This window comes from Sorghum bicolor, chromosome 9 (genome assembly GCF_000003195.3).
Source record: "Sorghum bicolor cultivar BTx623 chromosome 9, Sorghum_bicolor_NCBIv3, whole genome shotgun sequence".
Taxonomy (NCBI): Eukaryota; Viridiplantae; Streptophyta; class Magnoliopsida; order Poales; family Poaceae; genus Sorghum; species Sorghum bicolor.
In genome coordinates, this window is record NC_012878.2 from 55,058,881 (window position 1) to 55,126,584 (window position 67,704).

Below are 67,704 nucleotides of genomic sequence, written 5' to 3' on the forward strand. Positions count from 1 at the left end.
TTAGTTCCTGCAAAGATCAAATCCACACGGATTCTGGCCACGTGATTATACGTAGCTGAAAAGACTGATGAATCAGTTCGTCGGTGTACGTTCAGACTTCAGAGCCAGGATCAATCAAATCAAATACTGAAAAGACTGATGAATAACTTGATTTGACATACACATGCAAATTCAGAGACCCGTGCTAGCCCAACGTGCGGTCCTACGAGGCCTGCTACGGCAGCACCATTCTCGTGCAGTGGGATGTACTGTATCCCTATAGTTATTATTTTTAATGTATAAAAGTTGTTGATGATTCTTGAAGGGCAGTTTTAAGAAGCCTTGCTACAATGCGTCTATGATCCATGGTAGCACGAAACTATAACGATGTATACAGACATATAGGCGCAAAATAGCTAAGCTTTGGGGTCATATACTAGTGCACCGTGGTAGGCTATTTAGCTCTCTCATCGCATCTGTTGAACTAATCACTGTCCAATGGCTGTCAATCAAATCAAATAATGGAAAAGTCTGAATAACTTGATTTGAAACACGCATGCAAATTCAAAAGACCCATGCTGAACAAAACCAGCCTAATCTCCATGCGGAAATGGGCGCAACAAATGGTCTCAATTTGGCCCAACCATGCGGTCGTACGAGGCCTGCTACGAACATCACCTTACTTCGTGCACTGGGCCTGCTACGGCAGCACTTTACTTCGTGCACTTGGCACGGCCCAGCTCACACCATCACAGTTCACAGGTCCCGCTCTGCGTCGGCCGCCCACAACACCCCCCACCCCAGTTCCAATTGGCGGCCTGCCACGATCCCGCAGTTCGAACCAAACGGGCCCAACTGGGAACCGCCTAACTCCATGCGCCACAAACCGCCGAGCGAACGCAGGTGCGCGAGACCACTCGCAGCGTCCTCGGCACCGACGGTGCGCGCGGTCGCGCGGCAAGCGAGCCGGTGCCGGTGTGCTCCGGCGCGTAGCGTTGGAGCCAAGCGCGTGAGGTCACCTGGCCCCGGCCGGCCGGCCGCCGGCCGGCCGGCCTCTGGGCCCCGCTGTGCCAACTCGACTCGCCACTCTTGGGCCTTGTTTAGTTCACTCCGAAATCCAAAAAATTTTCAAGATTCTCCGTCACATCGAATCTTGCGGCACATGCATGAAGCATTAAATATAAATAAAAACTAAAACTAATTACACAGTTTGTCTGTAAATCACGTGACGAATCTTTTAATCTTAGTTAGTTCATAATTAGACAATATTTATCAAATAAAAACGAAAGTGCTACATTAGCGAAATCCGAAATTTTTCGGAACTAAACAAGGCCTTGCTGCCCACCGCGAGGCCCCACGACGGACACGTCCCAACAACAGGAACGCAAATTGAATTGAATTGAACTAATAAAAAATATCGGCAGCGCGTCCCGGTCGCACACCGACCCCGGACTTGGATCTGAGACACCGCCGGAGCCGGAGCCACCTCGATACCTGACCGGAAGTCGCCGCGCATAATTGACGAATATACAAAGCGGCGGCGGGGCCTCGGTGGGCGTCCTCCCACCGTACAACTTGCACGCATACGGCCGTACTTTTTTTTACGAAATTAATACATACGTACGGCCGTACTTGTTTGTTGCTTCCACGGACCGGCGAAGTTTCAGGGCAGGCGCTGTTGCGCGTGCCGGCGTGCGTCAGTCTCCGCGACGGCCCGTGATCTGCCGAGGATGCGCAACTGCGCCGCCCGCGCGCGCGCGGTGACGACGACTGGCGAGTGACGAGGCGTGCGTGCTGTGCGCGTGAGGTGAGGAGAAAAGTCTTCTCCATCTGGCAACCGGGGTTGGCAGCAGCGATCAACTCATCCGCGACTCCGGCTTCCCTCACGCGGCGTCGCCTCGCCGGTCCTCGCCGTGGGTGCGTGCGTGAGTGCATCCCTCTCTCTCCCGTTCCCGTCTCTCTCATCTGTTCGCACGGTTCGGGCTTCCTGTTTCGTAGTAGCCGTGATGATTGCCATTTTGACTGGGAGCAGTTGCGATTTGCCTTCGGATCTGCTCCGGTCCGATTTGACGTGGATATGCATATGGGTTGGTTGCTGCTGCGTCAGAGAGAGCGGCTTGTCGCGGCGCGGAAGGCGGCACGAGCTTCCAGTCCCGGGGCAGGGCGGGTAGCCGGTAGCCGCCAGCAGAGCTCGCGTCTGCCTGGGAGCGACACGACGTCTCTCTCGCTCGCTTTTTTCCCCCTGTGTGCTGCTGTGAGGAATGACGGTCTCCGCACTCATTCCTCACCGGTCGCCGTCCCCGATTGCTCACCTTTGTACGGCGGAACACTTTGGTTGGTCCACACTTTTTCTCCGCCCGCAAACCACACCGATTATTGCGTCGAGCGATTAGACTCTTTGTTTTCGTGGTGGGCGAGCCATGGTGAGCAGCTCGCGGTGGGAAATCGCCGGGAATTCTTTTTATGCTCCTCTCGTGTTCGGGCGGCGGCCCCGTCGATTGATTCGCTGTTCTTGCTTATTGTCTGATGCCACAGGAGGAAGAGGCGGAGGCGGCTGAGGGGCTCTGATCGGCGGATGGCGCGTCGGATTGGAGCAGTCGAGGTTGGGGGATTTCCTGTCCCTCTGGAAGGGATCAAATGCGGCGCCTGCCTGGTGGACTGGGTGGAGCTCTAGTGGCGGCCGGTGTTCCTCCTGCTGGCGCCTGCCTCATCTAGGTGCCCTTTGTTCAGTTCTTGTTGCGAGTTGTTAATCTACCGTATCCGGGGTCTGGGGATCCGTTTGGCCGGAGGTTTTGAGTAGATGGATGACGAGGACTACTCGTGGGTGCGGCGCACCAGGTTCTCGCAGTCCATCGTCAGGTCCAGCTCCGGCAGGGAGCAGTATGGCGCGTTCATCGAGCAGTTCAGTCGTGGCGCCGAGCTGAGGCAGAACGGGTTGGGCACAGGGGGCTACAGGCTCCCTCGCCAGAGTCTACAGCCGCCCTTGGCGAAGGGACCCGGGGTCTCCAACTCGGCAAGGCTGCCGATTCCCAAGGCGAAATCGGCAGTTGCCCAGTCGGAACGGAAGCTGAAACATGTGTCTTCAGATGGACAGCTCAACAGAGACAGGAGCGCTGATTGCTCGTCGCAAGAGTCATCGGTGAAGCAGAACCGGAAGGGGCTCGTCGGCCTGAACTTGGACATTCCACAGCTGCATGTGGTTCGGCCATCCAAGGACAGTCCAGACCCGCTGGATTTCTCTTTTCACTCGGAAGAGCACAGCCAGACGCTTCAGAGAGTGTGTTCTAGCCCGGCTCCTTTCTTTATGAAGGATGCAACGGCACGAGCTGATGATTCCAGAGTGCGTAGTGCATCTATGAAGGTCACCGGAGAAGTGTCCAAGCCGATGGCGAAGCCGAAACGAAGAGCCAAGTCCCCTATCCCCAAGCGCGCCATCTCGGATGTGTTCAAGGAGGCGAAAGCTGCCACCAAGAGGTTCTCCAGCCCGCAACGGCAGAGGAAGCCCACATCCCCACGGTCACCAGATGACAGCCCTCCATTCGGCTTTGCTTCACTGAGAACACCAAGCAAACTGAAGATTAATAGCAGAACCTCCTCATGGCCGAGAAGGAACCTTGACAGTGGACTGGCAAAAGTTGCTGCACTGGAGATCCTTGAGAGGTGGACAGTGGATCGCTCTGAGTTGCTCATCGGCCATAGATTTGCATCCGGGGCGTATAGCCGATTGTTCCATGGGATCTACAAGGAGCTACCTGTTGCTGTGAAGTTCATCAGGCAGCCTGACGATGGCGAGGATGACGAATTGTCTGCTAAGCTTGAGAAGCAGTTCACTTCAGAGGTTACCATTCTGGCAAGGCTCCAACATCGTAATGTCATTAAGGTAACCATGTGATCTTTCATGTAACATTTTGTTGATGTGCTCTGCATAGAATTGGCGGTGAACTTGTGCATGTTTCTTTGTAAATGTGACAACTGCTACATATTTTTTGTGTAGTTATGCTTTTCTACCTATTCATATAACAATCCAATATGCATATGCTCTCTCGTTTATTTACTTGTTGCATTAGTTTTTTCATAAGTCAAACATTCTATCTTTAATCACCATTTTTTTAAAAAAATTGTATAGGTTAACAACATATTAATCAGGTGCCTGAAATTTGGCCTCTTCTCAGGCGACAAACGTGAAACGTTTGATGGAAAATTGACGGCAAATAAATACTCTCTCCCTTCATTTGTCTGTTGTTCTAACGCGAATCACACAACCAACACTAGCTAGAGCAAATCTCTCACACTCCCGCTCTCCATTTGTACTAGAATGGAGAGAGCATCGGCAATTACACGGCCAACACGCTTCAGGCTTCGGCAATAACACTACCATCACTATCGCCTGAAATCTCAGCAATTTTCAGGCACCTGAGATGCAGGAATGTTTTTATATTCACTATGGAAAATGTATACTTTCATTATATACAGTTCACATGCTGTGAAACAACATTTTTATATAAAAAAATTGATGTTCAAAGTTAGGAATGTGTGTGCCCTTTCTCAATGAAAGATAGGACTGGTCTATTGTATGGTTGTTGAGTCAGTACAATGCACATTTGAACATTCATCAGCTAATCAGCATTACATTGCAGAGTGTTGGCACATGTTTAGGACAGATATTATGTGAGCCATCTCTATTCTCTGTTTTTATTCTACAAACATGAATTTCTATTTGTACCACAATATTTTAATTGTTATTCGCTGAATAATAAGGAGTACAACACAAGCATCTTCCCATAGAGACAAAAAGTATGTATAAGAATATTCTTGTTTGGGGAATGACTTCAACTCGTTTGGCTTATTTCAGTTTAATCAAGGTTATCATATTTTTCAATCATATGGCATATGGGATTGTTGATTTGCACGTACCGTCGAAATATTTCAGACAAATGATGCTAAAGTATTTTAATTTGCTACTAACTTATCAACATTACGCGAGAAAAGGCTATATGGCAAATTCAATATTTCAGAGGATAGATTCTGTAGTATATTACTATAAAACCAGTTTTTCTAACTCATTCTTTTCTAACTCATTCCCATTTTTTTCTTTAGCTTGTTGGGGCCTGTAATTGCCCGCCAGTCTTCTGTGTCATCACTGAGTTTTTGTCTGGGGGTTCTTTGAGGGCTTTCTTGCGAAAGCTGGAGCGTAAAACTCTTCCTTTGGAGAAGGTCGTTTCCATCGCTTTGGATATCGCACGTGGCCTGGAATATATTCACCTCAAAGGAATTGTGCACCGTGACATCAAACCCGAGAACATCTTATTTGATGGAGAATTTTGCGCTAAGGTCGTCGATTTTGGAGTGGCATGTGAAGAAATATACTGCAATTTGTTAGGGGATGATCCAGGTACTTATAGATGGATGGCACCAGAGATGTACAAGCACAAGCCATATGGCCGGAAGGTTGATGTTTATAGCTTTGGACTTGTCTTGTGGGAATTGGTCACTGGTTCACTCCCTTACGAAGATATGACTCCGCTTCAGGCAGCTTTTGCGGTTGTTAATAAGGTGTGTGCTCTTCTAACTATTTATCTTCACTATGCTGACTACTTCAATTTATTGTGTTCGTACTTCATGTTCATCGTCATCCTGTTCATGTATAGTTTGGACTTTGGAGGGTCCTCCCATTCGTAAGAACTGAGAAAAATATATTTGTATCCAGTGTTTTCGAGAACAAGAAACTCCAAGTCACCGAGTTTACTATTTTTGTTAGTTTAGTTTTTAGTTTGGAATAGTTACTTACAACCATGGGTTCTCGTTTCAGAATTTGAGACCGGTTATTCCATTGAGCTGCCCAGCAGCGCTGAAGCTATTGATCGAGCAATGTTGGTCCTGGAACCCAGAAAAGAGGCCCGAGTTTCAGCAAATAGTTTCAATCCTTGAAAACTTCAAGAGAGCTCTTGAAAGAGATGGAACACTCGACAAGGTCCCAATCTCGATCTGCCAGGCCCTGGAATGCATTGATCAAAACAAGAAGAAGGCTGCCAACTGGATCCAAAGGCTGTCATACGCTCAACCTGATTTCTCCGGACGTCCACCCCCAAAGTTACTGTAGTTACGCGTCTTCTTGTTCTTAGTAGCTTGTTATCTGGTAGGTAGCTACTGTGTAAATTGAATTTTTCATGTTTTTGTTGAGAGACCAGAGATCTCTTCATGGTATATACTCGGACACAGTACATACATCAAATTTTTTGGGGGAGCACAGTAAATACTTGTTTGGCTATCTTAACAAATTCTATCTTGGTGATACTTGAGAGCGATATGATAGAAATCTTAGCATGTCGGTGGTCGAAGATAATTGAGACTAAAAACCTTAAGAGAAATAGAGCTTGGCTATGTAAGGACGTTAACATATTTTGGTTGACCCGGGATCCGGGGGAAATCCAGCCTTTACAGGCCCAACACTGATAACCAGGATCAACTCTGCAAGGGCTGCCCAAAACTCTCTGATTTGTGATTTTGGACAAAGATTTAGAAATATATGAATGCTTTGATTCTGATTTTGACCAAAGGTTTAGATTTATGGTTAGACAGTCATTAACTCGGTATATAGGTTAAATTGCAAACAAGCTGCTATAATTCTGAATTCTGACCACATCTCTCAAGCAGCTTCTACAGTGCTGGTAGTACACGGAGTGCCATGGCATCCAGCCTCAAACAGCCTGATGCCCTGATGGATGGTACACCGAAAGGTCACAAATATTAAGCCTTCAAACTGAATCAGAAAAACTATCATCAGGGGCAGATCTATATAGTACAAGCATGGCGTGCTGTCTCTCTAAATTTTTTTTGGAAAACACCTTGTATATACAACTGCTAGTCCGCTCAGTCCATACAATAGCTTCAACACTCTACACTTACAATTATTTTATCATCGTTTAGTAATCTAATTATATTATGTCCATATTAATGAATTATATCATCTTTGTCCATACCACCATGATTGAAATCCTAGATGCACCGCTGACTATCATCGTATCTTTTCTTTGGTCGCCTATCCCACGGCCGCACTATCTGTATCTACATCATCGTATCAGGTCCTCCCGCTGTGACACCTCCTTAAACCGGGAGAAGTTACACTCATCCCACACATCCATCCATCGTCGTTAGAAACTGGGAAAAATAATACTTGTTCTCTCATCATTGTATTGCATGGATTCATCATCATCGGTGATGATGAGTACTGATCACACGACCTCCACCGCGGTCCGGCCGCCGAAGTCGAGCGTGAGCATGGACGCCCTGACCCTGGACCTGGTCTGCTTCTCGGGCGAGCCGACCCTGATGGCCACCGCCGCCCCTCCAGCTCCGGTGCCGGTGCCGCCCGGCGCGACGACGCGCTCCGGCGTGCCGAGCCACTTGGCCTCCATGTACCGGTGCTTCCTCCAGGGCGCCATGTGCATGCCGCTCTCGCGCGCGCACTGCCTGGCCGCGTCGCACATGACCCTGACGACGGCCCGCAGCTTCTCCGAGCGGCCCACGAACAGGTCCGGCAGCGCGGCCACCAGCGCCCTGTACTCCGCGCCGCCCCGCGCCATCTCGAACTCGGCGCGGAAGCTGGGCTCGATCACCACGCGCACCGCCTTGCCGCTCCTCCTCGTCGGCACCACCACGTCCACGTAGCTGTGCTCCCCTGCGCACACGAACGCGTGTAGAAATTCAGAAAACCGTGTGCACTCACCAGACGTGGTGTGGTTGGCGATGGCCAGGCCATGTGCGATATACATGCGAGTTTAATTATGAACAGTCGTGCCATTACACATCACGCACGACTTTTTTTTCTTTTTTTTTGTAACCGGACAAAAAAGAACAGATGGACCATTCCACTTGCAGCCTATATAGCTGAAAAATTAAGGCGCAGCAAGAATACGATCTGGCCAAAAAGTTGGCCACATGCACGTTCGGTTTCACGATTTGGACTCCAGACATTTTTTGCGTTCGTTCTGCCACCGTGCACAGAAAATTTTCAGAGCGACTAGTTTTACCTGAGGGGATTTCGGGAGTGCGGGACCACTTGGACCTGCAGACGGCGCTGTTGTACCCGGCGTCGCGCAGCCGGTCGGCGAGGAAGCGGAGCGCGCAGCCCCGGCAGCCTCCCGCGGCTGCGGCCGCGCGGGTCGCGCAGGAGCAGACGCCGCCGGGCGTGGCGCGCATCTGCCTGACGGCCTCCTCCGTGTCCGCTTGGATCCGGCTCTCCGCGGAGCTCGTCTTGGCCAGCGCTGCCTACACGTACGCACGCATCTGTCACGTCACGGCTACGGAGACACTAACGCGACCGCTGCTCCCGCCAGAACGCCGCGCTCTGGGCGCGCCCGCCGCTGGGGCTTGATCCTTCGTCATCGTCGTCGTCGCTGCCGCCATCGCCGGCGGTAGTAGCGGCAGCGGTGGCGTCCTCCGGCGGCCACCTCTCCTTCTCGGCCTCCTCGTAGAAGCCCAGCACCATGTTGGACAGGCTCATCTCGTTGCCGGCGGCGGCGGCCGCCTCACCAACAACCATCCTCGCCGAAGCTCTCGCTCTCTGCGCGGGATCGAGGCTTGGCTCTGTGCTGGGCTGTGGGCTCCTTGATCGCCACAAAGTTTTATCGCGCTGGTTCTGTGGCTTCAGCTGATGAGTGGGTTTTGCTTTCAGCCGGTTTATATATCCGGGGATGTGGGGGACGTGGCGAGCCGGCTATGGTTGATTGGGACGTAGTTGTGGGACCCGCGTAAGAACGGATTGGAATGGGTCGAACAGCACGGACGGGACAACCTGACAATGGTTCGAGTTAAACCCGTTTTTTTAATTTGATTTTAATTTTAGACTGTATCAGTTTGGATTGAAATAGGGTATTGTTTAGTTCCCAAAAAATTTTGCAAAATTTTTTAGATTCCCCGTCACATCAAATCTTTAAATGTATGCATAGAGTATTAAATATAGGCGAAAATAAAAACTAATTACACAGTTTGGTCGGAATTGACGAGACGAATCTTTTGAACCTAATTGGTTCATGATTGGATAATATTTGTCAAATACAAACGAAAGTGCTACTATTTATAGTTTGCAAAATTTTTTGGAACTAAACATGGCCTAGGTTGAGAAGGCTGTTGGGCTAGTTTAGTTTGGACCCTATTAAAGTGGGCTGATCTGTTTTGGCTGTAAATAATAAAGTTTACAATGATTTTTTATTCTATCTATTTATTTTTGCTTTTGTTTATGGCTAAATATGAACAATAGCATGAAGTGTCGGTGAAATGGTGGGTTGGAAATGTACTTTAATGAGTTAAGCGCATAAACGATATGGTTTAGTGCTAATGACTGAAGTCATAATCTAATTTAGTTTAGATTTAACTTACATATATATATGTTTTGATTGATGTTTTGGATCTCGGCCCGCTGTCAAGTTCCACGAGTTCATTTTCCTGGACCAAGCAGCAGCTTGTGCGACAGAATCCGGCGGCGGAGCGAATCCGTCGCCCACGTCAATCCCCCGCGTCCCACACCCTGCCTCAATCATGCATTCCACCGGCAGGCCCCGCGGCTCCACGCTGTCCGTGCTTATTAGGCCTGCTTTATATTCAAAAACTTTTTGTATTTTGATACCGTAATATTTTCGTTTTTATTTGACAAACATTATCTAATCACAGCGTAACTAAACTTAAAAGATTTGTATCGTGATTTACAGGTAATGTAGTTAGGCCTTGTTTAGTTCCTAAGAAGTTTTGCAAAATTTTTCAGATTCTCTATCGCATCGAATCTTTAGATGCATGTATGGAGTATTAAATATAGACGAAAATAAAAACTAATTGCACAGTTTGATCGAAATTGACGAGACGAATCTTTTGAGTCTAGTTAGTCCATTATTGGACAATATTTGTCAAATACAAACGAAAGTGCTACAGTGTAAATTTTGCAAAAAATTTTGGAATTAAACAAGGCCTTAGTTATTTTTTAATCTATATTTAATATTCTATACATGTGCCGTAAGATTCAACATGATGAGAAATTTTATAAAGTTTTGAGTTTTTTGTGCTGCCTTAGCCTCTCCGCTCTCCTCCTACCGCGGCCGCATATAGATCTCCGGCACGCCACCACACGCGTCCATGCAATGCCGTGCCGAGCGGCGAGCGCTCCAGAAGGCACCGTCACCGACGTGCACGCCGACGCGACGCCGCTACGCCTACGGGAGCCGCGCAGGAAGAAACCAGACGCTTCCACGGGGTTCCACCACTTCCACCGGCTGATGGCTGATGCAGCCGCATGTTTGATAGGCGGGTGAATGGATGAAAGCACAGTAGTGCAGGCTGACGACGCACATATGCGCCCCGGCACCCGGTTACTTGATTCTCGTCAGACTAAAAATACTGCTCATCGATTTAGTGTGAGAAAAAATATTATTTATTAGTAGAAAAGATATAGTTATAAGATAAGTGAATAGAGTCAATTATTAGTTTGACAAGCTATAGCCAGATAGATACAAATTAATTAGAGGTAGAAGTTGGCACAGGGGACTCATTGCGAGTTGGGGATGTACATTATTTCACTCCAAGACTTTTTTGTTTGGCTTGCCAAGGAAATAAAGCAAAGTTATAAGAGAACTATCCAATATATCCATTCCATTCTTTTTTTAAGAGCCATTCACATGAGTACGCCGGACATATATTAGTAGAGAACACATCCATTCCATTCTAAATTATAAGAGGTTTTAATTTTCTAGCAAGAAAATAAATAGGCGGCTACAACTATTTTTGGCACTACACCGTTATTTGTACTCTAAGGCCCCATTTGGCATAGTCAACTTCAATAGTGAAGCCATTTTTTATTTTAACTTTACGAGTAGCTTTTTCGGTAAAATTGAGCTGTTTTTTAATTCCATTTAGTAAAATAGCTTCACATGGAATAAAATGACTACACTATCCTCTCTTTTTCTTTTCCTCCTATACCTTTTTTTTCATGTTCCTTTCCAAGGCCAAAGCGCTATCGATCTTCAAGCCCTCCAGTGTGGGAGAGCCTCCAAGGCCACGTCCTGTCGCCTGCGCCCCACCAGCGGCTGCAAGCCCCAGCACGTCTCTCCTCTTGCCATGCATATTGAGACTGACATGTGGAAGATAAAATTAGGATAAACTATTTTTTTTCAAATTTCACCTCTCCCTATTCTTCTGTGAGAGTATAAAAAAGAAGCTTCACTCATGAAGCTATTTCAAAAAATAATGTTTTGATAAAAAAAACTCACATCTAAGTCTTACTTTCACTCTAATTTCACCTAGCTAAGTTGTCATTATATTAGTTAGGAGAAATCCAACATCACATATTCTTTCAAACTTAACAAGCCTTTTTCTTATTGAGAATGTAGCATTTACCACCAAAATCTAAAAAAAAAATAGATGATACTGGGCTTCCTCCGAATAAGAAGTCCATATTATATCTTTTCTAGTAGTAGATGAAAATAGACACCATTGGAGGCATGGCGCGACATGTTGATTGCTTCCACATAAAACATTTGTAGTGTCTCATAGTCATCTAGAATAGCTCATGTTAGTGTGATTAGGATGTTGTTCTTTCGTTCAATAACTCGATTTTGTTGATTGGTGTGTAGCGGTGGAGAATTCATGCGTGATGTGTAGTGTTCATCACACCACGTACTTTCAACAAGAGTATATTGTGGAATTATGTGTGTCGTTGCTCCTTAAACCTACGTAAGAAGCATCACAAACTTTTCTAAGCACTCTTGATAAGGCAAACACTTTAATGGGGTGTATCCATGTTACCTATGTCACGACTCCATGATTTCTTGCCATTATTAATTCCCTCGTCTCGTACTCTCGTACTAGTAGTAGGGCGCGCGCCATCCGCACACGGTCATGTAAATATCCTGAGGATTATATGGGTGATTTAGCTATGGATTTACATGGATGTGGCATGTTTGTTTCGGCATTTCATAGTTAAAGTACAGAGAAGCATAAATACAAGAAACAATTACAACACATTCAGTTTGATACGTATTATTATACATGTCTATTTTAAGTGTCTGGATAAACAGGAATATAAGTGTACAATAGCGTCAAACCGCTTTACCTAACTAATGGTAGACGAAATTGCAATGGCCTGGCTATCATACAATCAACATGCTTAGAAATTGGCTTCATGCTTCTTTGTACAGTATGAGCTTTTGCTAGTGTGGTCTGGAACATTTTGGAGTTATATTTGTTCGACATGCGTGGGAAATATGACCCATCTTGTACGTGTCAATTATGATCTTGCGCATGTTGCAAAAGGGTGAAGCTTCTACCTTTTTTTGTGACCTGTTTTGAGGAGGAGAGGGGGGGGGGGGGGGGGGGGGGGGGGAACTGTTAACTGAAATAAAAAATGCATTGGAATAGAATGGCTGTATAGCAAAGAAGCTATTTAGTTGTACATTTACCATAGTACTGCTTCGGTGTTATCTCAATTAAATGGCTTAAGAATCAAGGCAGGACACACAGTTTGGCTTGGCAAAGGAATCTAATGAACCTTTAAAGAAATTTAGCCGATCTAGCAGAATCAATCATCAAACATGAGATCTAATCGTGATATAGCCGAGAGACGATCAAATAAATGATATGATACCGATCTATCTCTATTTTAACCGGATTAATTATGATATTATTATAATTAAGAACATTAATTATAATAAGATCAATAAGTAGGTGTTGCCTCGTTGGCACGATTTCGAAAGACCAGCTTTCTTCAGAATGGAAAAGCCCACACGTTGGTCGCGCGCGTTCCGACTTTCACGATACAACCCAAACATCGAAATGTACAGCAAGTTTGCAACGGAAGAGACGACAACGCATGCGAAATTTATGCGTCCAAACTAAACTAGAGAAAACGGGCCTACAAATTTATGAATTTCCACAAAACACAAGAGTTTCTCGGATTCATTTTTTATTTACCGCACTGTGCCGCTGCGCATGCCCGGGCCGAGGCAGTGTTCACGAGGACACGAGCCCGATTCACTCGCGTGAGTTACAGCGAGGGGTATATGCGGAAGCTGAAAAAACTCGGGGTGCGCCCGTGCATCCCAGCACCGGAAGCTGGATCCGCCCCTGCGGTGGCGGCATGAGCGGCGGGGCGTCGCTGGGGGTCAGGTCGTCGGGGAGCTACGGATCGCTGCCGCAGCAGCAGCAGCTAGGCGGCTGCCAGTCGTCGCCGTCGCCGTCGCCGCCGCTCGCCGCGCGGAAGCCCGCGAAGATGTCCCTCGGCGGGGCCGGCGCCGGCGCCGGCGGCCCGCGCGTCTTCGCCCGGATCTGCAAGCTCGCCGGACGCCGCCAGCGGATGCTCCTCCTCCTCCTCGTCGCCGTCGCCGTCGCCTTCTGCTTCCTCTTCTCATCACTTGTCAGTAAAGGTGGTGGTTGCCTTGCCTCGTGTTTCCAGTTCGAATCCATGATGCTGTTTCAGTCACTAGACTAGATTAGATAATACTCCTATTGCCAACAGTCATTGCTGTTTTATTTTCCTGTCGTGCAATTGTGTAGCAAGTAAAGTTCAGGGAAATGACGCAGTGCAACTTGGAAGTGATATTATTCTATAACCACGTCAATGTTTCTCTGCACCTTATGCACATTCTATGTTTATTTAGACATGTGTTTTCGGATCTTAGCGCGTGTTAATGCGCATTCTTTATCCGGACATCAACTTTGACTTTAGCTGACTGATAAGATGCAAAGGGGATTGGTATATTATACTCTATTACTCTTGCAGTCCAGGCCACTGATCAGTCTCAATGTCTGGGCGATTTGCATTGCGGGATTAAACAATAATATTGGGAGTGCGATCTGAAGTTTTGAGTTCTATGGTTCTGACTGTGGATCAGCCAGTTTTCTGGAACTGAAATACATACTGTTGAGAGATATAGTGTTTGATCTAGCTAATGTGGCTTAGGCATTTCTGCAAGTATGGTAATATTATGCTGTTAAGATTTGTGCCTTTGTGGTGCCAGCTTTAGATTGGCTTGTGTTGCAAGAACTGTTTGTTTTAAATCATTATAGGTAAATTGCATTTTGTGTTTGTGCTTGATCCTTTCTTTTCAGTATGCACCTCATTTGGCTTCTGCTGACCATTTTAATTTGACATTTAACAGCTCACTAGAATATCTGGCCCATTTTGTTAAGAAGCCAATTTCCATGCCTTTTCATCGTTACAAACTTACAACTTACAAATTACAATGACAAAAAGTTGCTTTGTATCTTCTGAGTCTAATTTAATACTTGAGATCTTATTCTCCTCCTGGAGCAGTGGGGAACTAAAGGTTTCCAAACCTTTTATCGTCAAGGTCCTAACAGTTTTTCACACTATCTTCTTGCCTCCAGTTTTTCATTAGGTTTCAAATCTATTGAGAAAATAAGAAAAGGTTTCACTATCATTTGTGTAATTCAATGTTTTTCTAGCAATATGCCAAACAAGAAATCTATCTCCTATGCTAGTTAATGCCATTAACATATTACTGAGCTTGCAGCTGCAGTTAAAGCACATCTTTTACATGCATCTGTCCATGTTAGTGATTCAACTGGGTTTCTGTTTGCGAAACCCAATGTTATGTGCTCAACATTTTTATTTTGAATAATAACCGGACTGAAAAATCTGTTGTAAAAATTCCTTACTGAAGTATATGTAATGTTCAGTTGTAAGTATATGTTTTCTTGTCCTTTTTTTCACCTTAGTATGCATGTTCCAAAACTGACCTACTAAATACTCTCTTTTTTTTTTTCTGTTTTAGACGAAGATGCATCACCTGGCGTTGAGACCATGCTTGTGTTTTCTGATCATGTCCGGAGCTTTGTGAACCCTGGTTGGACATCGTCGGGCAGACCAGTAGCTCAGAGAGGTTCGCTGACTGTGAATGGTTTGAATACAGCATCGCACATGGAAAAACAATCAGATAGCAAACAACAAGTTCAGGAACTCATGCAGAGTTTTCCACCAGCTGTTATGGATCATCATCCTTGTGAAAATTTCTCATTGTCTCCTCCACCTATTGATAGAAAACGCACTGGACCACGACGTAAGTGTACATTCCTGACTATTCCAATTCAGTGCTACTTTAGTTCTGAATCTAAACTAATGTATTTTAGGCTTGTATAGCCTGTCCAGTTTGTTATTTGCCAGTTGAGCAAGCGCTGGCACTGAGACCAGCTAAACCATCATTGTCACCAGTCCTTCAAAGCTTAAATTATATGTTTGAAGAGAATTTGATTCCCAAAGAGTCAAAGAGTGGTTCTTTGTTTGGAGGTTTTCCATCCCTGGAGGAACGAGAAAAGTCTTATGACATAAAAGACTCAATGACTGTACATTGTGGGTATGCCCATACATTTCACGTGCTTTATCTTGAGATCATGTGATGGCTGTTTACAATGATCAGTCTCTCTTTTGCTGTAGCTAACCTACTGTTTGTCTCCAGATTTATAAGAGGGAAGACACCTGGTCTTAGTACTGGGTTTGACATAGATGAAGCTGATCGTTCTGAGATGCAGCTGTGCCAGAGCACTGTTGTTGCCTCCGCTATTTTTGGTAACTACTACTTTGGATTTCAGCCCTCATTTCAAATTGCTTGTACACTTGCTTACAAATACTGTGTACACTTGCTTACAAATTTCTCAGGTAATTATGATGTAATGCAACAACCAGAAAATATCAGCAAATTTTCAAAAGATACAGTTTGCTTCTTTATGTTTCTGGATGAAGAAACAGAAGCCGCAATAAAGAACTCCACTACTATTGGTCATACTAAAAGAATCGGGCTGTGGCGGGTAGTTGTTGTCCGCAACCTACCATTTACAGATGCTAGGCGCAATGGAAAGGTACCTGTGCAGTTGGCGATTTTGATTTTTCTCAGTCAAACCTGTGTTGTTTGCAATCTACCATGTTTTTTGTTTTTCTCCATGAAGTGAATAGGGAATACTGGACTCCATATTATCCTTGTTATCCCATTCTGAATGTTTGATTGACTTGACATTTGTTAATGCAAATCAGAATCAATAAGTTTATGGATTTGGTTTTATCATTTATGGCCCCTGTGATCTTTTCCTCCTACAGGTTCCAAAGCTCTTACTTCATCGGCTTTTTCCTAATGTGCGATATTCAATTTGGATTGATGGGAAACTTAAGCTAGTGAGGGATCCTTATCAGGTATTAGAAAGGTAAACAGTCACTTGTTTTGCACTATGTACTCTTCACATAGCTCAGGGAACATTTATATATGCTGTTAGAAATCAATTTCTCTAGTTTCCAGTGTGACTAATGCTCCATTTGCTCTATCCATTTTGTCCCAGTTTATTTTGATTTGTCCAACTACACTTATGTTACAGGTTCTTGTGGAGGAAGAATGTTAGCTTTGCTATTTCCAGGCATTACAGACGCTTCGATGTTTTTGAGGAAGCTGAGGCCAACAAGGCTGGTGGAAAATATGATAACACATCAATTGACTACCAGATAGAGTTCTACAAAAGAGAGGGTCTAACCCATTATTCGTCAGCTAAGCTTCCTATAACGAGCGGTAGTTACTTCTCCCTCCTGATCTGTGACCTTTTAATATTTCAAACTATATACCTGTCTGATATCAGTATACTCTGATTAACAGATGTCCCGGAGGGCTGTGTGATAATTAGGGAACATGTCCCCATAACAAACTTGTTTACATGCCTTTGGTTCAATGAAGTTGACCGCTTCACGTCCAGAGATCAGCTAAGCTTCAGCACAGTTAGGGATAAAATAAGGTCACGAGTTAATTGGACTGCAGACATGTTCCTGGATTGTGAAAGGCGTGATTTTGTTGTTCAGGTATTTTCAGTTTTTTTGTATAATTTATTGCCACTGATTTCCTGTGCACTGTTTTGCTGTGATATACATTGCCTGATAGATCATAGAACTAGGATTTTGCTTTAGGTAAAACAGCACATTCTTTGTGATGGCGCTTTAATTCCAGAAGGACTAACCTTCTGTTCTTTTTTGTCTATTGTTGACTACTTTTTTTCTTGCACCATTCTTGCTTTACAGTCATACCACCGAGAACTGTTGGAACAGAGGCAGGCTACCTTACGAAGTTGGCCTCCCCAGCGGCCACCCATTGTGCGCGTCCACCCTAGAAAGATGCTTCCAGACAATGCAGCAAAGGAACCATGGAGGGCTTCTGCGACCAAGAAGTTATCAGGGAAGCGAACACGGGATAAGAGATCAAGCTCAAGACGAACTCATCGAACTAACATGAAGGAAGCAATTCAACTGTAAATCCTGGCAATTTTGCTCCTATACAACTGCAAATCTAACGGACAACATTCCAACATTGTTTTACTTTAACTTCCTTTGATGCCCCCCCCCCCCTCCCCAAAGGAGCCAAAATTTTGTCAGGGATTGTTGATAGAGAGCTGAAATTCTTTGTTGTAAATAAACATTTTTAGATCAGAGATGGATTCAACTAGCAGCTGATTCAATTCAATCATTTTGGAGGTAGTCTTTGCCAGGGTTTCAAATACACTCAATGTTGTCAGATAATGCCATGGATGCCTGAGGGAGTGAAGGTGGGTAGTGATGAACCGCAGCTTAATTCAGGAGAGGAGAAGAGGCGGCTGCACGAGCTCGAGCTGTGCATGGCAATGGCCGATTTATGGCAAAGAGTTGGAGTGGCCGGAGGTAGGGGAAGAGATGGTGGGCCCCTGCTGGAAGTGCGAGAGGGAAGGAAGTGCTGGCGTGGGCTGGCTGTTGTCAATTGTCATTTGCAGTTTTGCGTTATCATTGATCACAAACGTATTGTAGCATGCTTCTTAAAACTGGACTTCAGGAATCCTCGACAACTTTTATACACTAAAAATGATAATCATATTGGGATACAATACATCGCAGATTGAATAATTCTTTCCATAACAATACGTCAACACTTGTGTAGTTTGCACACAAGGGAAAAAAAATCAACATAACTATCAAGAGCAGCCTTAATGATCCTCGCGCATCAACTCTGGCTCACGGTGCTTCGCTCGCATGTCCTGGCAAAGCCTAGGCGCTCTTGATCCTTCATTGTTCATTCTGCCACCCTTGCGTACGTCCTCGTTCTTGACCCGGATCGTGTCGTCTCACTCTCCATTCTCCAAAAGGTTCTTGCACACAGGGCTTCTTTCGTCGATCACCGGGCCACCACAGCTTGTTTCGTCGATCATTGGACGACCACAGCTTCTCTCGTCGATCACCGAACCACCACAGCACGCTCGTGCAACACGCCACGTCGATCTTCTTCGGCCTTGTCAAACACGACCGACGGCACGATCCCTGCCCACACTCCGGGGCAATGGTAGGCCTGGCGGCAGAGGGTGTGCGCCACCTGGTTCCCCTCTCGATACACGTGCCTCACGTCGCACCCGGAGAAGCAGCGAAGCAGCCCTCGGATCTCCTCCTGCAACGCCACAGGGATCCGTGTCTGCGTCTCCTCGCCACGGAGCAGCTGCACGAGCACGAGATCGTCTCCCTCGACCACGAGCCGCTGCAGGCGGAGCCCAAGCGCAAGGCGGAGACCGCGGATCATGGCGCGCGCCTCGACGATGCCGACGGTGGAGTGCTCCGTGGGCTCGGCGAACGCGAGCACGACACGGCCGGCGCTGTCGCGGATGGCGCCGCCGACGCTCGCTCGCGCCGAGCCGTCGTGGTAGACGGATCCGTCGAAGTTTAGCTTGAACCAACCACGAGGCGGCGGTGACCACTGCACCAGGATGACGCGGCCCGACTGGTACGGCCGCGCCGACGGAGACAGCTGATGTGGCGCACGGCAGCAGAGACTCGGGATTGGCGGCGTCGTCGCTGTAACCAAAGCAGAGCACGCCATTTTTTTTCTTTTAGGGGGGGATGTCACTGATTCGAGATGGCTCTGGGCTCTCTTGCTTGCTCGCAACTCGCAAGTCGCAACCTGTTGTGACTCGGTGAGATGGTGAGAGATTTATAGATCTCCTAAACAGCTTGTTCCGGTCGGTCTTCCCATCCGACCAGGATACGATGATGTCTTGTACTCATGTCCCGAGTTCGAGTCGAATTCGACTTGGGGTCGTGGCGGGGGGCGTGCGGCGAGCGCGGAGCGGGACGTGGGATGGTGTGGGCTGGCCTGTGCGTGGAGGACGTGCCAACCCGCCGCGCTTTCCCCAAGTCGGCGGGAAGCCAGTAAGCCCACCACATGTATACGCATGATGAGAAACCGACCCAGCGCAGGAGAATGGCGCTACCGTAGCAGGCCTCGTAGGACCGCACGTTGGGCCGATTGAGACAGTTGATATGCCCATGCCCATTTCCTCGTGGATTAAGAGTCTGCTCGCTGATATAAAAAACCATAACTAAAAATATTATTCGCTGATCTATTGTGAAAGAAAAAACTCCTAATTAGCCGAAAAAGTATAGATGTGGAGCGGGCTACTGAGCGTGTGCGGTGGGGTGTGCGAATTCGCAAGCTCGAGGGGCCGTGGCGGCGTGGACATGTGGGCGACCGAGCGCGCGAGCAGCCAACGTGGTCGACCCGAATTACTTTCCTTCCCTTCATTTCAAATTCCTACAATTTTCCTTTGAATTCCCTTCAATTCAAACAGGCCCTCAGTGGCTAACCAAACACCTCTAGTTTGCATGTCCATGGTGAAATTAAATTATATTGGCACTAAATAACTAGCTTCACCAACAATAGTAGAATTATAAATAATGGTACTATGATAACTTGCTTCATCAATATAGAATTATAAACAATGGTAGTGTGATGATCTAGCTAATCCCTATTTGTGTCCTGCGGTGCTCTCCTGATTGCATTAGCGCCAACGGCCTTTCCGATTAGAATTCCGTCTCCGAATCTGCCCAGAACGGACAAGACTTCCCGTGTCCTTGTTCAGAGCGGAGCGCGATATTATTACTATATAAGAGCAACTCCAACCATTATGCAAATGGACTTGGCATTTACCAAAATGCATAAAACTCCAAAAAAAACCCCTCCAATCGTTATGCATTTGGACTATGCATTTTACATAGCTATGCATTTGGAGGGGGAAACTTGGCATATATGCCAAAGGAGTCCCGCTATGCAAATAGAGATCACGGGATTCTCGGTTCCACCTCGCGGGCTTTTTTCTTCCCTTCGCGCGGTTTCCCTTCACGCCGCCACCACTTCACGCGATAGGAGAAGCATCGCGCGTCCTCCTTCGCCAGCTTCACGCGTGCGTTTCTGGACCTGATGGAGATCGTTACTGGAGCCAAGGGGCGAACCTATACGACGACGAACTGATGACCAACAAACGACGAACTGGTACGGTGAACGACTGAACGGGAGATCGGTACGACGAACAGCGCAGCTCACTATCGGTACTACGCGGCTGTTTGGCGCGGGAATTGGTGAACGGGAGACGACGGCGGGCTGTTTGGCGCGGGATCGATTGGCCGCGCGGGAAGGAGTGCCGCGAAACAAAATTTCCAGGAAAAAAAAAGATGATGGACTTGGCATTTTACATAACGGTTGGAGATCACCCGATTTTAGTCTTGCCATTTTTATTTGGGGGTTTGCAATTTGCCTAAAATGCATAACTTCAAATGCATAATGGTTGGAGATGCTCTAAATGAAGTAAAATTAAAAGTTGTTCTCAGATGTTCGTGTTCCTGTGCGGCCTCCGATAGTTACGATGTCCGTGCTCCCGTGCGGCCGTGGCGCCGCGTGCTTCCTGTTGCTGCTACTAGGCGTCCTCTCGTGCCTCCACACAGCCGCCTCGCGGCCCGTGCCGGGTGCAGGGCACCACCACCGGCCTCCGGACGCCGTCTCGTGGCGCTCGTTCGAGCACCTGCATGGCGCGCGGCGGGGCAGCCGCGTCGCCGGCCTCGCCGACCTGAAGAGGTACCTGGCGAGGTTCGGGTACATGCAGGCGCCCCGGCCGGCGCACGAGCACGACGACGTGTTCGACGACCACATGGAGGCCGCCGTGAGGCGGTACCAGTCCAGCCTCAGCCTGCCCGTCACCGGCCGGCTCGACTCCTCGACGCTCGGCCGGATCATGACCAAGCGCTGCGGCGTGGCCGACGGCGCCGGCATGTCCGTGACCGCGTCCCTCTCGGCGGAGGTGGCGGCTGGCACTGGCAGCCGGTTCACGTTCCTCGCCGACCAGGACCAGCCGTGGTGGACGCGGCCGCACCCGCTGGTCCTGACGTACGCAGTCTCGCCGACGGCCACCGTCGGCTACCTGCCGGCCGAAGCCGTGCGCGCCGCGTTCCGGAGCGCGTTCGCGCGGTGGGCGAGGGTGATCCCCGTGGATTTCGTCGAGACCGACTACTACGACGGCGGCGAGCCCGACATCATGGTGGGGTTCTACGAGGGCGACCACGGGGACGGCTCGCCGTTCGACGGGCGGTACGGCCAGGTAGCCCACGCGTACACCTCGGACGACGACGGGCACATCCACTTCGACGCGGCGGAGCACTGGTCAGTGGACGTGGGCAGTGACACCGACACGCGGGGGGACTCGGCCATGGACCTGGAGTCCGTGGCGACGCACGAGATCGGGCACATCCTCGGGCTAGGCCACTCGTCGTCGCCGGAGGCGATCATGTACCCCTACATCGCCGCCATGCAAAGGAAGGTGGAGCTCAGCGCGGACGACATCGACGGCGTCCTGCGGCTGTACGGGTCGAACCCACGGTTTAGGCACGAGCAAGAGCACCCTGCGCCGCCGCGGAGCGTGCCCTCTGTGTCGCCAGGAAGGAGCAGCTGGCATGCTGGTTCAGTTAGCTTAGTTTGTACAGTCTTGGTCATGCTAGTGACACTTGTAAAATAGACATTTTTCTATGATGCGATTACGATTGCTACCTAATCCGCTATTTAGCTGTATTGCTTCAAGTAAGCATTAGCGTTTTCAATTTTTTTAGCCACGCGGTCATTATTGCGAACTGTATTGCAGCCTAGCTTTGTTCAAGCGTGGCTGGATAAACTTGGAGACTGTAATCATGGTGGTCTTCGCAAAGTTTTCCGTTGATAATCCATGACTGAAAGTACTGCTCGCTTGTTTGTTGTGAGAGAAGAATATTGTTGAATGACTGATAAATTTAGTAGATAAAATGCTATATCGTGTAATTCGCCTCTGATCCAATCAAACAGCTCTAGTAGGCGCATCAAACCACATCATTGTGAGCAAAGCCAACGTGAAATCATCAGAGGGGGAGGAGAGAGAGAGAGGGGGGGGGGGGGGGGGGGGGGTTTTGCAGAAAAAAAGATCTTTGCAAACAGTTAGGAAACACAACCTTGAAGATCCAAGCTGCTAACACATCATAGAGATATTCATTTCAGTGGTCAGCTAAACACTTAAACTTCCAAGCTGCTAACAGTAACAGAATCCCTAACTGAAACTTTTGCCTGCCGACTCGGAATAGCATTCAAGGCAATGCGTCCACTTGCGACAGTTAAAATGCCAACCTGCTAACAGTAACAGAATCCCCAGCTGAAACCTTTGCCTGCCGACTCTGAATAGCATTCAAGGGAATGCGTTCACTTGCAACAGCATTATTGGTCAGTGGATATTCGTTAAGGATATAACATGAGAAGAGAAACATAAAAAAAACACTTAGGAAGGACAACACATGATATTATCAGATCTGGATAGGATTCAGCTGCTCTCAAAATTGAAGCAATGTTTATGTTATTAAATAACTAGATTTCTAGGCCACAATACCCAAAAGGTCACACTGGTGAACCGAGTACAAAGCCCTACGCCTGAACACAACATTAGACCGATCAATAGCAGTATAAAATAAGAGTGCAAATAAAACAGATCATTAGTGTCAATGAACGACTCATTTCGAAGTTGATTCATCATCCAAGGCTTATCCAGTGCAACTAAATGGCACAAAACAGATCAAACAGTTCCAGTAACAATTACCAAGGCTATAAATGTGCGAAGCCTGCTGAGACAAATTCCACAAGGACCAAAATTTCAGTGCAATCGAATTTGCGGGTCATCACCACGAGAGCCTGTTTGTTAGACTGAAAAGTCACGGTTGTAAATACTGTTTGCTGATAGAAAAAATACAACTTATAAGACAAGCGAATGGAATTCCGTAGACCCAGGATTCAAACTGAGGTTACCAGACCAGATCAAAGCTCCAGGCAGACTGGTGCAAGAGATCTCAGAATAAACTGAGCAGACGATAGACTACGAGACCATCTACAAAAGGATACGTAGGGTGAAGACCCAGGCGTCGGCGACGAGGGCGAGCCTGTTGGGGAAGCAGCAGAGGTCCGCGGGGGACTACCTATGCGCAGTTGGTGAGGGCCAGCTCCGCGGCGTCGCTGCAGTGGTGAGATCATGGGCCAAATGCGGCGCACGCGGCAGGCTTCGAGGGCTCCCTAATTCAGCACTGAGGCCCCATAACCCATCCACGTATCGCAGACAAACTCCAGAACATTGCAGCAGAAATAAATAACAGCAGTGAATATAACATAGATCTTCGATTTGATTCATGACAAATATATCAATTTCCAGTTCTGATTCAAACATTTAATAACAAGTTACATAACTTTCATCGCTCCCAAAAAATTTCCCCTCGTTTCTAACAAACTGGCTAACAATCCTCCTCTGATTAGGTACACATACGAACACAGATCCGAGGAAAAATACAAAATTGCCAACTATCAATGGTCACTGACAACCAGACTCAGCTCGAGTTTCTCCTGAGAATCGATCATGTTGCATTGCTGCTTCAGTTCAGCGTGCTGAACACAAGTCCACAACAGCCAGTGCCCACAGGATTAAGCACATATGCCAAATCCAGCGCTAGAGGTCCCAAGTAGAACTGCTGAAGTGGTCAGAGCTCGCATGAGTGTCTGGGTTTGCAAACACATCAACCTCCTATAGAAATCGCAGTCGCGGAGATCGGTAAAGATGTTGCCCACCGACCTAATTCTTTGTACCAGCAGTGCACAGATATTTCAACAAGTACTCATTAGAAGAGCAAGTGTCTGCCAAATCCTGATGTAGTCTTGTTATAGACTTCTGCAATGATTTCAGAGAAGGAAGCAAAGTTCTGGAGTTCTGTTGAATATAGTGGCCATGAACCTTACATAGCTCCTATACGATAAAAAGAAAACATTGAGATTAATATATGGTACACTAACCAAAACAACAGGTATATTCATGGGAAGAAAATGAGGATGATACCTGAGACCACAGGAGGATAAATTCCAGATGCGGACAACTTTCCAAAAGACCAGCGAAAGCATCAATCAATCTTTGGAGATACTTGTAAGGAATTGCCGAACAAATTGCTCTTACATCAGATGGATCAACTGCGAATATGCACTTCTTAATCAAGGAGTCCTCATTCAACCGAAGGCTAAGTATAAGGGCTCTCTGCTGTTGGTTTTCTGCAAGAGCTTCCTCTACTTTCTACAAATACCAAACACAGAAATTTGCAAATTAAAAAGAGTAATTTCAATAGGTAATACACAACAAGAAAGGGCATGAAGTAAATACCTCAGGCGTAACATCAATGTCAAGGTCTGTCGGATCAAAAATAAATGATTCATCAACTGAGTACAATAAAACACCATCAGTGGTTGCTGCAGCAAATGATCTTCCAGTTGGAGCAAACTTAACACATTTTGTCCGAGCTATGGGTCTTCCACGATTTGCCATTGATCCAGGTAAACCAAGCCCTAAGTTTCCTCTAGCCTGTCGATCAATTCCTTCTTCAACATCACTGTCTTCATCGTCAATGAGATCTAGTGCGCCAGCATCTGTCATCTTCTTTGAGTTCAGAAAATCAAGAACTCCATCCAATGAGAGATTGCGAGTGATCTGGAATCTACGCAACAGCACCTGCTCAAAGAAACACATTAAAACAAGGGTGATTACTTATCTTCCATCGCATACTCCTATATGCTCACCACTCAAAGATGCCAACCCACAATGAATGGCATTTTATGAATCATGTTGTTTCAGTGGTACATAGTGGAATTTCACTAGATAAAATGAAAGATTTCTAGCATTATTCCAGACCAAGATATGTGTACAAGAAAAAATAACATTAAGATCACTTGGTTATGCATTTTAGCCTAAAGTATGTTCACCATAGCAAATGGAGAGAAGTCAGACTACTACAGCTTCAGATTTGGGTTTCTAACTAGCTGTTGATGTCATACAGTTCATGGCATGATGATAACATGAAAATATTTCGAAAATTAAGCAGAAAGATAGAACATTGGTTAGATAATATCCAGAAAGTATTCAAAATGCAGGACCATAACTGAAGACACACTCATAGTTGCTGATATAAAACTATGCTTCAAGGTATAAATACAATCATGCCAAGAAAGATTTGCTGACCTGTTCTCCAACATCATACATGCAAATATATTTGGTGTTTCCTCCAGCTAAAATAGAACTTCCATCAGCAGAATAGCACAACGTTGTGAAGTACTTCCCTATACTTGTATTAGCTGCAGATCTCCTGTCAGTCATAAGGCGACCCCCAGCAATATCCCTGCGGCCCTCAATGGTATACATCAACAAACCATCAGATGGATCCCAGAAATTGATTAGGCCATCTAAAGTACTGCATGCTATCTGCCTTCCATCAGGTCGATAAGCTAAAGTAAGAACATCATGTGAGTGCTGAAAAGTTTCCACTGCACCCTTGCTCTCAAAGACATCCCAAAGGCGAACAGTTTTGTCCCATGATGATGAAGCCAGAATAGCCTACCAAACAAAGCCGGTTATTGGTTTGATGAACTTACATAACATACAGAACAGAAAATACTGAAATGGAACAAAATGCTCTTGCAGAATCATAAAGTAGTGACTTTTGTAACTAATTGTAGTTATGAAAATAAAGTCAAAGAAAATATATCAAAGCATTCTCTTACATTGATTGGCGAAAACATTAGACCATGCACTGGTCCTTCATGGCCACTGAGTACATCCAACAATCGACCAGTTTTCATTGACCAAACAAATATCTACATGGAAATGTTTTGGTTGTCAAGGGAGCTTGATGTGAAGCATAAGACATAAAAATTTTGGGGGATAAAAGGTTGCTGCATACACACACCTCAAATGAATCAAGTGTTCCAGCACATATTACTTCTCCACTCTGGTCTGCAGTTAAAGAAACAAACTGCCTAGGTGAAGGGGTGGTAAATGTTCTGAAGTTGCGATAGCGGAACAAATCCCATGCTCGAATAGTCCCGTCAAGGGAGGCACTTAGAAGAGAATGGTTATTGGCCATAAAATGAACTGCAGTAACAGCATTTGTATGCTCCGAAAATGTTATGAAACAGAACCCAGATGAAACTGTCCAGACCTGCAACACATCAGTTACATTATCAAACTTGCTGTGCAGGACATTAACACTAACTAAATGGATTTCTTAAATATTTTTGCAAAATTAATGTTACCGCCAAATACCAATAGTAGGCACTACTCTTTCATTTGAATAAATAAGCATGGTACGAGTAAGCAGCTCAATGAGTCAGGGACAGAGTTAACTTTTAATTGCATGAAGTTGGAGGACCAGTTTAGTGATTTGTATAAAATTATGAAGCAAAGTTTCTCTGGCTATCTCACGAAGCACTAGATAGTATGATCAGGAAAAGATCGTCATAATTAACATTCAGTTTTCAATTGATTGAGCAAAAATGAGTGCATATTAACAGTTCATGTGTGATGAGATTGTGTGTTCACACAAACAATGGAGATCATGCATAACAAAAAAGAGAGCAGGGCATGATTGAGATCATAAATGCTATCGCTTAGCACACACCTTGACTTTGTTATCATCAGCACCAGTGGCCAATAACTGAGAGTCTGGTGAGTATGCGATGCAATTCACATCAAAGTAGTGTCCCTGCTGTTTCAAAATGTAGCTCTCCGACCGCCACTCCCACACCAGAAGCTGTCCAAGTTTGGCGCATCCAAAGACAAGCCAATTCCCCAAACTGTTGAAAATAGCAGTGGTGATCTTCTCTCTTGATACTGACAGCAAGTGGAGGCACACAAAGTCTGGCATCTGGTACAGCCCAAATACTCCACTAGAGAATCCAACCACCACCATGTCGAGCTCCCGGTGGTAATCACATGCTGTTAACTTAGCCGGTGACTGCATGAAGAAATGCTTTTCCTGCAGCTCCCACTTTGCCAAATGCAGCTTAGTGACTGGTTCCTCCAATTCTCCCGAAACCTTCCTTTTCCTGCTCCCACCATCCAGTTCCATGACATCATTCTGTTCTGACCCCTGCTCTGGCGTCCCTGGTGATGGCGGAGGTGAGGTATCATTTTCCTCATTTCCTTCCACCAAATTCCATGTAAAGATAGCTCCATCCTTGGAGACTGTATAAACCCCCTTGACTCTCCCTGTCTTCTTATCTGTGGCAAAGAAGGCACCCACGACAGCCGCGCGATGGCCAAGGAAGAGAAAGGGTTTGCTTCCTAGTCCCTTCTTGACGGGCAAGAGCCGAGCTGTCAGGTCCTTGCAGGACGCGAGGAGGAACGCTGAGTCCGGGGACCAATCGAATGCTGTCACGCCAGCGGCGAAGCCCGGGAAGGTGCGGAGGAGGTGGAAGGGGAAGAACTCCCTGCGAAACCCCGGCGAGCGCCAGATCTGCACGACCTTCCCGACGGCCACGGCGATGAGCTGACCGTCGGGGCTGAAGCGGATAGCTGACGGTGCGCCCTTGAAGGAGACGCGGTGGAGGACGGCGCGGCGGCGGAGGTTGGCATAGAGCGCGCGGCCGTTGTCATCGGCCGCGAGGAGGAAGTCGCCCGAGGGGGAAGTGGCGAGGCGGGTGACGCTGGATGAGGACTCGAACGGGAGGGTGAGGGACGAGGAGGCGCCGAGGTCGGTGGAGGCCACGCGGTTGCCGACGGCGGAGAGGAGAACGGGCGAGTCGCCCGCGAAGACGGCGTCGCCGCCGCGGTACGGCGCGCCGAGGAGGTTCTGGAAGCGGTAATTCATGGCGGGAGACGAGGGAGGGGGAAGGCGGTCGGGTGGGCGGCCGCCTAGGGTTTTGGGGGAGGAGGGGAACCGGCTCGACGACGACGTGGGGGTTTTAGTTGATTTTGAGTTTTGAGTGGGCTGTGGGCTTGTGGCTTCTTCTGATGGACCCAACTATTTAGTCGGCCTGGGACAATTTGGCCCAAGTTGGTAATTGACAGGTAGGCCTTTTGTTTTGGACTTTTGGACACCCAATCTTCTATCTTTATATCTCCTACAACTATCTCCTACTATATACATACATATACATACTTACTACAACTTTACTATTACTTACTATACAATACAACTATATAAAGACTAAAGTGTGGATATTTTTTGGTGCGACAAAAAATTCGTCCGTCTGCCTCCCCGTGCGATTCCGCAGCACCGACAAGTGGGGCCTCCTCCACGCGTGCGAGCTCCCACTTCCTGCAATCACGGTCACGAGATCACCTCCACCAATCACGCTCGACCTTTCCTTCCCCGCGCTCGTGTCCATGGAGCAGCCGCCCACCAAGACACCCAACTCCCGTCTCCCTCCTCTCGATCTGCGCCCCGCGCCCCCCGCATCTCGATCCGATGGCCGAGCCGCGCAGCTGCCCCCGCTCCTCTCGATCTCCGATCACCGCCGCGAGCCCGCTGGCCGCGCCGCATCTCGATCTCCGGTCAGCGAGCCATGCAGCTGCCCCCGCTCCTCTCGATCGCCAGTGGCCGAGCCCCGCCGCGACGCCGGTGGCCGCGCGCACGCCGGTGGCCGCACCCCCCCGCCGAGAGCTGTCGCGAGCCCGCTGGCCGAGCGCACGGACGAGAGCCGCGCCCCCCCCGCCGCGAGCCGCCGCGAGCCCGCTGGCCGCGCGCACGGACAAGAGCCGCGTCCCCCGCCGCGAGCCCGGTGCCCGAGAGCTGCGCCAGTGCCGCCGCGAGCCCGCTGGGCGCGCGCACGCCGGTGGCCGCGCCTCGCGCCCCCGCCCGCTGCCCTAGCGGCCACGCCGGTGCCCGCTCCTCTCGATCTCCGGTGGCCGAGCGCCCGCGCCGCGCCCGCGCCGATCTTGGGTGCCCCAGCGACCGCGCGAACTCTGGTGGCCGCATTGCAGGAAAAGGTGAGCCACAAGCCTCTACTGCTCCCTGTTCCGAACAGGAACCACATATAACATCTTGGCTCTTTACAAATGCTTAATCCTCATGGTCAAATAGAAATAGGTGCATAGATATTCATAGGGTGTGATAACTCTGCTGTAGATCTAAGGAACCACTAAACATATCATCAGGTTTTGCTGTTTGACCATGTGATATTCAGAGAGAATATGGGAGAACGTGGATAGGATAACTCTGCCGTGATTTGCAACAACAGTAAGACTCAATATGATCCTTAATATACATAACTGGATATGTATATGACCCAATATAATATCTTTTATCATTGTCTGTCTAAACAACCTGGCGGAGGACTGTCATTGAGATGTATCAGTCAATATCCTCTCCTTCCATTGTCAACAATTCACATTTCTTTAAATAGTAAATAAGCTTATACACATCCTCAGTATTTAAGAATACAGAACTTGTCTCCTGCCTAAATTTACTGCTAGCCTACCCAAGATACCAAAACTTGTCTCCTGCAAGAAATCTAGATTCAGAAATTTGAATCGATGCCTTGCACATTCAGATAAAGGCAAGGAACATTAAATAAAGGCAAGGAACATTAAATCAATGCCTTGCACATTCAGCATTAGGTCAAAATTAACATGCTGTAGGTAAGGATTATCTTTTTTTATTTTTTGTATTTATTTTGATCCTCAAGGCTTTAATGTTAATTTTGCTAACACCAATTATTTGTTCATGCAATCTTGTGAAATTTGTATGTCAGGGCTTGGAAGCTTCTGCATAATGATCTGAGCTATTTTAAGTACTTGGTTTTTCTCGAATACATTTGGAGGCTGTGATATAAAAAGTTATCTTAGCTGCATCATGGTAAGGTCTATATAGTAAAGTTTATGAGACTGTGGTGCTGTGCTCTCTGTGACCGTGTTAATTTCACGAACTTTTCCTTTAGGTTAAATATCATTTAATGTTGGTATTTAATTTCACAGAATTGTTATCTTATCGTGTGATCCGTGTATTTTAGTATAAAATTTAACCGACAGGGATCCATTATTTTTGCTCTGCTCGCTTTTATGTCAGGCTTCTGCATTGTTGTCATATAGATAATCTTTTGGTCATTTTGTACATTATTTTATGGGTAAAGAACACAATTTCATCCCTGTTGCATTGATGCCTAATCTAATTTTCTGTGAGGGTTATGGTTAGATTGATGTCACCTATTGAGAATTTATCGTACTGTCTGTATGTCTGTGATTAGCACGTTTGCCTATTTGCGGAACATATATAACTACATGGGCATTATTGACGATTTGTTCAGTTCATGTCCACATATTGAGATTTCTATTCTTACGCTTGTTATTTGTATTGTTGCAGGGGTCTCTATCTAATCGGATACCAGAAAATACCGCTGCCACAATTAAAATCCTCTACAAGGTTTGCCACTAGATTATTATTGCCATCAGACCGGTATTCCTAAAAAATTGGATTTGCTTCATGCTAGCAGCATATTCAAATATATTTCTGGTTATGTTTTTTCCTTACTATGAAGATCACACTGCACTTATGTTGGCCATGTTGCTCAAGCATTTCAAACTCAAGCTATTTGTTTGGCATTTTGAATGTTATAGAACAAAACATTTCACTATTTTACAGTCTTAAGCTAAAATAGTTTGGTAGAGATGATTTTTAAATATGAAACCTTGAATTGGCATGTTCACCTAATGAGAGTTTATGGTTAGGCACAACATTTACCTGTTCAAAAGAGACCATTTATTAAAGATGAACTCGATAGACTTATTGTTGATGGCATATGGAGGTGGTAAAAAGGCAGAAGAAATATAATAGGATGGTTGGATGCTTGATCTTTGCTTTGATTCTCCATAATCAGGCATTTGTTCCAAAATACTTGGGGTCATCTTTTATTGGTTTGAAATACCAGGGGTCATCTTTTATTCTAAAATGACTTTAACTTCATCTATCCCTTCTTATATGTGGCCTTATCTTGAGGAATGAAAACCTCTTTCCTTTTTTATGATCGGTGAATATTGGGATAGCCTTTTCCAACCGGTGGATAGTTTACTGCACATTTGATATCTTCACATGCTTGTATGATAAAATGCTTGTTGAATTCCTGTTAGTCCCATGATGCTAAAATGCTCAGTAGCCAAGGATTTGCTGATCACTATTGGTTACGCCTGTTTTCAAGCAGATGTGTTTTGATGAGAAAGGTGACACAAAGGCGCAAAGCTTCACAAAAAATCAGAATTGTCTTCGTTGTAAGGTAATTTTTTGTTGTGAGATTTTTCATTCACCTAGATATGTGCACAAAATTTGATATCCTTAGTTTTTGTGTATCAAGCATTTTGATCGAAGGTTTGCAATGGCTGGAAAGAATTTTTGTCTCCATTGACTTTGATATGGATGGAATAGATATTTTCATATCAATAATTATCCTATGCACAAATGGACATGGCCGCTGCTAAGATATCTCATGAATCAGGGTATGTTTTGATGTTGTTTCTTTGTTGGATAATCACAACTATTTCCTGTGATCTTGATGGCGATGAGTTTTATCTTATTAGTACTTGCACTTCCTTTCTAGAGAAACTTTTACTTTTTTAATCCCTGGCAGCTAATATACATTATGCATAACTTTGATGCTTTCAGAGTCTGAATCATTAGTTGATATATGAGATTACCGTTTGTTGTGATGGTCTTATTCTTTGAGACATATTTTCATTTTTTTCATAATGTTGTTATCAATCCTAGCGAGATGCTTGCTCTTGCAAAAGACAATGTAATGAAAAGTTGACACTTAAGATCGTTTATCTCTATAATATAGAGCAGATTGATGCCTTTTCTAGCAAAATATTTTCGGTTCATGAGTTGGCCAAAGTGCCATGTCTGAAGTGTTGTTGATGCCTCCTATTATCTGACTAATTAAAGATTTAAATTTTGATTGAGATAGAAATAAAAGGATTGCCCATCCACAAATTGTTGCTAGCACCTTATTTGCTACTACAGTATCAGGCCACAGATTAGCATGGAAATATCTTGGCAAACAATTTGTTTTTGCAACCTTACAGATGCTTGTTGCAACCCTATGCTTGGAACCCACAACCCAGCCCTCCAAAAAGTTAACACTAAGATCATTTATCTCTCTAATATAGACCAGATTGTTGCCTTTCCACCAGAGTATTTTCCACTCGTGAGTTGGCTGGGGTTCAGAGTATTGCGTCTGAGGTGATGGAAGTGTTCGCCGAAATGCCCTCAAGGTAATATGTTTTAGTTTCTCGATGACTTTTTAGTGAATTTGAGGCGGATTCCATTATTTTCTTTCGTTTGGGTTTGAACTAGAGTGGCAGCTATGTGCTCTCAACTTTTCTTCATGAGTGATCAATCATGTGCTATTGTCATTTAAATGAAAGAAAATGCAGATATGTTGTTTAAGCTCTTGTAGATCAACTTGCTATAGAGCTGTTGAAACTTGAGAGGCACTTGCAGACATTTTCTTCCATGATATAAAAGAGGTCGTGATATGTTACTTGGAGAAATGGATGAATTTGTGTTGCTTTCTGTTTCGAGTTTTGAACTTTCAACTTGCAGATGCCGCATGCTAAACTGTGGCGGTACATTGCCTGCTGACAATGGAGGAAGTTGGTGATGACGATTGGCTCAAGAGGGCGCTATAGATGCATGGTTAGGACTCATGAGGCTGTGGGGGTCCTCATGTTTACAAAGGCCAAACTGAGCAACAATGCTTGCAAGGAGCTCATCGAGGCAGCATGGGACATTGCTGACCAAAGGTATAGACATGCAGTATAATAGTGTTATCTGCACTCTACGAACCATCTTTCTTGTTCCTGGTTATATATGTTCTTCTTTTCTATTGCAGTTTAAATCCTGAAGGTGGAATCACACTACAAAAATTCAAAGAAATCCTATCTCAAGTATTTGTTGGCCAAACTTGCGTCCTATAAGGCTTCCGTCACCTTGTCGAAGCAGGTGATCCCTACCAGGATGACCACCATTCTTTACAGGAATCACTCTCTTTCATGGATAAAGTGAAGGTACACATCTGCTCCTTGTTTGAGGCATTATGGCTTGGTGTTCATGGCTGTTTTTACTTGATGTGCGTTTCCTTTGTGTTTGTAGGCGTCATCTAAATCCGATGAAGATTATGAAGATTTTTTTGGTCATCATATCTGAGTCAATGGCAAAAAAGATCACTGATCAAGAGACATACCTAAAGGTGTTTGTCTTTCTTAGTGGTTTGTCGAGAACAATTAGATAGTTATTTTACAACCATTTGCCTTTGTAAGTAAAGAGAGCTCCCCACCAGATGAAAATCATAGTGCAAGTCATAGCTTGGATGGTAACGAAGAAACATGTACTTCGTGCATCTCCGACTTCTTGCAAACATCTACAAGAGATGTGTCAGTTTCTCGAGAAGTTTGTTTATATGTTTTTTTAAGGTGGGTGTGAGCTCGACCACAGCCTCGTCCTCTCCTTCCCGGTCGCCGGCAAGCCACAGGCAAGAGGAAGAGCTGTTATGAGAGGATATTAGTTCCCTCCAAATGAGAGCACCTTAGTTTTATCATAGCATTAGCACAAACATACTTCTTAGCAATCAACATGTTCGATTCTTTTGATATTAGTTCCTCCAAATGATAAGAGCCCTGCAATACTTGTTTGTTTTACATAAACCATAGAGATTAGTATGTATATCTATGAATTAATTTTTGTTATCCTAAACAACGAGCAGGATGAGCAAGGGTTATCTACTAGCAGCAACATATGGACGACGTGGTAATATAATCGAACTTATGTACAGGATAATACCTTTGGCGTAACTTATTCATGAATTTATTGGTGCACGAAAGAAATAAATATTAGAGATTTCTTCTTGTTGACATTTTATCTTAATTAGTTGTATCACGGAAAGGTCTATCGATGCCATGCTCTTCGTGACTTTGTTAATTTCACGAACTTTGTTTTTTTATTATATGTCACTTTAGCGTCGGTATTTAATTCACAGTATTATTATTTTATCGTGTGCGATCCGTGTGTTAAGTATAAAATGTTAGTTATCCCGTAGCAACGCACGGACATACTACCTTGTACATATAAAAAAATAAAAAAGGTTCATTTATACTCAATCCATCTCAAATTGTAAGTCGTTTGACTTTTTTAATATCAAGTTTGACCACTCGTCTTATTCAAAGTTTTGTACAAAATATCACTTTTTTTGTTGTGTATTGGTTTATTAATAAAAGTTCTTCAAGAATGACTTAAATTTGACTATATTTGCACAAATTTTTTGAATAAGACGAGTGGTCAAACTTGGAGTAAAAAAAGTCAAACGACTTACAATTTGGGATGGAGGGAGTACCATTCTAAATAAACTATTGTCGTAATCTGATTCTTGTTATCAATCTTTAAAACTAAATATTTTGCTCTTAAACTCTCAAAACCATTCAAATTAGATCACTGCCATAGTTTAACAGGAACGACCCCTATATTTTGCTGTAAACATGATTTCTTCATCGATGCTGCATAGCATGCACACACTGTGTACGGTCACCATAATCCACTGCCCACTGGCATCCAATTTCTTGCTCCAAATCTTAACACCATGTTTAATTGGGAAAGCTAATCGAGTAGACAGGCTCCTTGTTGGGGTAGAAGAGCCCAAAGTTCCTCTCCGTCGGATCCCCGGGCTTCTGGTTCTCGTTGAACATGGCAAACACATACGTCTCCAGCGCTCCGGGTCTCTTGGGCGTGCCGCGGTAGGCATGGTCGATCAGACCCTGGTTGTACCTCCGCGCATTCTCCACGGTCGCCGCGAACCCGCCGGCCGACGGCCACCCGCTCTCCGACACGACGATCCTGACGCCCGGCGCCCCGGCCTTCTCAAGCGCGGCGTGGATGGCGTCCACCATGGCGGCGAAGATGTTCGTGTAGGTGAGCCCGCTGCCGTCGTCCGTCACGGCCGTGCCCGGCTGGAACGTCGCGTAGCCGAGTGTGATGTCGCGCGGGTTGTCCCTGTAGGCGAAGTAAGGGTAGACGTTGGCGAGCAGGGGCGACCCGGCGTCGGCCAGGAACCGCGCGACGGGCACCATGTGCCGCTGCACGCTGGGGCTGAAGACGCCGCGCGACGGCGGGAAGGAGTCGGTGACCACGTCCATCCGGACCGCCGTGGACACCTTGATGGCGCCCGCGAGCCCCGCAGACGCGACGGCGGCGCGCACGTTCCGCATGGCCGGGAGGAGGATGAGCCCCGCGTCGCCGGCGGGGACCTCGTTGCCGACGGCGATGTACCGGATGAGGACGTCCGGGTAGTGCGCCACGACGTTGGCGTGGACCCAGGCGGCCGCGGCGGAGGCGCTGCTGGCGAGGCCGCGGACGTCGTCCACGCCGCCCACGTCGAGGATGAGGCCGATGCCGCTGCCGCGCAGCGCCGCGAGGGCCTCCGGGTCCGGGTAGTAGATGCGCATGGCGTGGATGTTGCTGGACTTGTAGAGCTGCACCACGTCCGCCCGCGACGGCAGGTTGTCGCCGACGACGCCGTAGCAGACGCCGTGCACGCCCGCGGCAGCACAGGCCGGCGGGTCGAATGAGCACAAAATCAAAATGGCAGCAAACAGCATGGCTAGACCACCAACACGTCCCATTTGATCAAAGATATTAGCTCTGATGCTTATCTGTTATCTCTTGGCGCTTCTACTGTTTTACACTACGTACGCTCTACAGCTGACCTCCTTATATAGTGCTACTGATGACGTACGGCTGAGAGATGAGCGATCAGTCGGCTACACACATGCTTGCAAGTTGCAACTGAGCACTTCGTCTCCCCACACACAACAACTTATGAATTTGACAACCAATTAGTGGCACTTGGGTTGGTAATATAAGCTAGTGTCAACGGAGTAAGTATTAGCTACAAGCATGATTAACATGTTAGACTTTTTGTCGTTAACTACTTGAAGGGTTCTTAATCATAAGAAGCAGTATATATTATTCTCTCCATCCCAGATTAGAAGACATTTGACTTTTTTATCCCAAGTTTGATCATTCGTCTTATTTAAAAAATTGTACAAATATAGTCAAATTTAAGTTATTTCTGAAGAATTTTTTATTTTATACAATTTTTTGAATAAGACAAGTGTTCAAACTTGATGTCAAAAAAGTTAAACGTCTTATAATTTAGGATGGATTGGGTACTATTGTGGCCCTACCTTGGCCATTGAATACATACATTCGTGTCAAAATACAGTATTTGCATTGCCGGTCAGTATGGTGAGATCAAATTAAAGACGCCTATGATGGTGATCTCCTAATTAATCCACTTTAAGTTATGCTGTATTTGGTAGGAACAGACGTGGTGTACTAATAGGAAGCACAAGTGTGTGCACTAAAGCTGTTTTGCCCTATGTGGTAGAGTTTTTCATGTTTCTTTATTGTCTATGGAAAATGATTCTTCGGGATAAACTCTAGATAAAAGTTTTTTTTTGAATACGGCAAAACTTTATTCACTCAAAATAGAAATATCGTCAAGCATATGCGCTGAAAGAGGGATTGATGCTTGCACAACAAATTGGGTGCAACAGGTTAATAGTCCAATCGGATTGTATGGAAGTGGTTCAAATTATGAGTGATAGTGGATTTATGGCAAATTCTGCTGCACCCATTTATGATGAATGCAATCTGGTGTGGACCGGTTTTCAGAAAATTAGTATTGAGCATTGCCACCGGGAGGCAAATCATGCTGCTCATCTGCTTGCCAGTAGAGCTATGCAGACAAAGCAAAAATGTGTTTTTGACTCTATACAAGAAGTGAATCAGGAGACGTTAATTTTGTTAGCACCCTACCTCTTGTTACATCGCATATGCAATCAACCAATCACATGCAACGACTCCATCCTGGAATCCTGGACGATTATTAACTTGAATACTAGATGTTCGATACTCATGTGACTTTTTTTTAAAAAAAAACAACAATTATTTGTGTACACAGAACTTATATGAATAAACTTTATTTTTCACACAGTTTACATGTAATGGAAGATTATATGAACAGAACACTTCGAAAAGTATAACAAAAAAACGACTTTCACAAGTGAGCCCACTGTCCTTTTTTTTTCTTTTGAAATTGAGTCAGCCACAGTCTCTTGAGTCATCATCTCACGCTTCCTCCGCTAAACTTCACATGAGCACATGAGCTCCATTCCATTGGCTCCCCCGCGCGCGTGGACACCCGTTGAGCAACCGAAATCCCGAGCTGGGAAACAGTTTGGTAATTGACGTGTGATGTGGGTCTTTAGGTCAGTCTCAATGCATGTTAATGAGAGTTTCATACACATTAAATATGATGTTATATAAGTAAAATTGCTGACTTGGCAGAGTCATTAAAAGAAAGAGTTTCATCAGAGATAGGAGTTTTATCCTCATGCAACTTACGTGTTATCTAGTTTATAGTCTTGATAACTGTGTCGGAAAACTATGCATTGAGACTGGCCTTAAAAAACAAAAGAAGAGAAGGAAAAAAAAGAAAACTGAGATTATTGATGGACTGATGAAAACAAGCCCTCTTCAAAACATCTAGTCGACACTTGGTTGTTTTATCCCAACTTCACATATGATTTTTTCTAGCACTGTTCATCTTCTACCTCCAGCCAGCCGCTGCGCACTGTTCATCTTCTACCTTCGGTCGCCAAACCTCGCCGCTCGCGGTACTGTTCATCTTCTTTGTTGGCACAGACCACATATTATAGATCACAAAAAATAATTTTTTTTCTATGGAAGGACAGTGACAAATCGCGGCTACGTCGGCATAGATCACAAGCAATAAATCGCAGTGGAGCGGGCACAACCGTGCCGCGGGGGCGGCGGCGGAGGTCCTAGCAGAGGCGGCGGCGGAGGTCCGGCTGCGTGGCGGGGATGGTGGTCCGGTCTGGCCGGGGGCTGCACGCGGCGCTGTCGCCTAGGCGCGAGGAGGCGTGGGCACCGAGAGAAGCTCGTCGGTCCCATCGCCGGTGAGAGAGAGCGCACGCGGATGGGAGGACAGGAGCGTCGGAGCAGAAAAAAAAAACGTGTGTTCACAAGTGCTAAAACACCCGTGTGGTGTTTAGCATTTCCGTTCTTTCATCCATTCCATCGCAGATGCTTGACAAACAGTCGCGTTACAAGAACGTCATTAAATTAAAACTCAGAAAACAACATCGTCTTCACTCTTCACACGTTCACGACTTATCTACACGCTTATTCAGATTTCAGAAGACACTGGACGATGACGCCACCGAACCAGGGCCGGGTCGCATGTCCGCGTCCTCCGGCCGGCGACCTGCACGCTGCTCTCGCTCACTCCTCGTCCATGCCGTCCTCGTCCTCCTCCTCCATGATCCTCATCTTCTTGACGGCCTGCGCGGCGTCGCTCCTGACGGCGTCGTTGGGGACCTGGATCAGGATGTCCGACTTCAACCCCGTCTCCGCGTTCACCAGCCCGCCGCTCCGGTCCACCCTGTAGGCCAGCTCGTCCTTGGCCGGCGCGGCGTCGATGTACACCGTGCAGTTCTCGTCGATCTCCTCCTGGATCAGCATCTTCGACAGCTGCGTCACCACCCTCTTCTCGATCCACCTCCTGATCGGCCGCGCGCCGTACACCGGATCGTAAGAGAGAGACAAGATGATGTCCAGTGCGGCGTCGGTGACGGCCAGAGCGATGCCCCTCTCGGCAAGGCGGACGGCCACGTCCTTCATCTGAAGGCGAGCCACCTTCCTCAGCTGCTCGTGGGACAGAGGGTCGAAGATCACGATCTCGTCGAGCCGGTTCAGCAGCTCAGGGCGGAAGTGCCTCCTCACCTGCACACACACACCAAACACCACTCGAGTTTCAGCATCACATTGCAGATGAGAAGAGGAACAATGTCGAGCACACAATGGAGAGTTTCTGGTGGATGCATCGCACTGCGTACCTCCTGCATGACCAGATCGCGAGCGACCTTCATGGAGTTCTTGCCCACCATCCCGGCGAGGAGGTGCTCGGCGCCGAGGTTGGATGTCATGATGATCACGGTGTTCCTGAAGTCCACCGTCCTGCCTTGCCCGTCCGTCAGCCTGCCGTCGTCGAGGACCTGAAGCAGGGTGTTGAACACGGCGACATGGGCCTTCTCCACCTCGTCGAAGAGGATCACGCTGTACGGCCTCCTCCTCACCTGTTCAGTCAGCTGTCCACCCTCCTCATGGCCGACGTAGCTTCAGTCACAGATAAAAAAAATACAGTTCATGTCAGAACGAGTTCGTCCGATCACTCCAAAGCTAAAAGCGAATTGGAAACACGACAGATGCATGCATTTTCTGCTACTTACCCAGGTGGTGCTCCGATGAGGCGAGCAACCGAGTGCTGCTCCATGTACTCGGACATGTCGATGCGGACAAGCAGGTTCTCGTCGTCGAACAGCTGCTCGGCAAGAGCCTTGGCCAGCTCGGTCTTGCCTACACCGGTCGGACCCAGGAAGAGGAAGGAGCCGGTGGGTTGCTGTGGCCTGCCAAGACCGGCCCTTGACCTCAGCACCGCCTCCGCGACGGCGTTCACGGCCTCCGTCTGGCCGACCACCCTCTGGTGAAGCCTGTCAGCCAGGCCGACCAGCCTCTCCTTGTCGTTCTGGCCAAGCCGGGTCACCGGAATACCCGTCCACCGGCTCACCACCTGCCGATAGGGAAAAAAACCATTTCAGCACGCTGCACGACTACACTACCAAGAGACGATCGGCAATTCGGCATTGCTCTGGAAATTTCTGTAGTGGTGAACATGAACATGGACATACCTCTGCAATTTGTTCAGGGCCGACGGTTTCAGTGAGCATCAGGTTCTCCCCAGTTTCGCTCTCCAGCTTGGAGATCGCGGCGTCGATCTCCTGAAGGGCGCCGTACTTGAGGTCGGCCACACGAGCCAGGTCCATCCGGCGCTCGGCCTCCTGCAGGCTGAACTGCAGCTCCTCGCGGCGCTGCTTCAGCTTCCTGATCTCATCGATCCTCTCCTTCTCCTTCCTGTACTTCATGGTCAGGGGCTGCAGCTTGTCTCTCAGATCGTCCAATTCCTTCTTGACCTGAACAATGGCCACAGTTAACCAAACGTCGGCATCAAAACAGAACATCAGACAGAGGATTTGTTTGCCTTATTAATCTGAGATACTCACCTCAACCAGGCGGGCTTTGCTGGCCTTGTCCTTCTCCTTCTCGAGCGCGTGGAGCTCGACTTCAAGCTGAATTCTCTTCCTCTCCAGGTTATCAATCTCCTCCGGCTGGCTGTCGAGCTGCACCCTCACATTGGCGCAGGCCTCGTCCACCAAGTCAATGGCTTTATCAGGCAGGTGCCGACCCATGATGTACCTCGCGGAGAGCTGCGCGGCGACGACGAGGGCGCGGTCCTGGATCCTGACACCATGGTGGCCCTCGTACTTCTCCTTGAGCCCCCTGAGAATGCTGATGGTGTCGGGCACGCTCGGCTCTGCGACGAACACCTGCTGGAACCGCCGCTCGAACGCCGCGTCCTTCTCCACGTACTTGCGGTACTCCTCCAGCGTGGTGGCGCCGATGCACCGGAGCTGTCCCCTCGCAAGCATCGGCTTGAACAGGTTGGCCGCGTCCATGGAACCCTCCGTCCTGCCCGCGCCCAGGACGAGGTGTATCTCGTCGATGAAGAGAATGACCTTCCCCTCGGCCTCCTCCACCTCCTTGAGCACGGACTTGAGCCGCTCCTCGAACTCGCCGCGGTACTTGGCGCCCGCGACGAGCGCGCCCATGTCGAGCGCGATGAGGCGCACGTCGAGGAGGTTGCTGGGCACGTCGCCGCGAACGATGCGCTGCGCGAGCCCCTCCACGACGGCCGTCTTGCCGACGCCGGGCTCACCGATGAGGACGGGGTTGTTCTTGGTGCGGCGCGAGAGGATGCGCACCACGCGGCGGATCTCCTCGTCGCGGCCGATGACGGGGTCCAGCTTCCCGGCCTGCTCGACGAGGTCGCGGCCGTACGTCTTGAGCGCCTGGAAGTTGGTGTCGCCGGACGCGGACTCCACGCGGCGCCCCTCGCCGCCGCGGAGCTTCTCGAGCTCGGCGCGCACCCGCGCCGCGGACACGCCGGCCTCCTTGAGGCAGTCGGAGATCTGCGAGTCCTCGACCAGGCCGAGCAGCAGCTGGTCGACGGCGAGGTGCGAGTCCCCGCGCTTCTTCTGCGCGGACTGCGCGCGGCGGATGACCTTGATCAGCGCCGTGGACGCCGGGACGGAGTCCGGCGGCGGGGACTGCGACGGCAGCTTCTTGAGCGCGTTGCTCAGCACGCGCTCGAACGACTCCCCGGCCGCTCCGTCGCCCCCCGACGCCCCCGTGATGGCCTGCCGCAGGATGCCGCCCTTGTCCGCCGCCAGCGCCGCGGCCAGATGCAGCGGCGTGAGCTGCGCGTGGCCGGCCTCCGACGCCATCTCGTGCGCCGCCACCAGCGCCTCGTTCGTCTTGTGGGTGAAGTTGTCCGGATTCATGGCTGCTGCGCTTTGCTACTCCTCACAATCTACTACAACGGGCACGAAATCTCTCTCTTGGTTTCTGATGATGAGATGATATCACCAGGTGCTTGTGGAATGGCTTATGCTTCGGCTAGTGTTTGTTTGTGCTTGAACTGCGTGCCTCGGCGGCGGAGGGCGGTGAGCATAAGAAGGCGGAGTGGAGTGTTCATCGGTAGTCTAGAAGATAGTGGAAGCGATCCGAAGGAAGAAGAAGTTGCGAGAGGGTACTATGACATGTGGGCCTTCGTAATCCTGGACCGTTGGATTGTTGAAGAGAGTGCTCCCAATGCGTGACGCCTGGCGTGGTTGTTGACAGTAGTATCTGGCATGTGGGGTAGGGATCTCTGTTGGCCGTATGTGTGGTGGGCCACGAGTCATCCACAAACCAGGATTTTTTTCTTTTGGAGACTAGGGCCTTGTTTCGTTTCTAAAAAAAATTTTCACATTTTTTGTCACATCAAATCTTGCGGCATATGCACGAAATATTAAATATAAATAAAATAAATAATTAATTATATAGTTTATCTATAATTTATGAGATGAATCTTTCGAACATAGTTAATCTATGATTGGACAATACTCTCTCCGTCCCTTTTAAATTGTCGCTTGCGTTTTTCGAAAAACAACCGTCGACAATTATATATTAAAAAATATTAATATTTATAATACATAATTGGTATCATTAGAAAGATATTTGAATCTTGTTTTTTAACAAATTTATTTGGAGATGCAAATATTATACGTGTTTTTTCTACAAATTGAGTCAAATTTGTGGTACGCACATCAACGACGATTACAGTTATCTTGCCACGTGACAACTGATGACAACTCTGAACTACGCAACGATGACGTGTCTTGGTCACCTAGTCCAGGTGTCAAAGCTCCAGACTGGCAGCGCACGGTGGATCAACGGTTCAGACTTGGCGGCGTTCAGTAGAAGCATCAAATCTGAGCCGTTCCCCTCGCATCCGCATCACATCCGACCCGGAAGCGCACGTGGGGCTCGCAACATCGCGGCCGGCCGCCCACAGCACCACCCGGGCGCAGCAATTCGTCGAGCAGCTGCCGCGCGCGCTTACTCTCCTGCGGCTGCGGGCACCGGGCCACCAGGGCACCATGGCGTCCACCGCGCGTGCTCTGGGGGCGCTCCTCCACAGGGCCTCGTTCCTGTCCTCCTCCGCTTCCGCTCTCCGGGGAGCGTCGCTCCTCCGCGGTAACCCGCTCGTGCTCGCGCGCTTTCCTCACCGCCGATCTGGTCCTATTGGACTGTTGGAATGTCTAGTGTTTTGATTGATTTCCTGGTGCTGTCAGGGGATCGACCTATTGGCCTGTTCCGGAGGCATGCGGCGAGGCGGCGGATTTCGTCATTCCAGCCGCTCTGCATGGGACGACGCTCCTGCAAAATCGCTGGAAGGAAGGTGATGTGCTATTGCCATGATCTTCTGGACTACTGGCTGTGCATATTTTGGCTGGGGAAGCCTCTGCTTGGAATAGAGTAAATGGATGCAGCAACAAATATCAATGTGTTCCGAATTTTCGTTTGACTCTAAGGATCCGAGCTAGCTTTTGCTGCTAAGTAGTCTAGTTTTAATTTACTTTCCATTAGGATAATTGTGTAGGAAAAAAAACTAAAAACAGGAAGCAGCTTTCGTTTCTTGTTTAATTTAATGTAGTTAGCTTTAACGTCTCAATATGTATCCTCACGCCAGTTGTTGCTTTGATTCAGGATGCCCAGAATTTGAAGAAGATGAAGCGCAACAGCAAAATTGGAAAAGAAATTGTTGCAGCGTAGGTGTTGCTGGACGCTGTGATCTTGCATTATCATTCTAACAGATTGGTATTTCATCGATTTCTTAATTTGGATTGTTTTGAGCATAAGGTTAGTTAATCCAACATGCTATCATCTGCTAGTATCTGTTGGCGTGTCCTCTTTAAAAAGCATAGGATGTTTTACCTTTTTGGTAGTTTAAACTTAAATATTTGGACGTTTGTAGCATAGGATGTTATTGTCTTGTGAAGGTATTGTGGTTGTATTCTGTAATTAGACATTGCCTGCTTAATATCACTGAAGTGAGTGTCACTATATCTTACCAAGTGGTAGGCCTTGTTAAAATGGAAAGGCAACGGACAAGACCAAGCATCATAGTTCAAGTGCCATTCATTTAAATTAATCTGGTTCATTTATGTATATCACACAGCATCAAGAAGGGTGGCCCAAATCCTTCATCCAACACAACTTTAGCAGCTATACTGGAGAAAGCAAGGGAACTTGATGTCCCTAATGAAATTTTGGAGCGCAACATCAAAAGGGCATCAGAAAAAGGACAAGATACTTACACTGAAAAGGTTTATGAGGTAAACTTCTCTGCCACTAGTTTGATATTATACTTTATTAATAGATTCTTATTTTATGATATACAATAACTCATCTCAAAGGCAAATATCTATATTTGCATGCACAAAATAAATGGTTTGTTCATATATGAGTAGGCTTGTATGCTACTCCCTCTGTTCCAATAGTTCACTTAAATCTCTCTAATATTTACCAAGTTTATAGAAAAATGCATCAACATTTCCAACATCAAATTAGTATCATTAAATTCTCCGTGAAATATATTCATAGTGCATTTACTTGAACTTGTAGATTTTAATAGTTTTTTTTTTCTAAAAACTTGGTGAAAGTTAGAGAAGTTTGACTTGGACAAAGCTAAAGTGAAATATAATTTGGAACTAGTGCGCATTACTTGAGTACATATCACTTTTTATGTGGTTTACATAGGTTTTAAGTGCATGAAGAATTTTCACAGGTCTATGGTTTTGGTGGAGTAGGTATGGTCGTTGAAGTTCTAACTGACAAAATTACAAGATCAGTTGCTGACATTAGAAATGTGGTAAAAGACTGCGGAGCAAAATTGGCTGATCCTGGATCTGTTACTTTTAGATTCAGACAAGCTCGAGTGGTGAACATAAAAGTTACTGATGCAGATAAGGACCAACTGCTCACCATTGCGTTAGATGCTGGTGCTGATGACGTCCTTGAACCAAATTTTGATGATGACGACTCTGAAGAAGAAGCAGAAAGGTACATGCTCGTATAATGCTGAATGCATTTTTGTTTGATAACACTGATTACTAGAACACCAATGAAGGTGTTAGCCGGCATCAGGTGCAGATCCTCAGCCTCATACACACACTTGAGAGCTGGATTAGTTGAGAAGAGAGAACAGAGAGCACGGACACACACACACACAGGGGCGGATCTGCACCCCGGGCTAGGGGGGCTGCAGCCCGGGGTGTGGCCCAAAATCGCTAAGAACACCTCTTCATCTTCAGTCCAAAATAGTTTAAAGTCTAGGCACACACACACACACACACACACCGCACAGTGCTGCTGCTCCTGAACTAAGGATGCAGCTGGTCGTTGAACTTGATTATATACAAATTCTACTCTAGTACCAGCATGACAAGAACTGTGGCCGTACCAGCCATACTTCCTACTATTACAAGGCCATACCTGCCCACATCAGCTTTTGCTGCTGTCCTATCTACTATTAGCCTCATGTCTGATGCGGTGCTGGTGATGTGGAGAGCATAGAGGCGAACAGAGTAGATGAGATTGAGAGCTAGAACACAGACGATAGCGAGGCAATGGTGCGATGGGTTCGTCCCTGGCGGCCACGGCTGAATCACCAGCAGCCACCGTCGAAGGGGAAAACCCGCTCGCCTTACCTTCTTCGATAATCCTTATGTCTAAGGTCACTCCCTGAAAACCACTCAGCCCCTAGACGACCTGGTGGCCGTGCATGCCCCTGAGCCTGATGGCCGTGCATGCCCTTGAAGGCCTCTTCATAAACTGACTCAGCCCCAAGAGGCGGTCTCAGTCTGGTGGCCGTGCATGCCGTCGCCTGTACTGCCGCCCAACAAATGAGTCAACAACATGTCATAGGACTGTTGGACAGGATGAAATGAGCAGTGCAGAAGCTGGGAAGCACGACAAGAACTGTGGCCATACCAGCCATACTACCTACCAACATCAGGTTCGCTATCGAGCCTCATGTCACAGGAGACAGGATGACATGAGCAGCACAAAAGATGGGAGTAAAGAGCAAGAGCTGACCGAATTACTAACAGAAGTTTCAAGTTGCAGTATTCTCGAATACGCAGGAGGACTGCATATCATTGTATTAATAGAAGGAAAAAGGAGCCGTACAAAGACTCAACACACACAACACACAAACTCTCTCTCACACACAGACACACAACACACAAACACACAAGGACACACACTAAACCCCACTCACAAACTGACAGAAAAGAAACGCATGAGACAAGGAAAGGACCTGACCAGGCCCCCCAAAAGCCCCTCCCTAACCGACACCCCGAGCTGGGTTCAGGGACAGCCCCTTGGCCCCAGACAACGACCAAAGCAGAGCTTCCTCCCGAGCAAGAGTCAGAGCTGTGGACAGATTTGGGGTGGCTGCATTGAAGACGCAGTCATTTCGATGCTTCCAGATGGTCCAGGCGCCTAAGATGATAAGAGAATTCAAACCTTTTCGCCCATCTCCGCTGGTTGCCAACATTTCAAGTTGCAGTACACTAGATTACTTGTCCACATATGATATAAGTACCATTTAACACATATTAGGTTATGAGTAACTTTCCAAAGGCACAGGAAAGCTGTGTTCTGAGTCATAGAACATAATGAAGTCACCAGTTTTGTACTTAGTAATGGTTATTAAGGTTGTCATATGCTGGTGCTTTCCTTTCTTGTTTCTGCATTTTAATAAAAGCAAACTTCCTTTGGATTCTCCTTGTGTCTGAAAGCTGCCCCTTTCTATCCTAAGGTTCTACAAGATAGTTACTACATCAGAAAACTATCCAGTTGTGCTATCTAAGCTACAAGAAGAAGGATTGAAGTTTGAAACTGATAATGGCTACGAACTTCTTCCTCTGAACCCAATTGAGGTACACTGTCTTCCCTTTTTATTGTCAAATCTGCTGTTTGCACAAATTGCAAGTTTGGGTTTAGGGTGCAGCTGTACTTGAACATGGTTGAATTGACGCCAATCCTTAGAAATTACAGTTTGGCAGATTATTTTATTGCCTATAGTAGAGGACAGCCAAGATAATTGCGTAAACAAATGACAAATGAAGTCGCAAAGGCAGGATGATTCTTTTAAATATGCAAATTCTTCATAATGTAGTCCATTAGCCGTCACCATATTATCCATTTGGATTCTATTCTTGCAAAATGTCCATTCTTTTAGTTCCTAGGAGTGTCATATTATGTGACACTTTCCATATTATTGTTGCAGGTCGACGACGAGGCCATGGAACTAAACAAGGAACTTGTTTCAAAATTGCTAGAGCTTGATGACGTTGACGCCGTCTACGCAGACCAAAAATGAGTGAACTCATGAGCTACAGCTCTCAATTCAAGACACGCTTAGCCCATGGGTCTTTGTTGGAGTATATTTACTTTACATTGATAGGAAAAAAAATTGATAGGTCTGCTTATGATGCCTGGTTACATTGGTTCTAAGTTCCCAAAAACTTGAGTTAGTGATCTAGCATTTTTTTAAGACAGATCAGTTTATACCTTGGGTTTTTGCCCAGCCCATCCTGTTGGGAAACTTATCAGCGTCTGCTATATTCTCAGAAAGCAGATCTGAGATGTGAGAAGCCATTATAAAATAATACGATGATGCCTATCAATTTGTTGGTATTTGGTAAAGCGTTGAAATGAAAATGCTTTGGCTCTCTGAAATGAATAAATGTGCTCTTCGCTCTGTAAAAGCAGCTGATGCTGATTTGTTGTTAGAAAAAAAACATTGATGACTGGCTATAAAATTCTGGATAATAAGTTCATGCTGGCTGTAAAATTCTTGCTGATAAGTTAAAGCGAATAGGGCCATGTCATCTTGCTGTAAAGAAGTTCAAGCGAATAGGGCCATGTCAATCTTTCTGCTCGTTTCAATATCCACCGGATGCAATGGCAGATCTCATCAGATTGGAAATTATCCGCACCACTTTCACCTAGCTGCCACAGACACAAGTTCCTTGACAGCATTCTGTGTATACTTAAGATGCCGGAACTCACTATCATCCGAGCACCTTGTAAAAAAATTTGTAGGTTACAACTATCATCCGAGCACCTTGTAAGAAAATTTGTAGGTTGCATAAAACAGCAAGTACACTGGGAGTTTAAGCAACCCTTTCGCCAAGAAATTCAGCATCCAATCTCTACCCATGGGATAGATAAACTTCCTCTGGTCTATCAAAAATTTCATCGGCACTCTGGCCGGTTGCAAGAACATATAACGAGAGTCAAATACAACAGTGCACATCTCTAATCTAGTTCTGTGGTTTTCTGGTTCACGAACCTAGTGCAGTTGACCTAGAACCAAGTATCAAGTAAATGGTACTATTGTTAACTTCATCTATTGCCACGGGTTCTTCTTTTGCCCTGCCGCAAGTGTGGAACTAGTTTTGGCACTCTGCAGGTACAAAACCAAGCATATAATGTGTTAGAATGAGCTAAAAAGAATGAGGTATATAACTACAGTAGGTCTGTCAGACTTACAGCCTTCAACTTCTTCAACTTGCCTCGAACCCTGTTCTTCTGGGGTTTCAGTTTATATATACGGACCATCCAATGGTGGGTTGTGAATACCTTTATTCAGCATCAAGATGGGTAACCATAAAGCAAAGATTCAAGTTAGTATAATAGATGAAAAATCAACTGTTGCCAATTGGAACAGAGAGTAACATCATAATACCTCCTCAAAATGTGTTAGCTTGAAATGCTTCTTTCCTATTTCATATCCTCTTACTCTATCAAAACCTTTTCCATCGGTCTCCACAAACCTAGAGGACACAGAGGACATAAATGTCAAAAGGACATGTGTGATGATGGACGTTCCAATTAAAATCAGTCTTGTTGATTCAGTTTACCAGACCTGTAATAACAAAGCTTGTACATGAGGCAATTCAGCATAGTTGGGGTGGCTTGAGCATCAACACGGTATTGACCATCCCTCTGCCAATAACATTAATTCAAAAATCGGAATAAAGAAAGAACTATGCAGATGCATGTATATTTCATCTTTCCGCCTTATTATGCTACCAAAATGACGTGTATAGGGTGTTGTTGAAGGAGTTAACAACTCACAAGATAATCTGGTTCCTTGATGTGAGGGAACACACCACCTCCTATGCGTACCATCCAAAGGAACTTATTGATATCATCGCTAGGGTATCCAACAAGTCCTGTCAAAGAAACATTTGTGTCAGGATTTGAGACCAATGGTTCAAGTTACATTGGTTTTTTTTCCTCCTATGCGCTATAAAGCACCAACCTCCAAAGACAACAAGCACATATTTGACATCTAAAGAATTGAAGATTTCCCAAGCTGCTTTTTCTGGGGACGACATTGCTGTACCAACTGTTGCTATATGAGTGTTGTTCCAGGTGTTATTGTCTACAATCACAGTTCTGTTGGCCATTGCAGTTGTTTGGTAACCATAGTCCCACCAGGAAGCAACCTGCAGCACAACACTTTAATGTGTAAGTATAAAGGTCAGTCCACAAACAATAGAAATCAAAGGGGTGAGTATACCTTGTCATCAACATCTGTGTTATGGCTCAGCCATGCATAAGCTTCACGGAAATCATCAAAAACATGCAATCCATCCCGTGAACGAGATGTCAACACAATTGAAGGCGCCGAGTACGCTTCAGCTGCCGCCCATACACAATGGACCTACAAAAATGGAATCATTAACTAGATTGCCTCTCTTTCAATGAAGACATTCATTCTGGTAAGACTAACAACAGAGGACTTACCACATAGAAACCACCTAACACGATCAGCAGCAAAATACCCATAACAGATAATTCAAAAGGCAGAACCAAAAGCCTCTTTTCCTTTTTAGGCTTCACAGAAACACTCTCTGCTACTTCTTTCTCCTTCTTCCGGTTCTTCTTTGACGGTTTTTCCTTTGGAGCCGTTTCAGATTTTTCATTTCTATTTTCATTTTTTGTTGAATTTGTAGAACTCTCAGGGCTACTATCACCTGACTTTAGTTTCAGAAGAAAACAGGTTGTCAACAAGTGATTGGATGGGTACTTCGATTCTAATATAAAGGGAAAATTGTAAGAAGGAACCATACAGAAGTAGGGCTGTCATCAAAAAATTTTGACAGCTGAAATTTAATGGATCGTGTGAGGACACTGAAAACTTCAGATAGAGCAATCCCAGATAAAATACACGCAGCAGGAGCAAGGACAAGCATAAGCCGTACCTAGCAAAGCAGATGCCACAGAAAGTTATAACAAGTAAATAATTAAAAAAAAAAAGGTGCATGAGATTCTTCCGTCTGCAAGGATTCTTACCATAACTCCAGAAAAATACACTGCAGTGACTAAATACAAGACCATGAAGGAGCTTGCGTCAGACAGAGGCAAGAAGCATGACTGTAGATCATGTAAATACCGATTAATCAGAACTAAGCCTGTTGCTGGTACAGTCTTAATTAACAAAGTATAGTTCTTACAATAATCCCAGCAGGAATCAGGAAGGCCAACACATTAATGTCCATAAAATAAGAGGGCCAGGTAGGAGGTTGGTGTTCACTGACACTAGCAATGATGGGGATGTACTTGCTTGCATAAGTTCTGTCAGAAAAGAAGAGTAAAATTGCAGCAACTAATATGAGAAGAGAAGCAGAACACACACGCTGCAACAGGACGCTACATACAAAAAGCATCACCAGAAAGGAAAATAAGGCGTTGCATTAGCGATGCCGATATACACTTTTATTTGTCTAAGAGCCTAAGCATTAAATGTCAACAACATTTCGTCAGCTACACTAAAACCTAATAATAGCTGAGTCGTCATTAAGTGTCATATCATGTTTATTAGTTACCAAGTCAGGTCAGTCATAGTCTGATCGGCAAAATAAATGAGTTTTTATTCTAGAGGAACTTACGGATCAAGTAGACTCAAACTGCGGCCGCTCCAGCCTTTTGTTGGACTAGATGCCACCAAGGCGACAAGTATGGCTACTACTGCGAAACAAACAGCTCTGCAGGAAGGATCTTGCAATCAGCATTTGGACATTGAGACAATAAATATTGAAATATTCAGAGGGCAAGTTTCTTGCTGGTTTCAACTTTCAAGGTCCAAAGATATTAATCCTGTGTATTATAAAAGATTAGTAACTTCAGAGACTTACAAGCCAACAGATATGACAAGAGTCATAGCAACTTTGAACAGCCTAGGAGTCAAAAGCCCTTTGATATAATACACAAGAGCAACCACGTGAAGAATTATGAACACCTGCAATACAGGTATCCTGTCATTTTGCATTTCTTTAATGCAATAGCAATGATAAGGCCCAGTTACTTATATAGAGATTATTGGTCTGTGCGCACTGTACAGTGTAGTTGGACAAATATTGTAAAATGAGGAAAGTATATTTATTGTACATATGTTACATATGAACAGTAATGAATAATGTCAATGCATGGTTGTATTTAGCCTCAACATCTAGGAAATGCATTTTATGTTAATCCAACACCTTTTGAACTTGAGAAAACCATGAGTTTTCAAATTTGGGAGACCAGCCTCAAGAAGCAAAACATTTACAAGAGTTGGCAACAATATTGTACTGCAGAATGGAGAAAAAACAAGAAAGGAGAAGGCATGTAGATACCAGAAATGATGCAAAGTGCTCAGAGGTCATTACTGCATTAAAACCAACCACAGGTACTAATGCTGCCAGAAGCGTTCCAAGTATAACCTGCAAAATGATCCATGGATCTGGTAAGTTACAGTTCTGGACAACCACTCTGGAAAGAAGAGTGTGCCAACCAAAGGAAGCTTTATGCACTCACAAGGGGAGCATATGCAATGTAGAGCCGCGAAGAATAACGACCAGTTACAATGCACAAGAGGACATGCATTGGGATAAGATTGATAATGAATGTGTAGCCTCCCCAAGAGCAGACCTAGAAAAGCCTAGTTTATGATTACAAAGTACATTTGAAAAACATGGATCAAAATTCAACAAGTTTACCATGTAGAAATATGAGAGAGCATTGAGTGTTGCATAAAAGAGTGATCCCGTGTTCAGCGTCTGTGTATATGCATAACAAGTCAGAGCATTGCGTATGTCAAAAGAAGCAAAATGGAAAACATATCTTGAGCACCAGTACCTTTACATATAGATAAAATGTAAATATCAAGGCAAATATTGCTACAGCTTCATTATCATAGCTGCCTGCAACAGATCTTGAGATGTATGAGGGGACCTGGGATGATGTCGAGAACATCTGATTAATCATATGGTACTAGGAGAGTACAGAAGACTACATACATAGACAATACAATGTTCTAAGTGAGCAATTAGCTAGAAATTAAAATCTTGGTGTTATCTAAATGAAGCATTAAAATTGGGCGACATTAACAAAATCCTGTAATAAAAAAAAAATATATTGCAAACACGAGTAACTGAAGAAACCGATTGTCAAGTACCCAGGTTCAACAAAACACAGATTCAGTCATTCAATAATATTTCTCATTTACTTTAGAAATATATGTTTAGGATATAGAAATCAGCAATCATAACTAGTATTGCAAATTGCAACACTTCTTTGCTACACCGTACATGGACGGTATAAAGCTGAAATGAACTGACAATAAATTTGGTTTGATTAAAGAGAATTTTTATTTCCATTTCCATCATGACATGAAAATGGCTAAATACTACAAACCAAGGAAACAAGTTTTGTACCAATTTAGCTTTTCCTTAATTGTGGTCAAAATTGGTAGGGGAGTTGTTAGCGCAATTTACCATTGCTAAAATGGCTGCTGCCATTAATCCAGCTCCAGTACCCTTCGCTTCCTATAGAAGAAGTTAAAGTAAGCATAGAATTTGCAAATGGGTAAGAATAATGTGATAATTCACACTTCCTTGAAAAACCAACCTTTGTTAACAGGTAAGTAGCCCATGATGCATTTGCTGAGAAAATTGGAGCTGTGAACACACAAACTGTCTCCACAGACAATGGGATGTTAAGAGAATTCAGCAACCTAGTGGACCATTCAAATACTTTAGGCACATTTAATCAGAAGAATATAAATGTAAGATTGTAAATTGTGTCCCTTGATGATATACCACCAAATAGTTCCAGCAGTCAATGTCAAACCAGGATACACAGTGCCACCAATCACACGGCCAAGGGGGTACCTAAAACAGCAGAAGCAGCAACGAAATCAGCCTACTAAATGATTCCTTTTACACAGAAATCGCGCAGTACTAAATGACTGAGAGATTGGAGCTGCTCTTACCATGTCCTATCATCAAACCAGTTCCAGAACTCGTAAATTCCATTCTTCGACAGATACTGTAACAAGGAGAAGTTTAGACCAGATGTAACAGACAACTGTTTCAGCCAACAAGTTACGCCTCTACGTGAGCGTCACTTGCTCTATCTTTCCACTAATTATCTCATAGCAAACTAAATCTAGCAGACAGGGCACAAGAGTAAATTCCCAAAACCCAAAACCCTCCCAACTCCGAAACTCAGCATCAATATAGCGCCGTAGTCATACGGAAGTGAGCTCAATTCCACATACTGCAGAACTTCAGAACAGAAGGAAAAAAGTTAAACCAATGGAACCAGCAACCAAACCTGAGTGACGCGGAAGTTGAAGTAGGGGTCGAACTCATGGATCACGCTCTCGTACTTGATTACCTGCGCACCAGCAGCCGTAACGCATGAGCACACACAATTCGGGGATGAGCGTTTTGCGAGCACCGAACTGGATCTGGAGGCTCGCGGGGGCAAAGCGGATCTTACGGAGAAGAGGCGGATCGAGAACGCGACGACGCCGATGAGGAGGAGCGTGAAGGCGCAGAGCACACCCCCGAACGCGTTGCGGAGCCGCCCACCGCCGCCGGCCGCCGCGGGGGAGGCCTCGGGCTCCGCCATTGCGGCCTCTGCGTGCGTCGTTGTGTGTGTGTGGGTGGAAGGCGCGGAAATCCCAGTGCTGGACCCAGGCGGAGACGAAGACCTCGCGACGCGATCGTGAACTGGGTGTTCCAGTCCCGTGCTACGACTCGGGATTTATTGCGGTTTTTGCGAGTAAGCCCCTGGTAACGCTGTTTTTTGTCGGAACGGGGTTATGCACGGGGCACGCCAGCCGCCCTCCTGCAAAGTTGTGTTGTGTGATTGTGTCCCGCTTCAGCCTACCGGCCCTACCGTATATACGTACACAGGTTGTACTTGTACAGTACTAATAATAAATACTGTGATTTTTTAGTTTGGATATTTGTTTAATTTATTCTGTTCGTAAAACCCATTTTTATTGAGTAAATCAGGTCACAAAAATTTCAGCCCGTTTTTGCTGCTGCAGCTGCTGGTAGTACAGCCCAGCTGCGCGTCAAGGTAGCTAAGAGCTGCAGCAACTTCAGCTGTAAGCAGAAGGGAATAAACCTGTGTCCGTCGAACTGTCGAAGAGATGAAAATAGGTGAATTGAGAATGCAAAATTTAGAAAACGAGCCATGATAATAAAATCCTACGGCTAATGTGCAAAGTCGAGGGAAACGACGATCAAGACGGTTCGTATTTTCATCCATGGGCTAGGAAATTTCTCTTTAAAGTAAAGAAGGCTAAGCTCATTGGTTCGATGACATGTTTTCCAGCACACTAGCCAATCAGAAACCCGCAAACAGCTAGGGACCACAAGAAACACCTTTGGTGTAGAAAACGGTAAAACAAAAAATGCAATCCAGTAGCGAGATTGCATGAGCGAAAAAAAACATGAGCAGATAAACCTGAGTAATTTTTATATATGATGAGAAACTAAAGGAACGTCCATCCAGGTGAAGCCACGAATACTGTTTTTAAGACTTTGAAACCTTATAAAACCAACATTAGAGGCTTCGGAGTTTTGACCTTGAAACCTTAGATTTTCATCCCCACATATAGGATTGAATACAGCGTGGAAAATATTTAGCACCAAAGCCATCTAATTGTCGGGACCCCATATCGAATAAAATATCTCTCTGTGTCTTCTCCCACATATAAGATTGACCGATTGAGCACCAACGCCCAACGAGCTACAACATAGAAAATATTTGGTACCGAAGCCATATGATATTAATATCTCTTGATGCATTCTCTGTTTGGTTCATTCGCACGAGAAAAAAAAATCCCCTTTCTCTTCCTTCTTCGGTCCTCCCTACTCTAACAAATTCTGCCATGGATCTCTCTCATCCAACTTTGCTCTTTCCATTGTCTATCTCTAGTGCAAAAGGCCTCTTTTTCTTGGCGGCTCCTTTGTAGTCAGCACGAGCTCTTTCCATAACTTGATCATCGGATTCACCACTACCATGCTCTATTTTTGCTTTTTCATAGCATGCATTGAATTTGGTAATTAAAGATATAGTCTTGCTCCAATGGTTTTTCAATTCAGTAGCTATTCTTCTTCAAGGGCGTGTTCAAGCTGTACTCTGCAATATCCTTTCAGTGCCTATTTTCCCTTCTATCAACTCCAATAATTGGATCTGTGTAATTTTTCAGCCAAGCGCTAACTAACTGAAGTTTTCTCACTCTAAAACATTCGACCTTCTTTCTTTTGACTTTCTTGTGGACTGTTGTCATTGTCACTCCAAACCAATGTGTTTAAAGGATCCACACCAATCTGTTGTTGCTCTTGGGACACCAGAGAAGCTAAATCGATAGGGCTGATGTCATCAACTCGCGAATCAGTCCCTTGGCTACCTTGGAAGAAACCCATGGATCTAAGTAGTGACACATCATCGACTCCTTGTGGGTATTGTACCATCCCCACGTAAAAAGTACCTTGATGGCTTCCTTGTGATGATAATGGGAATTGTGGGTAATTTGGTTGAGATCTAAAGGGATTGAACATGTGTGAATACTGGAGGTGGAAATTGGCAGGGAATTATGGTTGATAGTTCATAGGTATTAGGGTGAAGGGAAATGATGTTATTGCCTAATTGGACTTTGTGGCTCACCACTTGTCATTGCAGAGTTCACCATATTTGTCAAAGATGAAGATGTGTTCTCCATAGCTACAAAAGAAAGAGAGATAGAGAGATTTGTGTGTTCGATGACCTTTGCCAACGATCATGTGTAGTTTAAAGACATGTGTGCCCAATGGTTATGCCTGTATAAAATTGGATTAAATGTAACCATTCTGACTAGCTTTTACCTTTTTGCTACAATAAATTAATATATTTTATAATATTTACATGCATTGCTCTATTTTTTTTGGCTCGGGTGCAAATTGGACATACATAACCCACACACGCATGCACGGGAAACACGCATCTGTGCTTATACCCTGAAATTTCTGGTAAGTTTCTAGAAAAAGGTGCAATCACCGCGGATTGAACCTCGGTAGGTAGTGTCTTACTGAACTGTCCTACCATTGAACCACAAGCCCACCTTTTTCTAGATTAACTATAAGGCCATTCACAATGCATGGTTTTATGGCACAGTTACCAATACTAGTTTAAACTAGATAACCGAGCGGCATGAATTTCATGGGGATGAAACTCCTCTCTCATCTGATGAAACTCCTTCATTTAATAACCCTGCCAAGTCAGCAGTTTTACTTATGTGGCACCATATTTAATGTGCATGACACTCTCATGAAACATGCATTGAGACTGACCTAAATAAGCATCACCACACGAAATATTAGGGCCTTGTTTAGTTCCGAAAAGTAAAAAGTTTTCGGTACTGTAGCACTTTCGTTTGTTTGTCCAATCATGGACTAACTAGGATCAAAAGATTCGTCTCGTGATTTACAGCTAAACTATGTAATTAGTTTTTGTTTTCGTCTATATTTAATGTTTTATGCATGTGCCACAAGATTCGATGTGACGAAGAATCTTGAAAACTTTTTTGTTTTCAGGGTGAAGTAAAACAAGGCCTAGGAGTGTTGTCCAACTCTCTACTTTTAGTCTCACTCTGAGAACACATTGCGGAAGGTGGGCCTTCGGCAGGCGTTTCTGCAAGCCACTAAGGCCCTGTTTAGATTGTAGATGAAAATTTTTTGGATGTCACATCAGATGTGTCGGAAAGATGTCGGGAGGGGTTTTTAGAAACTAATAAAAAAACAAATTACATAGCTCGTCAGGAAACTGCAAGACAAATCTATTAAGCATAATTAATCTATCATTAGCACATGTGGATTACTGTAGCACTTAAGGCTAATCATGAAGTAACTAGGCTTAAAAGATTCGTCTCACGATTTTTAACTAAACTGTGTAATTAGTTTATTTTTTATCTACATTTAATGTTCCATGCACGTGTTCAAAGATTTGATGGGATGGATGGAAATTTTTTGAGTGAGAAACTAAACAGGGCCTAACCCGGTTGCTGGCTGTTGCCTCCCTCACAAGGCACTGTACAATCACCGTAGAATTCACCTGGAGGCTGCAGCCAACAACAGCCCCTGCTTCAGAGTTTCGTTTCAGCCGAAAGAATCCAATTACCAACCTATGAAACAACAAAGTGTCGTTTGGATATTGGTATAGGAAAAGATAAATGAATGAATAGCTACGATTAAATGAGGTGTGAAAAAAAATGGCTAGGATTCAATGTTTGTTCGCTTAAGTTTATCTACTGAATCTGTGTTTTATCTTAACCATTCAGCAGTATTTTTTTCTTATCATAAATCAGCGAACAATACTTACTCACCCACCCCCCACCCACCCACCAAAAAAACCCTACAACAAACACTATTTATTTGAGACGTGTTTCCATACAACAAAGTAACTCTAGATGATACGCCACTCTTAGATTAAAGATGAATTGAAACCTTTCATTTGTATTGGCCTGAGAGCAACACATGATTTCTCGAAAATTACACCAGCACCTCTTCAGAGGGAGAGGCAGAAGCAAGGTAACACTTAAACGACAGAAGAAGAAAAAAAATACACGAACAAGTTGAAAATATGAAAAATCGCCCCACTACAAGACCTATAGCATGTCCATTAACATACAATGGCCCTCATATGGACATACCATGAGACAACATATAAGTACAATAAACATGAAAAATTGCATAATTTTAATGTTACATCACCGAAAGAAAGTTCACTCTATAAGCTCTCAAACTTCAGCAAAATTTGCTGCTGAATCTTTGGAATGCTGGCATTCTCGAACAAGTAAACAGAAGAAACAGAGAAGGTCCCAGATGCATTGGTCCTCATTGTCATATCAAATGCCAAATATCAAATCCATCACATTGGTTACAATTGATTTTGCTGGTGCAGCAACGCTGCCAGTTGCACGACGGCCTGCATCTCGGCTAACATTTGTGCTAGCTTTTGGGTCATATGGGCGGGGCAAGGCTCCTAACTGGTGCGATGCACCTGTGCTCTTCAAGCCAAGTGACTTTGAAGGCAAGGAAACCATAAATCCACCTTGACTGTTTCGCACGAAACTCTCATCCAGCTGCTGCCGGTGCACTGCATCAATAGGCTTTACGCCAACTATCAGACCGCTGCTTAGTTGGATACCATTTTTCTGAAGGGCCTTTTGAGCATCATAAGAGCGCTTCAGGACCACATACATGATGGTGAAATTTATCAGTATTAGGACTATCACATAGTAATGTAGAAACATTTACTATGAGTGTATGATGCATGTAAAGATCAGAACTGACAATATTGTCAAATAAACTGAGATGCTAACATCTCAAAATTAAGAGAATCAGAAATAACAATAGGAACAATACATCTAGAAAGGTAGAGTTGATAGTGACCACCATACACGTTTTTAATTTGAAAAATACATAAAGTAAACTGACACTACCAACAAAATAACTACCTGAAGATCTGGTGACAACAAGAGCTCAGAAGAGTTGCTATTTGGATAAGCCTCATAACTTGACTGTGCCAAGGGAATTCAGAAAGCACATGACATTTCTATAATTTTTCCAGCATCTTTCAAGGATATTTATAAACCCATCGTGAGCAGACACATAACAATGCATCATTTTATGAATTTAGAGAATTCATAAGTTGTGACCTTGAACATGTTACACTAAAAACCTATCCAGGACAATGTTACCTATATGCTTCAGGTTCAAGGGATAACCAAAACCATATACCGCGTCATTTACACACGGGGATAAAACTTGGTGTTGATATTGTGCAGCTAAAAATTGACACTATATTAATTTAAACCGGTACAAGAACATTATTCAACCTAATGGGGGAGCCCAAATGAGTTTATATAGTTGTTTCAGTTCACTGGCAACTAAACTCGTTGGTAAGCTACACAGCAGCCTGAGCTAATATGACTATTCTGTGAAACCTGGGTACATGAAATTTAATTAAATGGTGCGGAGTAGAACAAAAAATGGGAGCACAACAGTAGTCAAATGTATCATTACCTGGTACAATATGTGGATCCAATTCCCATCTCTTGGACCAGAGTGATGTCTCAATATTACTCCACATTTCTCGAATTCCCGAAGAACAAGGTTGGTATCTCCAATAGAAAATCTGTAGAAAAAGCACCAACAGAAGTGAATCAATTTATCATAAAAGTCGCATGAGATTTGATGCAAGGAGCGTGTCAACTCATGATAAACATTTACCATAGCACTGAAGTTACTCCTAGCCAAATCTACCGTGTTCATACGCGTCTGCCAACACATCTATAAGCTAATAATCCAGTACAAAACAAAGCATAAGCATTGTTTTCTCACCCGAATACAGTGACCCACTCCTCCCGTTCGACCTCCCCTCCGTTCGCCACCGGCTCCATCCTAGCCGGTGCCTGCGCGGGGGACACCGGTGACTGCGCCTCCGCTGTCGTAGCAGGAGGTGGGGCGCCAGGGCTCCCGGGCGGCGGCAAAGCGAGCACCTCTTTCCGGGCCGGCTCGACGACCCCAACCATGGGGGATCCTGGTGGCGAGAGTGACACCTTGCCCCGGGACAGGTCCCATGGCGGCGAGCGGCTGGCGGCGGCGCGCGGTGAGGGGGACGACGCGACGGGGAGGAGGTCAGAGGCGGTGGGGTCCGGGGAGAAGTCCGCGGCGGCGTAGCGGTCGTCGAGGGTGAAGATGGGCGGCGGCGGCGGCGTAGCGGAGGGGGCAGCCGAGGGGGAAGCCCCCGAGGCGAAGCGGGACACGCCGCGGTGGGACGGGATCGGGGTGGCGAGGTCGCGGAAGAAGGGCGCCTGCCGCGCGCTGCGTCCGCGCCGCGAGGCGGCGAGGGAGTGGGAGGAGGCGGCCATGTGCGGGCGGGGCGGGGCGGCGCGGCTCGGCTGGGGGTTGACAGGGTTTGGGCTTCGGAGTTGCCCTTTCCCTCCTGCTGGGTGCTGGCCCTGCTGCAGTGGAGGGCGAGGCGTGGCCTGCGGGGGGAGCGTGGGTAGGTGGCCGACGGGCGCGGATTGCCTTTCCCTGGCTGCAGCTGGTCGCCTTTATTGGGCCGTTCCGTGCCTTGCGAGGCTGGAAATCGGCACGGGCCAGCCCGAATTCACATTGACTTGCAGAACTTTCAGTGTAGCTGTTGTAACTTCTGCATATTGTCAAAGTTTGCATTGATTTGAAAGGCATATTTCCCAAGCTCTGAACTTGTACCGGAGCGTGTACAAACTTAATGCGAATCTTCGTGTCGCAGTGTATGATCCACGTAAGTTCTTTGCTTCTCAACATGCAAACTTGAGAAGGTACATAGAGTCCCGTTTGGGGAAGGTCGCACGTTCGAGGAAAGAATCAGCAGGAACACTTCATGATAGTTCAGGAAACCTGCGTGCCCTGCCTGCCGTTTCGCAGGAGCTAGGAAGGCGCGCACAACATCCAACAGAAATGCAACTGATTATGTCACGAATGTTTGACGACAAAGGCTACCATGCCCGCTACATGAGAGTTAAGACATTCTTGAAGTTTCCTCTTGGCACAAGGTCCAGGTATCCCTTACTTAGGGTGGAATGATACCAAATCCGAAACTACAAATACTTCTCAGATAAAAATGCAACAAGATGAATACAAGGTTACATACAAACAATGGCCTTTCAAATGGGCCACCTAAAACTTAAACCTTCACGGATAATCGTCAGGTTAACCTTCAAACGGCTACAACCAACCCAAGCACGCAACTGTTTCTGATGCTAAACGGGAAGCAGGGCCCTTCAGGTGCAAAGACAATGCTCTGGAGAGAGAGAAAACATAAAGGCCATCTTAGCAGTAATTATCCACATTAAGTGATTGCAAAACATACACTGATTGCTGTATTAAGATGGGATTTGCATAATCAAGTACTTTTGCTACTATACTTCCAAAAAAAGTACTTTTGCTACTATGATTTATGAAAGGGCTCTCAAATTAGTGGCTATCATGAATCCTGTGAGGTCCAGTTAATAATCAGATATGTTGGCAAGACAGCAAAACAATATAAAGAAATCAGAAGAACAGAGAATTGACCATCTCCAAGATGAGATCACAGTAAACGCAGTTTCCCTGTAACTGAATCAATGTCAGCTTTCCTCCCTGCACAAGATAATTGCAAGGAAAATCCTCAGGTCATGAAAAACTCGTCGCGTTGACAAACAAAGGGAAATATATGGGATTCATGAATTCCAACATACAATTCAAACTTGCAAATTCAAGTATAGCTGCAGAGATTAAAAACATTAAAGTTCAGAACTTTTGATTGAGAATCTAACCTGGTCCTATTGCAAGAACAGTTTTGGATCCAGCCAACACCTATACAAGGAAAAAAATGATGAGGGTAAACACTAAATAATACTAGGAATGTTTGATAATATTGTGCTGCCCATGCCAGCCCATTTCTCGTGCATAGAATATAGAAATGACACACCATAAACTCATCACATGGCACATAGGCACAAAAATAGTTAAGTATCTGGAACAGAAAAATGTGCATGGAACTAATGGTTGAAGTATATCATTTTAGTAAATTTACCCAAGCCACAATAAATCAATTACTAACATTCAAATTAAGAATCACTTAGATATGTTAAACCATCCAAAATTTAGAAGGATATTGTTTTCTTGATTTTTGTGAAGGCTGCCAGGAGGGCTAGTTTTACGTATCAAAGTAGGTAGATCTACAGAAGCATGAAACTAACCTGTGTGCGGCCTGCATCAGCAACAATAAATGTAGGAATACCTCGATGTTGTGCAGTTTCCTTTAGCCTGTTCCTGATAATAGACCACAGGGAACAAGCGTTCTTATAAATTAAGATACAAATTTACACATCCCCACCAAGCAAATATGTTCTATGGAAATTTAGTTATTATAAGAGCAATGACTAACATTTCCTGTTGGTTCTTGCATGTCAAAACAATCTTAGCTTGTCCAAGTTGCTCCCATTGTTTCAGTAAACCCCGATTGCTGCAGAAGATATGTCAAATGAGTTTGGGGGAGCTCGGTTTCACAAAATACTGATAACACAAGGTAGATAAATAGCTCTCTGGCACAGGCTTCACAGGAAAAGTCAAGGGTGGGAAAATAAGATTACTGAAACCTGCGGTTTCCATCCATTTAATTTCAATTCAGTCCACCACATCACTAGTTTTTTGAAAAGTTACCTTTTTGTATGGAGGACAACATAATGAACAGAAAAGGAGTCAATACTGTATTCAAGATCACATATGGATGGTGTAATAGTTAAGGCCTTAGCTCTGGAGATGGGTGACAGAATAGTTAAGGCCATAGCTCTGGGAGTCCAAGGACTCCACAGATTGGTGATGAGATAGTTAAGGGCTTAAGGCATACAGACAACACAATGGTGCGATGCTCAGTGATTAAAACTCAGGAGCTACTCAGACAAGAGATAAAATGGTTTGTGAGCCTCCGATCTAATAAAGAAAGGTCCCAGTACCCATGCAGAAATATACTCGATATTATTTTGATGAGTAGAACAGAATTTATTCAATCAAAGCTTTTCAAAATCAATCAATGAGTACCAGCATCTGTATCTACGCAAATTCAAGCCTACAAAGTGTACAGTAACACTATAAAGGAATATTCATGCCTATGAAGAGAAAAATATACATCATACATCCTTCAACTAAAACTACCTAATGAAGAAACAGTGCAAACCGCATTAACACCTTGACAATAATTCTGAGTACAAGCCAGTCGCTGCATCTGCAAGGGATTAGCAATGAATGAGGTGTAAGTTGACTCAAAAGTTCAGTAGATAACTACATATCGAAAAGGTTCAGTGCTGCTCTGGCTAAGATTTGGTGGTTGCAGATTAGACACTCACACCAGGTTACACATTTTTTAGCAAAGTACAAAAAACTATGGATAATAATTCAAAGAGAAAGAGCTGCACCAAATAAACAGCATGCGTCCACTTGGAGATGAACTTACGGGCACATTGAGAAGCTATTTTCCCAGCCCCCATCTTGAGGTCCTGGCGTACCACTAAAACCTGCAGATGGCATTAACATCAATGAGAGCGAGCTCAACTCTAGAGTTGTGAAGTTCGAACAAAGCAGCAATAATTAAACAAAAATCAGACGGCCAACGTCCTAAATCCTTATAATAGAATTGTATCGAAAGCGATAAAGCGCAGGTAAATGGTGGTATTTCAGGTTTCGGAGTGAAATCAATCAGACGTAGGCGACAGCCGACACATAGCGCGCCGCGCACCGAACTAGCTGCAACGAAGAACTCTCATCATGTATACTCACGCAGTACACTGGCAAAGCAACCTACCATCTTAAGCTCCTCGCCGCCTGAGGCAAACGAGCTCCCCGACGCCCGCTTGGAGCTGGAGCCTCGCGCGGATGCGGCGGCCGGAGCCGGCGCGGGGCTGGACTTGGGTCTCCACGACGAGGAAAGGTCGAGGAGGACGCCAAGGAGGAACCCGATGGCGAGGCCCGGGAGGAAGTTCGCCGGGCGCAGGCTCGCGGCGAGCCATGGTTCCTCGCCCTGCGACAACAGGGAGTAGACGAGAGAGTTAGGGTGTTTCCGGAATTGATGGCGAGGACAGGGGCACCGTTGGGTGGTGCGTGCGCGTACGCGTACCTTCCTCCGGGTGGGGTTTTGCTGCGGGTTTCGCCGCGGCGGAGGAGCCATGGAGGATGGAGCAGTCGGTCGGTTCCGGAGAAGAAGAGAGATGCGCTTGTCGATAACGGGTTGCTGCTGTGTGGGCCGGATGTCTCTCAGTTTTGTTGGGTCGAATGGATGATGGGATGTGCTGCTTGTGCACTTGGGCCGTATGGGCCGGAATTAACAGCACATCCATCTCCAAATGATTCCTTCCCCCGAAGGCCCAAACAAAAAAAAAAAGGTGTAGGTCGATGGTTTAAGAAAAAGCGAATATCACTCACGTTATGTCTGCGGCATCATGCATGTTTTCATGACTTGGAATTGCAGCTCCCAAGTCCCAACCGCATGCACTACACGTAGCTTGACAGATGGACTGTCTTAGGCCTTGTTTAGACCCGAAAAAAATTCAGATTTCGACACTGTAGCACTTTCGTTTTTATTTGACAAACATTGTCCAATTATAGATTAACTAGGCTTAAAAGTTTCATCTCACGGTTTAAGACAAACTGTGCAATTAGTTTTTGTTTTTATCTATATTTAATGCTCCATGCATGTGCCGCAAGATTCGATGTGACGGGAAAACTTGAAAAGTTTTTGGTTTTTTGAGTGAACTAAACAAGGCCTTGTTAGCATGGGCACGGTTACCTACACGTAGCTTGACAAAGAGATGGACTGGTCTTAGCATGGGCCGGGCATGGATACCTACACGATCGATCAATTGCGTATTTGCGTTGTATACACGAGCGCGTGCCACGGGGATCTGAAATAGCTTGGACGTGCGTATACTAAGCGTGCATCCCGTCGTTGCACGCGAGTACTGCTCTGATTTTGGGCAGGCATTCCAGTCCGGTGGAAAGCAAGTTTGGCGCATAGCACGTATACCGCCTAATTAATTTGCTCGAACTCTCTGCGGTGCGGTGCGGTGCGCCCCCGTTCGTTTTCAGACCGATCGCGTCGTGATAAAAAGCTAGCAGAGACCGGAGAGCCAGAGCTTCGTGTCGGATCGAGATCGTGAAGAGAGCGAAGTTCGGTGCACGGTGACCAAACCCAGCCCTCCCCTTTTTTGTCAACAAAAATATGTTGTGCTGTGTCACGTGTCGGTGTCACCCTCCGCGAGGAAACAGGGCACTTACTCGGCGAAGGATATCGAAGTGCATTACCCGTTGTGTACCGATCTCACCGAAAACTCGAACAAAAATAGAAGGAAATCGGCACGACGGCTCTTTTCCAAGACGGCTTATGAACGAAGCTATTTTTTTTCTCGTACAAAAAGATAGCTTATCTTAGCTTTCTCTCTTATTTCTTTCTTTCATTTATGTATAAAGTTGTTGATAAAGTTATTTTGCTAAATAATTTTTTAAAATAACTCAATATATAATGTTTTTTTTAAAAAATAATTTTACCAGTGAAATTGAGTCGTATCAAATAAAACCTAATTATTACGTATCCAAAGCATCCGTTTTCTCGAGCATTCGTCATCCCCTGCGCGCTGCTACTGCTACTCGACATGCACATGACATAGTCCGTTCGGTTCGTTCTCACAATCATTGTAGTAGTACTAGTAGGCTAGTAGCTAGGGTGATTCGGACGCGAAAGGCGTCGCGCTTGCACACGCTACCGAGCTAGCTCGACGCGGCGTGGCAGACGGGGTGGAGCCAGGTAGCACGTAGCGCAGGCGCCGCGCGATGAATCGCGGCATGGGCTCGCCCCCCGCACGTACACGTGCAGGCGTGGAGCCGGAGACGAAGCCGGGCGGGCGGGCGCCACGCTCTGCGTTGCGTTGCGTTGCGTTGCATTGACCTCCAGGCTCTCCGATGCAGTGCAGCCCACGACTCCACCGCCACCCCCGTACCGCGCGCGGACGGACGGGCGGGGGGAGTCGTCACGTCCGCGGCGACCCCGCCTGCACATGACGCCTGACACGGCCGCGCGGGCCGCCAGCTCGCACTCACGTGGCCGGTGGGATCCCTCGTCCGTCGTCGCCTCGCTTTATAGGCCGGGTCGTGGTGAACGTGGGTGCAGGTGCGGTGGAAAATTGGAATATATTGGCACCGTGTGTGGCTGTTATGTTACCGGAGAATTGAGGTCTAAGCAAAGGTCGACTGCAGGTTTTGGATTTTGTGACGTTTTATTGTTTGTCGCTGCCATGTTAACCTTTTTTTCAGTCAGCGTTAAATTAACATATATATGATTTTATATACTTTTTAATACATATAGAGCCACCGACGTCTCCTCCTATTGCACGCTGAAGTCTTAGAGCACTCACAATGCAAGACTCTATCACAGAGTCCAAGACAATTAATTATATATTATGTATTGTATTTTGCTGATATGGCAGCATATTTATTGAAAAAGAGGTAGAAAAAATAAGACTCCAAGTCTTATTTAGACTCTAAGTCTACATTGTTCGAGGTAATAAATAACTTTAGACTCTATGATAGAGTCTGCATTGTGAGTGCCCTTAGGCTCCTCTGCACCATCAGTGCCGGTCCCCTTCTCCTCATGTGGCCAGCCTCGTCGGTGGTGAAGAGGAGCGGGGACTCTCATTCATGCAGTTTAATCTCCACAACTATATAATCCACCAGTTGTGAACTTTACTAAATACACCCCATAAACTACTACTACAGTCACAAACTACACTAAGTACACACAAAAAATTACACCTAAGAAGATCTTTTCTTTCAAAATTAAGGGACAAGATTAACTCTAATCACACATTTCCCTAATAACTCAATCATATCCAACGGTCTCCAACGCTTGGATCAAACTCATCACTCACTTCTCACGCGCGACCGTGTCTCTTCCCTCTCACACACGACCGTCACAATAGAAGACAACGGGACGCATAGGAAGACATCGGGGCTCGCGCCAGGGCTCGTGCGACCAGGGGTCGTCGGGGCGGGCGCGCGGCCGGTGCTAGCCGGCCAGGGCGAGCGCAACCAGGGCGAGCGCGGCCAGGGGAGGCCAAGGGTCGCCGGGGCGGGCGCGCGGCCGGTGCTCGCCGGCCAGGGCGAGTGCGGCCAAGGGTCGCGCGACGCGGGCGTGCGGCCGGTGCTCGCCGGCCAGGGCGAGCGCGGCGGGTGCGCGGCCGGGGCTCACTTGCCGGGACGCACAGGGCTCGCTGGGGCGGGCGCGCGGCCGGTGCGCGCGGCGGACAGGGCTCGCGCGACCAGGACGACCGCCGCGAGCGCGCGGCCAGATCTCCCGCGGCGCACAAGGAAGACAGCCGGGGCGAGCGCGGCCAAGGCTGGCCAGGGCAGGCACGCGGCCAGGGCTCCCCAGGGCGGGCGCGCGGCCAGAGCTCGCTGCGGCGCGCAGCCGGGGCTCACCGAGGCGGCCGGGGCGTGCGGCCGAGGCTTGCCGCGGCGGCCGGGGCTAGCGATCAGGGGCTCGCGGGGGCGACCGGGGCGCACGGCCGGGACGCGACGCCGGAGCGCGGCCAGGGCACGACGCCGGAACGCGGATAGGGGCGCCACGAAGGGCGAACCGCTAACGCACCAGGCCAAACGACAAACGTCATGACAAACTCAGTAAGTAATACTTGCTTAGCATTTTCTAATGCAGATTAACATGAACACCATCATCGATAGGTCCCTTGTACTACCATTCTGAAATGTGGATCGATGCTGATTTACCCCCTTTATTATTTGTGATTGTCATTCATTTGTCAATGCGTTGGTTATCCATGCTGATATGTCATTGTTTCAGTTCACCTGAGTTTACTTGGCTACGGCCAGCATGTGCAGTAGAGAATCCTTTGGTTATTTATGAGTCCTGCTAACTTCTGTTTGCTGCTTTATTTCTTTGTTATATATGACATGTTCCTTCAAAGTGTTTCCTCACATTCGGGCAATATACTATATATGCATGTAACTATTCTAAGATATGTTTATTTTTCACTCTTTTCTTTGCCTGCAGGGGATTTACATTTGCAGTTGCAAACAAATAAAGGGTCAGTTTGT

General features: G+C 46.0%; 10 protein-coding genes and 1 pseudogene across 28 annotated transcripts; 4 read left to right on the forward strand and 7 right to left on the reverse strand.

The window, feature by feature from the left end:
- On the forward strand, positions 2,158–6,250 carry LOC8082987 (serine/threonine-protein kinase HT1). The gene is made up of 4 exons (XM_002440045.2): positions 2,158–2,402; positions 2,515–3,859; positions 5,077–5,532; positions 5,789–6,250. Exons 2-4 carry the CDS (start codon positions 2,780–2,782, stop codon positions 6,077–6,079), a joined length of 1,827 nt encoding a protein of 608 aa, XP_002440090.1. The 5' UTR covers positions 2,158–2,402; positions 2,515–2,779; the 3' UTR covers positions 6,080–6,250.
- On the reverse strand, positions 6,596–8,743 carry LOC8082988 (annotated as a pseudogene).
- Positions 12,830–17,507, forward strand: LOC8067528. Of its 4 annotated transcripts, none has more exons than XR_002447239.1 (9): positions 12,830–13,388; positions 14,757–15,041; positions 15,122–15,335; positions 15,438–15,547; positions 15,638–15,837; positions 16,073–16,165; positions 16,345–16,532; positions 16,617–16,816; positions 17,033–17,117. XR_002447239.1 is itself a non-coding variant. In XM_021446897.1 (9 exons), exons 1-9 carry the CDS (start codon positions 13,100–13,102, stop codon positions 17,261–17,263), a joined length of 1,821 nt encoding a protein of 606 aa, XP_021302572.1. In that variant the 5' UTR covers positions 12,903–13,099; the 3' UTR covers positions 17,264–17,507. The 4 variants fall into 4 exon arrangements, 3 of the variants coding, with proteins under 3 accessions (XP_021302572.1, XP_021302574.1, XP_021302575.1); XM_021446897.1 differs by having other exon boundaries at positions 12,903–13,388; positions 16,073–16,176; positions 17,033–17,507; XM_021446899.1 differs by having other exon boundaries at positions 12,907–13,385; positions 16,073–16,176; positions 17,033–17,507.
- Positions 18,213–18,845, reverse strand: LOC8082989. The gene has a single exon (XM_002441350.1). The coding sequence runs from the start codon at positions 18,843–18,845 to the stop codon at positions 18,213–18,215; it is 633 nt and encodes a 210-aa protein (XP_002441395.1).
- On the reverse strand, positions 23,456–28,073 carry LOC8082990 (periodic tryptophan protein 2 homolog). The gene is made up of 7 exons (XM_002441351.2): positions 26,786–28,073; positions 26,075–26,326; positions 25,890–25,982; positions 25,351–25,722; positions 24,499–24,843; positions 24,184–24,411; positions 23,456–24,093 (listed from the first exon to the last, which is right to left on the reverse strand). The coding sequence occupies exons 1-7, from the start codon at positions 27,974–27,976 to the stop codon at positions 23,923–23,925; spliced, it is 2,652 nt and encodes an 883-aa protein (XP_002441396.1). The 5' UTR covers positions 27,977–28,073; the 3' UTR covers positions 23,456–23,922.
- On the forward strand, positions 28,185–34,003 carry LOC110430134 (vegetative cell wall protein gp1-like). Of its 14 annotated transcripts, none has more exons than XR_002447393.1 (8): positions 28,894–29,097; positions 29,266–29,347; positions 29,862–29,965; positions 30,470–30,529; positions 31,305–32,370; positions 32,702–32,901; positions 32,991–33,165; positions 33,251–34,003. XR_002447393.1 is itself a non-coding variant. In XM_021447167.1 (3 exons), exons 1-2 carry the CDS (start codon positions 28,495–28,497, stop codon positions 29,317–29,319), a joined length of 657 nt encoding a protein of 218 aa, XP_021302842.1. In that variant the 5' UTR covers positions 28,185–28,494; the 3' UTR covers positions 29,320–29,965; positions 30,470–31,298. The 14 variants fall into 14 exon arrangements, 1 of the variants encoding a protein (XP_021302842.1); XR_002447394.1 differs by lacking the exon at positions 29,266–29,347 and adding an exon at positions 29,661–29,748; XR_002447395.1 differs by lacking the exon at positions 28,894–29,097 and having other exon boundaries at positions 29,104–29,965; positions 31,305–31,376; positions 31,455–31,596; positions 32,271–32,370.
- On the reverse strand, positions 34,735–35,745 carry LOC8067530 (glucan endo-1,3-beta-glucosidase GV). Its single transcript, XM_002441352.1, has one exon. It carries the CDS (start codon positions 35,743–35,745, stop codon positions 34,735–34,737), a length of 1,011 nt encoding a protein of 336 aa, XP_002441397.1.
- On the reverse strand, positions 38,191–41,845 carry LOC8067531 (chaperone protein ClpB1). The gene is made up of 5 exons (XM_002441353.2): positions 40,294–41,845; positions 39,922–40,203; positions 39,463–39,803; positions 39,070–39,349; positions 38,191–38,956 (listed from the first exon to the last, which is right to left on the reverse strand). The coding sequence occupies exons 1-5, from the start codon at positions 41,629–41,631 to the stop codon at positions 38,456–38,458; spliced, it is 2,742 nt and encodes a 913-aa protein (XP_002441398.1). The 5' UTR covers positions 41,632–41,845; the 3' UTR covers positions 38,191–38,455.
- On the forward strand, positions 42,633–47,422 carry LOC8067532 (probable transcriptional regulatory protein At2g25830). Its single transcript, XM_002440048.2, has 7 exons — positions 42,633–42,868; positions 42,967–43,073; positions 43,382–43,443; positions 43,854–44,010; positions 44,463–44,737; positions 46,500–46,620; positions 46,971–47,422. Exons 1-7 carry the CDS (start codon positions 42,772–42,774, stop codon positions 47,061–47,063), a joined length of 912 nt encoding a protein of 303 aa, XP_002440093.1. The 5' UTR covers positions 42,633–42,771; the 3' UTR covers positions 47,064–47,422.
- LOC8082991 (dolichyl-diphosphooligosaccharide--protein glycosyltransferase subunit STT3A) lies at positions 47,712–53,762 on the reverse strand. Its single transcript, XM_002441354.2, has 23 exons — positions 53,522–53,762; positions 53,354–53,416; positions 53,010–53,065; positions 52,837–52,908; positions 52,646–52,751; positions 52,513–52,563; positions 51,875–51,970; positions 51,736–51,795; positions 51,554–51,667; positions 51,373–51,459; positions 50,893–50,996; positions 50,647–50,742; positions 50,212–50,332; positions 50,051–50,131; positions 49,828–49,959; positions 49,502–49,735; positions 49,275–49,418; positions 49,014–49,200; positions 48,827–48,924; positions 48,615–48,694; positions 48,435–48,522; positions 48,239–48,328; positions 47,712–48,152 (listed from the first exon to the last, which is right to left on the reverse strand). The coding sequence occupies exons 1-23, from the start codon at positions 53,651–53,653 to the stop codon at positions 48,096–48,098; spliced, it is 2,349 nt and encodes a 782-aa protein (XP_002441399.1). The 5' UTR covers positions 53,654–53,762; the 3' UTR covers positions 47,712–48,095.
- Positions 57,502–63,836, reverse strand: LOC8067925 (probable peptidyl-tRNA hydrolase 2). Of its 3 annotated transcripts, XM_021448276.1 has the most exons (10): positions 63,719–63,836; positions 63,407–63,622; positions 63,059–63,119; positions 62,794–62,830; positions 61,994–62,071; positions 61,806–61,878; positions 61,380–61,419; positions 61,158–61,203; positions 59,101–59,212; positions 57,502–58,259 (listed from the first exon to the last, which is right to left on the reverse strand). In XM_021448276.1, the coding sequence occupies exons 1-10, from the start codon at positions 63,767–63,769 to the stop codon at positions 57,921–57,923; spliced, it is 1,053 nt and encodes a 350-aa protein (XP_021303951.1). In that variant the 5' UTR covers positions 63,770–63,836; the 3' UTR covers positions 57,502–57,920. The 3 variants fall into 3 exon arrangements, with proteins under 3 accessions (XP_021303951.1, XP_002441400.1, XP_002441401.1); XM_002441356.2 differs by lacking the exons at positions 57,502–58,259; positions 59,101–59,212 and adding an exon at positions 60,520–60,865 and having other exon boundaries at positions 61,138–61,203; XM_002441355.2 differs by lacking the exons at positions 61,158–61,203; positions 61,380–61,419; positions 61,806–61,878; ... (3 more) ...; positions 63,407–63,622; positions 63,719–63,836 and adding an exon at positions 59,419–60,093.

Coding starts and splice junctions, on each gene's coding strand:
- LOC8082989 (XM_002441350.1), bottom strand. CDS start 18,845: ATGGCGTGCTCTGCTTTGGTTACAGCGACGACGCCGCCAATCCCGAGT.
- LOC110430134 (XM_021447167.1), top strand. CDS start 28,495: ATGGAGCAGCCGCCCACCAAGACACCCAACTCCCGTCTCCCTCCTCTC. Junction 29,098..29,265: donor TGGCCGCATTGCAGGAAAAG/GTGAGCCACAAG, acceptor ACATATCATCAG/GTTTTGCTGTTTGACCATGT.
- LOC8082990 (XM_002441351.2), bottom strand. CDS start 27,976: ATGAATTACCGCTTCCAGAACCTCCTCGGCGCGCCGTACCGCGGCGGC. Junction 26,327..26,785: donor CTGATGATAACAAAGTCAAG/GTGTGTGCTAAG, acceptor GATGTGTTGCAG/GTCTGGACAGTTTCATCTGG. Junction 24,844..25,350: donor TGTATGATGTTGGAGAACAG/GTCAGCAAATCT, acceptor TTCTTTGAGCAG/GTGCTGTTGCGTAGATTCCA.
- LOC8082987 (XM_002440045.2), top strand. CDS start 2,780: ATGGATGACGAGGACTACTCGTGGGTGCGGCGCACCAGGTTCTCGCAG. Junction 3,860..5,076: donor AACATCGTAATGTCATTAAG/GTAACCATGTGA, acceptor TTTTTTCTTTAG/CTTGTTGGGGCCTGTAATTG. Junction 5,533..5,788: donor CTTTTGCGGTTGTTAATAAG/GTGTGTGCTCTT, acceptor TTCTCGTTTCAG/AATTTGAGACCGGTTATTCC.
- LOC8067528 (XM_021446897.1), top strand. CDS start 13,100: ATGAGCGGCGGGGCGTCGCTGGGGGTCAGGTCGTCGGGGAGCTACGGA. Junction 15,548..15,637: donor TGTTGCCTCCGCTATTTTTG/GTAACTACTACT, acceptor CAAATTTCTCAG/GTAATTATGATGTAATGCAA. Junction 16,177..16,344: donor CCTTATCAGGTATTAGAAAG/GTAAACAGTCAC, acceptor CTTATGTTACAG/GTTCTTGTGGAGGAAGAATG.
- LOC8067530 (XM_002441352.1), bottom strand. CDS start 35,745: ATGCTGTTTGCTGCCATTTTGATTTTGTGCTCATTCGACCCGCCGGCC.
- LOC8067532 (XM_002440048.2), top strand. CDS start 42,772: ATGGCGTCCACCGCGCGTGCTCTGGGGGCGCTCCTCCACAGGGCCTCG. Junction 44,738..46,499: donor TCTGAAGAAGAAGCAGAAAG/GTACATGCTCGT, acceptor TTCTATCCTAAG/GTTCTACAAGATAGTTACTA. Junction 46,621..46,970: donor TTCCTCTGAACCCAATTGAG/GTACACTGTCTT, acceptor TTATTGTTGCAG/GTCGACGACGAGGCCATGGA.
- LOC8082991 (XM_002441354.2), bottom strand. CDS start 53,653: ATGGCGGAGCCCGAGGCCTCCCCCGCGGCGGCCGGCGGCGGTGGGCGG. Junction 51,971..52,512: donor CAGCAGCCATTTTAGCAATG/GTAAATTGCGCT, acceptor ACATCATCCCAG/GTCCCCTCATACATCTCAAG. Junction 48,695..48,826: donor TCAAGGAACCAGATTATCTT/GTGAGTTGTTAA, acceptor TGTTATTGGCAG/AGGGATGGTCAATACCGTGT.
- LOC8067531 (XM_002441353.2), bottom strand. CDS start 41,631: ATGAATCCGGACAACTTCACCCACAAGACGAACGAGGCGCTGGTGGCG. Junction 39,804..39,921: donor GCCCTGAACAAATTGCAGAG/GTATGTCCATGT, acceptor CCCTATCGGCAG/GTGGTGAGCCGGTGGACGGG. Junction 39,350..39,462: donor CTCATCGGAGCACCACCTGG/GTAAGTAGCAGA, acceptor CTGTGACTGAAG/CTACGTCGGCCATGAGGAGG.
- LOC8067925 (XM_021448276.1), bottom strand. CDS start 63,769: ATGGCTCCTCCGCCGCGGCGAAACCCGCAGCAAAACCCCACCCGGAGG. Junction 62,072..62,793: donor TACTCAGAATTATTGTCAAG/GTGTTAATGCGG, acceptor TATCTTCTGCAG/CAATCGGGGTTTACTGAAAC. Junction 61,204..61,379: donor TGTTCTTGCAATAGGACCAG/GTTAGATTCTCA, acceptor TATCTTGTGCAG/GGAGGAAAGCTGACATTGAT.